This window comes from Ambystoma mexicanum, chromosome 2q (genome assembly GCF_040938575.1).
Source record: "Ambystoma mexicanum isolate Mex_15411 chromosome 2q, UKY_AmexF1_1, whole genome shotgun sequence".
Lineage (NCBI taxonomy): Eukaryota > Metazoa > Chordata > Amphibia > Caudata > Ambystomatidae > Ambystoma > Ambystoma mexicanum.
The window spans coordinates 724,396,736-724,468,824 of record NC_090924.1 but is presented as its reverse complement, the minus strand read 5'-3'; positions in this window follow the sequence as shown (position 1 = coordinate 724,468,824).

Genomic DNA, 72,089 nt, shown 5'->3' with positions numbered 1-72,089 from the left:
CATCACCTCTCTCTCCACATGTGGTGTTCCTCAGGGTTCCAACCTCTCACCCTCGCTTTTCAATGTTTACGTCGCCCCTTTGGCCCACCTCATCTCTACCTTCTCTTCTAACTTTCAGTGTTATGCAGATGTCACTCAGCAGAAATGGTGCGCCAGCAAAAATCTCTTACTCAATGCCAGCAAGACAGATATCCTCCTCATTGGGACCCCTGCTCCTGCTTTCCCTCTTTCACTCTGGCTGCCATCCTTGGGCCCCCTACCTTCACCTTCCTGTAAAGAAACATTCCTTGGGGTCACCTTCAACTACACTCTCCCCTTCTCTCCTCACATCATGGACCTCTCTAAGAAGTTCAACAATCAATTGCACCTCCTCAGAGGTATTCTTCCTTTTCTAACCTTCCCCCAGAAGCTCACCATCTCCAGAGTTCTGGTTTTCTCTACGCTGGACTACTGCAATAGCCGCTTTCTCAATCTGCCTTCCTCTACTCTCCATCCTCTGCAAATGATCCAGAACAGGACTGCAAGACTTGTCCTTGGCCTCAAGCCCAGGGATTGTATCTCTCCAGCCCTGAGGTTTCTCCACTGGCTCCCGGTGCCTGCAAGGCTCAAGTTCAAGACGCTTTGCATTGTCCAAAATGCTTTCTGGGCCGGGGTCTGCACTACATTCAACTCTCTCTTCCAAAACATCTTCATTCTTGAGCCCTTTGCTCAGCTACCTCCAACTCTCTGATGGTCAGACACTTCTCCAGGCAGAGAGTGGGAGGTGGACCTCTCTCCTCTGCAGGAGCATCCCTCTGGACTGGCCTTCCTGGCTCTCTCAAACTCGAGCAGGACACTTCAGGTTCCGGAAGCAGTTCAGGACCTTCCTTTTCACTTCTGCTTTCTCTCCTTCTTTCCCTTGCTGGCCTGTCTGCTGCCCTGACTGACCGCCTGGATACCCTCTGAATCCAATGGGCACCAGGCTCCTCCACGACCTGTAAGCACCTGCACTGCCTCCGGCCTCTGCACACTTAGGGGATGTATATGTAACCTTACAGTCCCCTGCCTCCTTGCACTTCCAGAGCTGGCTTCTCTAGCTGCACTTACTCCAAGCGTTGCTGCCCTGATTACACTTCACCTTTCCTTCCGCATGGCACTTCTCCTCTCCCCCTCCCTGTTGTACTTGCACGATCTGAATGACACAAGGCCTAGTAAGATTGTTTTTTTCATCCTCCCTTTGTCTCCCTACCTTGTCTTGTCGGGCCTAGAAACACTTGTGCACAGGCGCGTTATAAATGACACATCATATCATATCATACCATTTCATATAATCACCATTCTATTCTATTCTATAGAATTTTTATAAAGCGCCAACTCGCCCGCAGGCCTCAGAGCGTTGACAGACTATACAAACAGAAAACAGAAAAAGGAGATGCAGTGGGGGGCCAAAGGACTCAGTCGATGTGAGGTACAAGCAGAACTAAGGTTCTGTACCATCCAGGTATACATTTGATTTATATCACTCAAAACCATTAATATTGACATCAGAGCAAAAAATTAAAACAGGAAACAATACAATATCCATAATGTTTCCAAAATCGAAAATTACATGTTTCATATTATCACATATTTGAAAATAAGGTATTAAAATAATGTAAGATATGTTTAAAAACGTCAATACCTCTTTCCAAATAAAATAGGCAGCAGCTGTGATAACTATTGATTCTGCACAAAAGCGAATACTCCAAAACCAGTCATTTTCAATGACCTTGATGATGTCGCTCACTTCAGCACCTTGGAAGAATGTAGGGTTGTCTAAATCTAATACCTTGCAGAGACTTTCATTACCAATTAGGTCTCCTCCTCATGAATGTAATGCGACTTCTTGGCGCCCAATATTGGAAGAAAGAATAATGGGTTATACGTCTGATTCCAGACTGGCAAAACTTTCTGCAACTTTTGAAGCTTAGTTCTTACAGTTTTAATGGCCAGGTGACGCAACGCCTGTTAGAAAGACTGCCTATTTCTAAAGATCATATTATTTTAAACCGTTCAAATGGTTTAGCATTATTTAATTCTATTGACTGCACCTCAAATATTCTTACAAGCTGCGGAATACCTTTTCCCTTGTGGCTACGATCTCTCTGAAGCTTCATTGGACATTAAATCATTCTCTCCACTGAACTTCAATGATCCTTTGCAAAAATCTAGTAATTCCTTAAAGTATAACACCCCCTTACAAATAACCTGTCATAATGATAACAATTTGAAAAGGGTTATTCAGTTTAAAGAGGGAAAATCCAAGATTGACCCTGCCTCTGAGAATAAGTCGTGGCTGGCCAGAGCCCTGCAAGTGTAATCCACAGCTTAAAATTAACTCTGTGACTAATAGACAGTTCTGTTTAATGGCACAGAATACGTGACAGTTTTTACATTCATTAAAGGACCAGACTTGTAATCTTCATACTCATGATATATTTGCTCTTCAAGAAATGTGGCTTTTAAAGAAACCCCGTTTGGACGGCTAATTTGTGTTTCTTATTCCTGCGCAAGGCACAGGGCGTCATTTCACCAAAATGCCAGGGGTAGCGGAACTGACATCACATGAACCTTGACCTCTAATGAAATCAAAGGAAGTGATGCCTTTTGACCGCACCCCAAAGTGACATCATGGGACGTGATGGAACACAACCGTTTACCCCTTGACAAAACAGGAAGTGGCATCACATAGCATTGTTTCTAGGTACACTATGAAAAATATGGTTAAAATATCGCTGTAACTTGATCTACATTTCATACAAGAATGGATCACCATATGTATGAGCAGAAAAAAACATGCTATAACAACAACGTGTGAAAAGCAAAATACATAGTCCGAAATGGATGCTTATTCTACTCTGAATGCTTTTTGGAGGATTTTGTCTGCATTGTGAATTTGATTTGTTTAAGAAAAGACGAAGGGCCTCATTACGAGAATGGAGGTGGCCATGGAGCTCTTAGCTCCATGGCTGCCTCCGTTCCGGGCTCCATTACCAGGTTCCTGCAATAGGGACTTACCTGGTTACTCCAACATAGAAGGACCCAGTAATTCCTCCTTGCAGGAACCCATCCCCATTCTCATTTGAGCCCCCATAGCGCTCAATGGGAATCGGGAGGGAGGTAATAATGGGCAGATTACATCTGACCCATTATTGCCTCCCTCTTCCCCTCGCGGGCCCCAGAAAGCACGCCTGGTTTTACCAGGCATGCGATCCGGGTCCCGCGATGGGAAGCTCGTAATGGGAGATCCCGGAATGAAGGTGGCCGGTCCCGTACCGGCCTCCTTCATTCCGGGAGAGCCACCCTTATAATGATGCCCTAAATCAGTGACTCACTCCCTGAAGTGTGCCTGAAATAAACCTTTAATGAGTCTAGCAATTTTTGTTTAGAATTCCAGAAAGACACATTATTTGTTATTCCTATTCTTTCTTATTTAGGGTAGGGTCACTACTCAAAGTGTTACACTTGTGGAACCCCCTGTTTTTTTAAGAAGCCTGAACAAGAAATCCAGCCACTCTAGAAACAAAGAGGCATATGGCATTGGCCATAAACCCAGGAGCATCAATTTGTGAGAAAAAAAAATGTTTTTTTAGGGCTAGAAAGGGAGACCACTGGGGTAGCAAGACCCCCGGTGACCCCTAAATGACGTCCCTGCATAAGGTCGGATGGGCTGCCCCTCTGCAGGCTTGTTGGTTGGCCTTTGTTGTGGTCTAACGTTCTGCTAGCATTTGGGACAACCCTAACCCTTTTGCGAAAGAGATTGCATTTGTGTGGGATCATCTGCTTTATCCTAACATACAATATTCATTATTAATGAATAAATACTGGAATCCAGTTGGTATGTCACTAAATGTTTTATTGACTTCTGTTAAATATATCTTGGTTAAGTGGCATGATCTGCGTGTCTCAAATTATGTAATTATCTGCAGAGATTTGAATATCTCTTGTATGAATGCTGAATCCACTCTTCCTTATGTTGATTTGCCTAGAAAAATGGTAAAAAAATGGTAAAAGCTGAGATATTTAAAAAATAAATAGTGTGCATCGTTTAAATGGTTCTCAAATGAAATGGAACTTGTTGTTGCCTCTTTTACATATTTAGGCTTTTCATTAAGTGGGTGTACTAAGAACTTCGAGTTGCTGTCCTCCCTGAAACAAAAAACTATGAAACTTGCCTCCCAGTCTGCCATCATCAATGACAAGTATGGGTGCTTTTCCTTGCTGCCGGTCATTAACTTTCAGAAGTCTAAAGTGATTACAATTTTGACTTCTGGTGCAGTGACGTCCCCATCAGCCAATTTAATCTATTGGCCGCTGCTGGAAGGACTTTTTTGGAGATGTGACCTTCATCTGCCTTCGGGGGTACTGGCCTCCCTAGTTCATTATGTGTTGGGGCTCTTATCCTTGGAAGCTCTGTAGAAATGTTAAACTTTATCAATGTTGAGAAAAATTCTAGTCCTTGTTAGGCAGAATTATATGCAGTACCCTTTGGGAACACTACACACAATTAGGACTACAAGTGGCAGCACACATTCACCTTTGGTACAAGCCTATAATACAGTGTAAAGTGGTAGCAATGGCTGAGCAGCCAGACGTATCTCAGGAGCAAGTGAGCAGTATCAAATAGTTACACAAAGGACAGCAGTTGCAATGATTCAAACAAACACTAACTCTAAGTTTCCAAGTAAAAGAATATTTATTTACTCTTCAGTTGTATAACATTTCACTAAAGTGAAGCAGTTAAAAAATCACACTCTTAATACACCACACCACTCCCAATAGGTTCCAGACAAGTCAAGCTCACAAAATGAAGTGGTAACAAAATGACACTCTGTTAATTAAAAAGGGAGGGAAAGACACAATTAGGCAGAAAGGGAGCAGTAGCAACAGGTAAGTAAACAGGGCAATCTAGAAAAAGGAACTACAGTGATGGAATCAAGTCACATAGGCTTAGGGCCAAAGTCAATAGGACAAAAGTCTTTTGCTCAAGATCACACAGTTCAGGGTAGTTCACGGTTAAGTCTTTGCCAAGAGTTCAGAATAAAGTTGGTCGGCAGAAAAGTTAGCTTAAAGAGAAGAGAAGGACAAGCCCTCGGATTGGCGAAAGATTTCACACCTTTCCACCACGGCTGGACGAAACAAACAACCGGATGTTGAACAGTACCTTAAATGGAGAAGAAGCTGTAGCTCCGGCGGATGTTCCTGGTAGTTCCAGCAGGCTCGCGGTTCCTGAAGCGACTGTCGGACTGACACAAAGTAGGAAGACTGGAGGGTCCTGCACTACCCAGGGAAGAAACCAGCAGCACAGCAAAGTAACGAATAAAAGGTGCGCTCCTTAAAACCACAAGCAGGGTCCGACCTTCCCGGCTATCCGGCCCACTGTAGCTCTGTACAGCAAATTCGAGCAGAAGAGGGGGTCCTGGCTTGGAGTTTGGGTGAACTGGTTGGTCCCTCCAGCTCAAGGGAAGAAGATTCTTGGAAGATCCTCTCTGTCGTTGGAGTCTGAAGATTCAGACCTGCAGCAGGGCTTCACCGGGCGGTTCAGTCATTGTAGGGGTCCTCTTCTGTCAGCTCCTCTTCGGGTCTCTCATTCCAGTGGTGACTCTGTTCTTCCAGACCCAGAGACCTGCTTTTTATGCAGTTTTCCCCCATTCACACAGCCTGGCTGTCAATCACACAGAAGGCGGGACAGTCACCCAGCCAATCAAACAGGAGTGCGACTTGGGTTACCAAGGGAACCCATGGCAGGGGTCCTAAAACCGCTCCCTCACATCCTGCCTACCCAGACTTTCAGGCGCCTAAAGGAGGGCTTCTGTGCAGAAGCCAGCGAAAAGACGGTGAACAAAGGAACCAAACCTGGTTTGGCGCGCAGAGATGAACACGAGAAAGACTTTTCCAAAAAGAAATGTCAACTAAACCCAGCTAGAACGATATTAAAAACAATATGGTCAAGCGGTTTAAGTTTGCGGCTACCAAGATAGCCTAAAACAATAACAGGGTTATTTAAGATAACCACGGTAGAAAAAAAGGGTAGTTACCACTGCCACCAGCCAAGTCTTCATGGAAAGGGAGCAAAACAATGCTCCAAGAGAAACAGATAAAAAGGGATAAGTAGTAACCCTTTCCAGTACTCCATGTACGATGGTTTGTACTGGGTCTGTGGATTTAATGGAGTCTGAGTCTGAGTTGGGAAGTCTAAAAGACAACCCTGTGTCACTGCACTGAGGGTGCTGTGTAACACACAGTAAAAAGATGATGCCTGTGGAGTAGGTGAGGCTCCGCAGTCCATGAATACAAAAATGTTAAACACACACAGCAAAACACAACATGTAAGAGTGGGAAAAAGTGCTCATACTCTAACCAGGTGAAAAAAATAAATCCTACAAATCCAGCAAAGCTGCTGAGGGACTCACTAGGTAAGGGAAATTAACCATACTTGAGAATTCTCCTCTAAAAGTAAAGCCGACCTGCTACAAAGTGTTAATACTCCCCTCTAAAAATGAAGCAGGCCTGCTACTAAGTGTTGATACTCCCCTCTTAAAGTAAAGCGGGCCTGCTACTAAGTGTTATTACTCCCCTCTTAAAGTAAAGCGGGCCTGCTACTAAGTGCTAGTACTCCCCTCTTAAAGTAGAGCGGGCCTGCTATTAAGTGCTGGTACTCTCCACTGAAGGTAATGCAGCTTGCTGAGAAATGCCAGTGATGATATTGGGGTGTCATGATCGGTTTCCTATACACAGTTGAGACTTGGACCATAACAATGCTGTTCGATTGGCTGTTACGGTGGCATTGGAGCCCAGCACTCCGCACCAGCCCTCGTCCCTTTCCAGCAATATATATTTTGTTACTGTCCTTCACTACCCCTCTCCCTCCAAACGCCACTGACTGACTTTAAGTTCCACTGCAGAGACTGGGCACTTTCACTCACTGTCACCTTTTCACCAAGCTTCATGCATTTCCCACCCTTACCCTGCAGCCCGTTTGGCTCTAACGATTCCCTGCCTCTGTTGGCAGTACTGGCCTTAGCGGCGGCAGCGCCCTGCCGGTTTAAGAAAAAAATGGGTGCCCCCTTCCCACGCCTCCCTGTTCAATGAGGGGGGGCACCAATTTTCTTTGTTAACTCCCCGCTCCAGCACCTGAGCAGAGAGTTAATCACTGGAATAAGGCACTCATGCTAACGCATGAGCGCCCTATTCTAATGAAAACTGCTTTGCTCCTGCATCGGAGCGGGGAGGTAATAATCTCAATAGGGTGCATTTAATAACAATAGAGCACCTGCCGAGCCTTCTCCCAATACGCCAGCTCGAGGGAGCCCTTGAAAGACTCCCCAGAGCTAGTGTGTAGGGGGCTAAGGCACCCCGGGAGGTCACCCGCCCTGTCCCAAGGCCAGTCCTGACTGTTGGAGTGTGTCCTATCTGTCTCCCGTTGCATCCCGAGGCTATGGGCTGGATCAGCACTACACCCTCCCTTCTCCTTGAGCTACTGGAAGATACTGTGCTTCTTGGTGCAAAGGTGTATTAATGACAGTGACCTGTCGCGGGGCATTTACGAAGCTGCCCCGATAACAAGCTCCAAACCTAAAGGATTTCTTTGCGTATGAACATGCTGGAGTCCATTCCTGCAGTTTTCTTTCGTTTATGTATGATTTTGTTCTGTAGTTGATATCCAGCATCGCAACAGTATTAGTTATGTTATATGTTTAGGCTTCTGTGTACTGTATGAATGTTGTATCTTCTAGCGCTTAAATGCAGGACTCTCCTGCCCCCACCCCATCGTGCTATATAAAACCCATTGGAGGGATACACAGAATTATTGTCAGAGCGCGGCCACTCAATATTATGTGCCTCCAGGCTTGGTCACATATGTCGCTGCTTTTATAACTTGCAAGTGGCTCAGGCAGATGTCATCACTATTAGGCTGGATGGATTAGAGGTAGGTAGCTATGTAATGGCTTAGCTATTGGATTGTGCTTTCTCTGCAAGTAAAGTTCTACATTTTACACTGGTGATATCTACACATGATACTGTGGTGCATTTGGTACTCAGCATCTCCGGTGGACAGCGCACCACCAGAAGCAGGATACGTGCAGACTTGAAATCTGCTGCAGCAAAAAAGAGAAAGGACCAGAAAACAAGCTGTCTCTGCCCACTCCCCAAGACTATGGAACCTCCTCCCCATCACACATCAGACCCGTCCCCATTCTCCTACAATTCAGAACAATTCAGAACAATTCCTACAATTCAGAAACTCAAGACCCACCTCTTCAAGGAGTCTCTCCTCCTCATCTCCTAGGCCATCATGTCGCCACCGTGCCGCCTGACTCTCAAGTCGCCATACAACTGAACCCCTCCTCTGTGCCCCTCTGTATCCTACCCGCTGCTGAATATCTGTTCTGTTGTTAACCAGAGGTACAGACAGGCTAGGGCCTGAGCAGGCCAGGCAAGGCACGCTCAAAATCTCTAAATGCCCACTCAGCAGCACTGTGTGGGCATATACAGTTGTTTTGTTTGGCCCAACTACATTAGCTTCAGCCCCCGCTTGTTGGACAATCCTGGATACGCCTCTGTTGTTACCTCGCAAAGCGCTGCTTTAGGCATCTGTACTGTTGTATACCTCTGTAAAGCGCCCCCCATGCTTCTCGAAGATAGGCCCGCCCTCAATAAATACCATAACACTAATAATGATCATACTGGTTTCATTTCGATCATTTTATGAACTTTAAAGTACTGAATGTTTAAACCGATGATGTTGGTGGTGTAATGGAGCTGTGCTTTTCTTATGTGTTCTGTTTAATTTGTTTCTGGTTTTAATGATATTTGATTGTATGATATGTTGTTTAATGGGCCTTTTTGCCCAGATTAAAAAAGAAAGATAATTGTCCTGTGCTGAGCTAATTTGGGGCCTTGTGTTAATGGGATTCGTGCCTTAAATGAAAGGGTAGTTAGTGTTAAACACATTGGTCAGAGTGTTTAATTATTTGTCCTTGTTGCCTTCACCAGTAAACGCCGTGCGAACATCTCAAAGCTGAGCACAACATATCGCGCCCATATACTGGGTAGCGCTTTATCCGGAGAGGGGTAACATAAAAGTCAGGCATGAAAGGCAAACTGTTTTCAGTCTACCCTTAATTGAAAAGTTATCCTCGATATGGCACCAATGCGTTAGACTCTACGATATGCTTTCCAAAACGGGTTTAAATACGGGAGTTCCTTAGGAGAAGGGTGCTTTGCAAACTTTCCGGTTACACCATTGGTGCTGTTTGTATTGAATGAGCGAGGCTTCAAAATCAGACAGCAGTGCCCTCTGCTGGACGGTATTCGCGAAAACACGCCTTTTCTTCTTTAAAAGCCTTTGTATAGCGGAAATGGCTCGGAACCTGTTATCAAACATAATGTACGGTTCTGCCCAAACCGCGGCAGAGCTCTCTTTGGATGGCTATAATCTCTTACATGTGAAGTAGGATGTGTTCTAAAGAGACCCCGCCACTCTTACTTGTGTTTTCATGTTTTCTTTAACCCAGCCTCATTTTATGAGTGCTCGTGTACACCTATACAATATAGTACAGATGCACCATGCATGGCCCGCTTAATTGTATGAACAGGAATTCGGTGAACTCATTTTACCCCAGTGGGATGTGTGGTGTGTAAACCTCCCAATTGGGATACCCCTTACAGGAATGTGTCCCTACCATGTGTATTGCGGCCCAACCTAATGAAAGGAACCCCTTCAGGCACGTGCCTAAGAACGGCTGCAGACTCCGTCTCTCATTTAGGTCTGCAGGCCCATAACGTGGTAGCACGGACCCGCGGGCCATGATGCCTAGGTGGCTAGGGTCTGGCCTGCTATGCACCCAATTAAGACGAGGTGACACCCAGCAAACCCCTTAAGGCACTGGGCCTCGAAGGTGCTGATGACTGTAGCAGCCCTGTGGCCTGCTGGATGCCCATTGCAGGGTTCCATTCAACAGGATGAAGGGGGCGCCATGAGCTTTACTTCGCCATTGAATCGAATGTCTCTTCACACCAACTTGTGGGAGCACTCTGTGTATTGTTAAGGCCAGAGGTCAAAGTGGGTGGGAACTAAAGGTTAGAGGTTCCCTTACTTTTCTGGGCTACTGTCATCATAACCTTACTTTATGTGTCCCACAAGCAACTTTTGTTTTTGCTGTGTTCTAAACTTCTCCCCTACTGGGGATTCGAAGCTGAGCTTTACCATAACATGCCCATGTAACAGTTAACTCTGCTATCTTGCAGGTGCTGAATGTGTGTTGTTTATTTCAATAAAGTGCTTGGGACATGAAACCCATTCCCAGGCAGCCAAAAAGCTCAGCTCGGCATCTTTTTTAATTCTCTTTTATTGTGTTATATAGTTCTTTATGAACTTTTCACAACATTTGTACATGCATAAAATGTAAAAGCAATTAGACATTTCATTTCATATAGATATACATCAAGATCAAATATAAATTACATCAACAATGATACATACTTACAGGTTAAGAACAGTCATTGCCCAGCCCACGTAGAGATGACAACCACGTGCTTCAATAGTGAGGTGCAACCAAACTCCTTTAACCTCCATAACCGGGAGTTTATTTAGCCTCATCTTCATAAATAACCACCTGGCAAGAGGACAAGGGAATTGATATATATACTTTTGGGCCTTACCGTAAGGAGAAAATAGTCTTGAGTACGTCTTTAATGAGAGTAGACTCTTTATATGGTCGTGGCAACATGACCAGTCCCATTCCAAGACTTTCTTTTTAAGTGAGGCTAACAAGGAACCCAGACCTTCGGAGCAATCTGGCCACCATGCCAATTTCGTGAAAAAATCCTCATTCATAGTTCTAAACTCAGACAGGGATCTACTCATACCCTTAACAATTTCCTGCTCTCTAAGCATATTTAATACTGATGATGACTTTGCACACATTATTTTTATGAATAGCTTTCCTCTATTTACGCTTATAATTCTGGACAGGGAGGTTAGGCCCAATTCAATCCTTATAGCCGGTATTGGAATCACCTTAGAGATACCAAAGATCCAACGAATGCCATATGCATCATCTAGCCGATTGGCCCATTGCTCATGTGGGACAAAAGAACATTGAAATACATACGCAATACTTGTTACTAGTTTTTGGCGGTACAAGGTTACTATCACAATTAAGATAAAGCCTGTACAGCAGTTAACAAAGTTCTTATTTTATAGCATTATTGCAAGGGCCTTAGGGTGTCTTTTTTTTAGTTCCAATGACTCTCTTGGATGCAGCTCGACCTTGCATCCCAAATTACAATAATTCGACGTACGATGTAAAATTCCACCAGTTGTCAAAATACATTCCTAATACTTATTGACATTGCCAAAATGCATGAATTTTGATTTATCTAAGTTTAGGATCAAAAGGTTGGATTTAGCATATTCAATCAATGCATTCACGCTTCTGCACAGACCAACATAGGTGGTTTCAAATGTAGCCAAATCATCAGCATATGTCAGATACTCCAGCTTAGGTGGAGACTCCTCTATGTCTGACATAAACAAGTTAAACAAAGCAGGGGCTCTTTATGCACCCCTGCTTCACGACCCTGGCAATGTCAACAGTGGGGATAGGTCCCCATTACTATTCAATTTCAAACGTGCAATGTATTTTCATGCAACATTTGGCGGGCTATAAGTAGATACCTTGGCATCGTTAGCTTCCTTAGTTTGACCCATAGTTATGAATGATGACTCATTTCAAACATGGAAGCAACGTCCACGAATCGTATGTAAAGCAGACCCTCCAGAAAATTGCGGCATGAAATGGAAAATATTGCGGCACAAAAAAGAAAAAAATTGCGGCACCCAACTGCGTTTTTTGCGGCATTTTCTAACGTTGAAAAATATATCATTTAACATCTTTTTTAGCCTAAAACCAAGTAATTGCAAGGCTTTTGTTAGTGAGGAACAAAATGTGTTCTGTCTGGCTGCGCTCTGTAAGACAGCCAGTTCGAGTCACCACAGCCTAACATTTTGGATTGTGGTGGGGGAAGGGGCATACAGCCTGATGAGCTCCAAGGAAATAAATGGTGCTGTGCCACTACTTCCAGCAGACAAGTGGAAAGCAAATAAACAGATAGGCTTGAATTCAAAAGTGTAACCCTGGTTGAAGCCCATAGGTTTGCTTTTCGCTTGTCCTATGACCCCAGGAGAGAGGGGGAACAACTCTACACTTCTCCATGGAAGGAATCCATGAGGCCAAGACACAGGGGCAATGCAGTGGCAGTAACTGCAAGCCCATAATACCTAGCCAAACAATGAACTCTCTTGGGTGGTCATAATTCATTGGTTATGCCACCCACACATGGTGACTAAACACACCCACAAACAGAAATGAAACATCACAACACTACCAGGGGTCAAGTCCTACAAATTAAAGTGGGGGAGGGAACTCATTAACAAATGCAATGGCATGTGATGTCATCAGAAATTAGCATATCAAGGTGAAATATGCATATATCATTAAATTGGCTTTGCATAACCACCAAAATTGCACAGGACGAATGGCATTTGCCTTTCATAAATTTTAACACCCAATTTTGTGCGTAATTGGTGTCATACAGCCCAGCCTTGATTCAAGGCTGGGCTGCATGATACAAACGCTCGTAGCTGTATTCGTTTCAAATTGCTTTACAATTATTGTAAAGCAATTTGAAACGAATACAGCTACGAGAGTCTTCAATTGGCATCATGCAGCCCAGCCTTGATTCAAGGCTGGGCTGCATGATACAAACGCTCGTAGCTGTATTCGTTTTCAAATTGCTTTACAATTGATATCATGCAGCCCATGATACCAATTGTAAAGCAATTTGAAATTAATACAGCTACGAGAGTCTTCAATTGGTATCATGCAGCCCAGCCTTGAGGCTGGGCTGCATGATACCAATTGTAGACGAGCGTCAGGAAGCATTAAGTTTATGCTTTCTTTTCCGGCACTCGACAGGAATGTAATTTACTTTCCTGTCGAGCGCTGGGAATGAAAACAGTCCAGTGGCCTCTTTGGGTGCTCTGAGTTGGGGGCAGATGAGTGGACAGGCCAGTGCTTACCTGGCTAGCTTCACCAACTGTCAGCTCGGGCACTCAATGAGCCTTGGAGGTGCCTGGGGTCACAGCCAAATGCTGTGCATCTCCCAGGCCTGTGTGACCCTCCCCCAATCCTGGGCCTGCAACGCAGAGCCGAGGTGTTAACCCTCAAGCTGCTGCAATCAGCATCCAGCTGTGTTCGCTCTAAATCATTAAATGAGCGCGAAAAAAGACACACTAAGCTAACGTGTCTTTTTTGCGCTCATTTAATGATTTATAGCGGCAATTGCGGGAAATGGCAAATTTTGCGATTTTTTTGCAAATCGCAAAATCGCCATAAGGTGGATGGTCTGGTAAAGGAGTAAAGTTGACTTGTCACGTGCTTGCCTGATCAAGGAGTTAAGGATAAACACATTACAACCTGCGAAAGGCCATTCCTAAAACCCGGCTGGAAATGACTAAGGATATAGTTTTCTTCTATCCCTTTTTCAAGATTTTGCAAAAGACATTTGGGAAAGATTTTGCTTGGACCATCTAATCGGGATAATATCCTGGATGGATCATCAATTTTGCCATGCTTATATATCGGTATAAAATGTGATTCTTTCGATAAGAAGGAATTTGACCACACCCCACAATTGGTATGAAGAGGGTTAATTGTATGTCTGCCCAGAGTTCAGGATTAGCTCTCATCACTAAGTTTGAGATGCCATCCGGGTAGTTTTCGTCTGCTTGCTTATAATGCTTACCAGATTCTCTCTATCAAAAGACAGTTTTACTAGTTGGTCTGAAGGAACACTAGCAGAGCCTATATTCGCAAATGTATTATGTACGTACATTTCCCAAGACTTGCTAGCAATGGGGTTAGCTGTGGGGTTCTGTGATTGTGTTTTTATTAATATTGAACAAAAGCCACTGTCTTTTTGTATCGTGTTTCCGTATGACTTCATACAATTCTCTCCAAGCATGCGTACAAACCGATTTTTTTGCTTCCTAATTTGGGTGTATTTATTTCGACTGTTGGTATACAGATTATTTACTTTCAAAATCTACTTCCTTGAAATTCTTTTTTTACAGTTATTTCTTTATCATATCTATGGAAATGTTTTGGTCCCACCCTGGATAAAGTGTTGGGTCCTCTAATCAAGAACCACTTAGTAATGCTAATCCAATCTATTATCTGATCCAGCGAAAAGAAGTTTCTCTATACAGCATCAAGGCCACTCATGTATGTCGTGATTGCTTCAGTATTCCTCTCATAACAGCCTATTATATTTTGGGTATTATTCAACAAGACCTCCCCCAATCTATCTTGTATTGGCAGTTTAAATGGCTGTAATTTTATCTTAATTTTCGGTATTGCCTGATCGCTAAAGTCAATAAATCGTACAGACATATTCTGCACATTATTGAATAATCCTGAACTCCCAAAATAATAGTCTATTCTTGATTTGCGAGTGCCATTCTGCCAGGTACTAGCTGCCAGGATGTCTCCTTTTATACCACCATTAAACATTTGCAGGCCGAGATCAAAGCAGAGGCTGTCCATAGGTGAGCGGAGCCATGTGATTTACAATGCTTATTAGCTTTTACACAACATACACCTCCCCACTGTCATCGACTGTGTAATCTATACAGGGTGAATTGAAATCGCCTCCAATTAGAAGGTCCAAGGCCTGATAATTTATGTGATCTAAATCAATAATTCCATAGAGAGCCAATTGGATCTCTTCAGTAGAATCTCCTTTATTTATCACCAAAATGTGGGGGCCATCAGGTAGCTAAACATTCACCAACAGAAAATATGGATTATCAGATGTATTAGCAATTTTCTTTGCCCTAAATCCATTGGAACAGAGGGTCAATAATCTCCCATATGGACGACCCTTAACACCTTTTCTGGCGGCATCACAAAACATGTCAAGAACCACTTACACCATCAGCCAGGTCACCTGCAGTAGTAATGTGTCTGAATCATTAAAGTTCCTAAAAGAGACGCTCCTCTACAGATATATGGTAGTAGCCTTGCACATTCCAGGAACATATAGTTAACTGATTATTAGGAACACTGGCTGGCAACAGGAAGGAAACAAAGATGTCAGTCCCAATGTCATGTAGCTATTTCTTCCTTTTATGAGTTTGGGACATTATCTTTAGATTACAAGGCACTGTTGTACACTTTAAGATTGGTTTTGGTAACATTCAGGGCCCCAACAGATTTGCACTCTATAAACTGTTTCACATTCATATCTATAACTGGTCTATATCATTACCCCCTTTGAATAGGGATGAAGTATAATCCATTTGTTGCTCTGTAACACACAATGGATTGGCAAACACCCAGAGGGGCCCTTTAATAAACAGCGATTTATGGGACACTGCCCATCCTCAAAAAGTCTAGAAATAGAAAATGAGGTGGGCAGTAGCTGGTGATGGACAACCTCCTTATGCTCTTTAGGAGGCTTCAGACAGCCAGTTGATAGATTACCACCTGAATTAGTTGCCCCCCCACCATAGGGGGCTCCACTAAAGATATTTTCAGGATCCAAGGACTCCTCGTTGGAAAGCTCATATTGGCTAATGGCCTCTTCCTGTATCATTGAGGGTGCAGGTTCATGAGTAATTTTACATGGGACTTCGTCAGTCTCACAGTTTATCATCCAGGAGCTTAGGTTACCCTCCCTATTCTTGTTACGTGGAGATCTTCTGGCTGTCTCTTTACAAGCCTTCTTTTGCGAGAGACCATCCTTGGATATACAGCTGGACGTAGTCTCAACTTTGGTTCCATTTTTCTTATCATGCTTCAGTCTCCTATGCCTCTCTTTTCTAGATATCACCAAGTCATAATTCGGCTCTTCCACCTCTATTTGATCTTCGCTAACAAGGTGGAATTCTACAAAAGTTGACTCCTGGGGATTAATAATATATTGTGCAAATGCCCCCTCCAAGGGAACATTAATTAGTTTATCTTTTACGCAAGAATGTTCCCTTTTCGAATTAGCCCGACTGACAAAATAAACTATCCTGTTTGGATGGTTCTCTCAACGAAATCTGTTCCATAAATGAGTTTGTTTCTGTGTTTTGTTGGAGATAGTTACATAGTTTCAGCAACAGTTTCATGATGAAAATGATGGCCTCATTCTGTATGTTTAAAGTGTCATTCTGATCCAAATCCATTGAAGTATTCATCCCAGTCATCCCAATCAAACTCTGGCTTATTTTGTAATGTATTTTTGCAAAAAAGTAAATATACAGTTGTGGTCCCACTATGCCTTGTGGTATTCAAACATCCAAGATTAGTGAAGAAGTGCAGGAGATAGGGATGGGAGGGAGTGCAAGGAATGGACAAGTGCTTGTGGGGGTACAGGAGGGAAGTGCCAAGGGGAGCCAAGGAGGATGCCTGAGACTAAGTACTAAGTGCTGGTGTGTGTGACTCTCAAGGGTGGGATGTAGAGCCACCAAGCAGGGGCCATGGACTGGGTAGAAGGCCTGGTATCCTTTCAGATTCATGAGGACCAGCCCACCGGTCTCAGCGGCAGTGGAGTGATTAACAGGGAAGGGAAAGAGGGAGCGAAGTGGAGAAAAGCAAAGTTTTGAGCAGTTTCCGAAATTTAGGGAGGTCCGGCTGAAGTCTGAGAGGGGCAGGGAGGCTGTTCCAAAGTGAGGCACCCTCTGCTTGGAGAAGCGTTTGACAATGAAAGAGTTGCAGTTAGAGTATCGGAGGGTTCTAACAGGGTAATGTTCAGGGAGGGAACATTGAAGTTAGCGTGGTTCCAGGCCCCAGAAAGCCTTGTGGATGATGCAGATGGTCTTGAATTTTATCCTAGCAGCCACCGGAAGCCAGTGGAGAGATTTTAGGGCTGGAGAGATACGCTCCCTGGGCTTTTCGGCAAGGATAAGTCTTGCAGCCCTATTCTGGATTAGCTGGTGGGGTCGTAGCGAAGAAAGAGGGAGATTAAGAACTAGATTGTTGCAGTAGTCCAGCCTAGAGAGGCTTACATTCTGAAACAGAGCCTTCTATAAGCCCCGTTAGTCAAGGTGAGCAGGAGAGTTGTTGTTTGACTTTAGGGCTGGTAGAACAAGTTAAATGTACTTCAGTTTGCAGAGATAAACAAAGATTTAACAGAGAGCTATTATTATCGATCTCCGTTGATGTGTTGCAGAGCCATGATTGGATTTCTTGGTTTGTGGATTACAATGTCATCATTTCCAGAGTATTATTTCTTGGCAATACTTGTAAGTTTAGTTTAGTTCATTTATTTATACCATGCACCGGACCCAGGGGTAACTGGGCGCTTTAAACTTATACAGAGGTTACAAAATTATACAGGCAAGATTTGCAAAACTATACAAACAAGATTGGCATGTAACACACAATTGGTATTACATAGGTTACAGCGAGGCGAAACATGTTACAGGAGGATTACACATTGGGTTTTACACAGGAGAATCGACATAGGGTGCATACAAAAGGCAGAAAGAAATAAGTGCTGGGGGACCACTGGTCACAGATGGTGGTCGAGTATGAGTGACAAACGACTTGAGCTGGCGGTGTTGGAGACTGAGCAGGACTGGAGCTTTCCTAGGAGTTAGTTATTTTAGTTGCCTCTTGTAATGTAGATGCATTTAAAGCTGCTGACTGTGCATTTTTAATGGCATCATTATCCCGGTTCTCCGTCACATCTGCCTGTATAGCCTGTGTCATTTTCGCTCTTGTTCCATTCCAACGGAGATTATATATTCTTTTAGGCGGCATTTGCTTTTAATGAATCTAGCAGGGAGCAGTGACACGCGTGTACCAAACGCAATTCCTGTTTATCGGGAGCCAATGGCCCTAGAACATGGCAGAGGTAACAAGTGCCTTACCAAGTATCATACACGTCTGCTCAAGAAATCAGCTAGGGCTGATTCTGCACGATTAGTTTGGCCACTTCTCCTCCTTGCCTTGCTTTGCACGGTCTATGAAGTATAAGTAACTTTCACATAGAGAAGACTGTGCACACATTCGTAAACCGTATGAAAAGTTGGAGATCGAGTGGTTCAGTTTAAGAGAGAGAGAGACAAACAATGCCCTCCTACCACAGGAAGTTAAGATCCTCCAAGACGTTTTGTTTGAAATGCATTTGGGTAAAAGACACCTCACAGATACACAGTAACACTTGGCGCACTCCACACGCTCCATGAGTGTTATTGTTTTTAAATTTCAGTCTCTTCCCTCCAAGCTGGAACTGAAGAAAGACTGCAGTGAAGCAGGCTGGCATTCCGCTATGCTGTACAAAGTCTGCAGAACGTTCTTGCTCGCAACACAGTAACACTCTGCGTGCTCCGCAAGTGTCACTGGCTTTAAATGTTAGTCTACTCTCTCAAAGCTGGATCAGAAAAAAGACTGCAATCATGCATGCTGCCACTCTGCCATGCTGACCAAAATCTGCAGTACGTTCTTCCTCGCAACACAGTAACACTCAGCGCACTCAGCGCACTTCGCAAGTATTAATGTTTTTAAATGTCAGTCTCCTCCCTCCAAGTTGGTTCTGAAAAAAGACTGGAATCAGGGAGGCTGACAGTCCGCTAAGCTAAACAAACTCTGCAGAATGTTGTTCTTCGCAACACAGTAACACTCTGCACACTCCTCGGCATCTGCATATGAAGGCACAGTGTTGTTTGCAGATAATCAGAGTTGTGCATGTTTGTGTATGTGGATGTGTGTGACACAGTGACAAGTGTCATGATCATGTCCATTAAGAGGTGCGAATGGTGGGTGAATAGAGGAGGGGGGGGGGCTGTATACTGCTGCATGCTCTGGGGACAAAGACATGCTAATTGAGGCATTTAAATTAACTTTCTTTAACTGTTTAATTCCGTTTTGTCACAATGGTTGTAAAACACAGAGTTGGTTTTGGGTGTAGGCGAAGACAGGAAATGCCCAGGAATGGTGTTTGAATTCAGGGGGCAGTGACGGTGAGGGCAATTGAGGCAGAAAAGGGGGTGGGGCCGGATCGTTAAACTACTTTTTTTTTACACTTCAACCACTGGTTAAGACCATATTTTGCCAACACACTGTTACATGCACGCTAAACCTTCATCTGCAAAGTCACCAGTGATTTTGGCTATTAGCATACTTCAAGAAAACACATATAACAAACATGATAGTGTTCAGTGATGATTTGGAAGGCAATTTCCAAATTCGTTTAAACCAGTGTTCCCATACCAGGACACGTTTCTAGCCAGTGCACTGCGTGCACATTCCGTGCATTAGTGAGCAGGAACTGTGATTTAGTCCATTTTACTGCTGATCTTTGACATTCAAGTCTGACTTCAGCTTTGGCTTCTAGGAAACCTGCGCCCATATGAGTTGCTGCTTATTAACATGCCGCTTGAAGCCTCAGGTTTACAATATTGTTTAAAAGACATTGTAATTGTGTACCATCCACTTGGAAACATTGGAAAAAATTGCATGTTTTGTTTACTATTTATTAATATATGTTAATAAATTAATGAATATATAAATTAATTAATTAATAAACATATTAATATGAACAGATCTATATATTATTGTTGGGTTTATAACCTGCATCAGTAAACTCAAATAAACTACAACAACCGGTCATTCTGGTTAAGCAACAGGCCATGTCGTTTGCTGCGATATTGGGCTGTCAAGTGGCACGCGTATAATTTTTGCTCTGTGTTTTGGGAAAATTGGTGCCACTGATCTGTGCTTAGTTTAGGTTTAAAAAAAAGGCCTAAGCAGAGAGTCGTCAGAAATGGAGGACCACATGCCATGGTGGAAACTCAATAAAGTGAAGATAACTGATCACTGATCCACATATTCAGTGCAAATATTCCCAGCTCTCTTGTAAACTAGGTATACCAGAGGACTGAGGTTCATGCTACACAACCACCATTCAGCAGAGTACCCAGGCCCAAAAAACCCTCCCCCAGTAAATGACGTAGGACTCAGCCAAGGGAATGTTAGAACTGTCCTTTATTTTCCATAACAGACAGGGCTCATACAGGAAAAGAATTCTCCAGCAATCACAGCCCTTGAAACCACGTCAGGAGTTTTTGTTAGTGTTAGGCAAAGTTTGTATGCAGTACCCTTTGGGACCATTACACACAATTAAGCAAAACCAACCTTTAGTGTAAGTCTGTGCAGGTTTTGGTAGCGGAGCTGAGCAGCAGGCGTATCTCAAGAGGGAATGTGAGTTGTAAGGATGTTACACAGAAGTCTACAATCACAGGTCTTCAAATAAACTCTTACACTCAAGGTTTCTTGGTTAAACACTTATTCATTTATTCAACAGTTATAAACCATTCACTAGAAGGAGGCAGTTAACTATCATACAAAAATATACTTCAGTACTATAAACTTTAAGTTTATGAGGCATTCAGACTACTTTGAAGGAGGAGCAAAATATCATTCAGAGTACTTGGAAATAGGAGCAAAAAGGAATAGGTTATTCAGAACATGAAAAGTTACAAGTTATTCTGAGACAGTGCAAATATTTAGAGTTCACCAGAAGAGTTGATTCAATTCAATAGGTTAGGCCAAAGTCAATGGGCTAAAGTCTTGGATAGGGTAAAGCAGTTCTTGTAGATAAACGGAAAAGTCTCGGCACACATTCTTAGGAGTCGTTTGTAGCAAGAAGAATGACTTGTTGAGTCACAATCTGATTAGGCCTGTGAGTTGGGAAAGTTTCTCGCACTTTCACCACGTGAGGTAAGTACTCTCAGTCTGATTTTACAGTACACTTACAAATGAAGAAAAAGATGCAGCTGGTGACCTCTGTTCCTGGCAGTTTCTGCAGATCTCGCTGTTCCTGGGCCTCAGTCGAGGGGACAAGAGGGAGGACGTCAGGGGACTTCTGCACTGCACTGGGACTTGTCAAAAGCTGGCAACTGGCAAATCTTCAATTCCAGTAGCTGTAGCCAAGCACACAAACTGGTGTCCCTATCCCTGGTTATTCAGTTTCTTGCAGCACTCTGAGGAAAATACAACCAGCTCTGAGAATGGTATCCAGGTGGCTTAGTGTCGAGTTGATTGGTCCCACCAACTGAAAGGGAGAAGTCGTCCTTGCGGCGCTTCTCTCTCGAGATGATCTTATTGATTCGGACCTGCAGCAGGGGTTCACCAGGCAAAGCAACGGTCCAGGAGTTGCAGCAGCCGTCCTCTTCAAGCTCGTCCTCGGTTCTTTCATTCCAGTGGTCGACTCTGCCTTTCAAGCCAAGAGACTCACCTTTTATCCAGTTTCCTCCCATTCATTCTTGCCTAGCTGCCACTCACCCAGCAGGTTGGATGTCCTTGCCAGACAGTCCGCCAGCCAATCACACCAGAGTGCATTTGGGTCTCCTAGGACACTAAGCACAGGAAGTTTCAGGCACCTCCCTCATTTCCTGCCCACCTCAGACACTCAGGCGCCAGAGGTGGTCTTCAGTCCTGAAGCCCACCAAAGGCGAATGAACAAAGGAGCCAAACCTGGTTTGGCGCGCAAAGCAAAACTCTAGAAGGACCTTTCCACAAAGAAACTGCGAAAAAAGAAGAACGAGATCTGTTTTTACAGAGGGGGCTCAGACGCCATCTTGAAAAACATGGCTCCCACGATTTAACGCTACCAGTGTTTGCGGTTGGTAAAAATCATGGTAGTTCATTGTAAAACCACTGCCACCAGCCATTTTAAGAGGAAAGGGTATCATTTAACTGCTACATGAATATCTAGACACAGGGCATACTAAGTAACCCCTCCAGAACTAAGGAAGAGAAAAAGACATTGTTAATTCCAGAAAGGCATGCTAGGACAGCAAAACACCACAGCACTAAGACCTACCTGAAAGACTCACGACGGGCCGGCATCAGTGAAGTAACTCGACCGCCTTTGCCCACAAAGCACTACGCGCCCCTGCCGAGACAGCCGGATGGAGAACCCGCCAACATCAAGAACAAGGTGAGAGGAAGCCCAGAGGGGACGCAGCATACGGGGTGGTGGGAGGCTGTTAATCTCAGTTGCCCGGTCCTAAACATTGTTTGCCGCATTTCTGGCAGGATTCTTCCGCTGTTCACTACTGGGCATCGCAGGGAGGGATACCTGGTCCCCGATTGCTCGGTGGTGCCCCCGTGGAACCAGGTGAGTGTAACAAAGAGGCCATATGCACAGCTCCAGTGTTAGGGATCCCAGACTCCAAAAAGGAATTCTTCCTATTCTCATACACTGATGGAGTAGTGATGAAAGCAGTACTGATACAGAAGACAAGGTTGGGACACAAGCCAATAGCATACTACAGTGGGAAGCTTGACCCAGTGATGAAAGGACACTACCAGTGTAAACAAGCTTTGGCTGCTGCCGCCTTCACAGTGGAGAAATCAGCAGAGACTACCATAGGGTGCAGCACCACTCTTTACGTGGAGCACACCCTTTTTTCGATACTGGAGAAACCAAACAGCACACTGACAACACAGAGAATATCAGGGTACAAGGTGTTACTATCAAACGCATCAATGGAGGTGGTGAGGTTCAGAGTGGTTAACCCAGCAATATTTCTCACAGACATCTTACAGGAGGGTGACTGCGCACATGACTGTGCAGAAAACATAGAGGAATTCAGTGACACCCGCAAAGTACAAGAGGACGCACATGAGGGGGGAGACGTGCTGTACATTGATGATTCTTCATCAATTGACCAGACAGATGGGGTCAGACATACAGGAACTGCAGTGGTGAGATTGAGAGAAGATGGAACAAGTTAGGTAGTGGCCAATGCGCGATTGCCATCACATTATTCAGCACAAGCACCAAAGTTAGTCACTTTAATACTAGCATTGGAACACAGCAACGAAAATGGAAGTGACAGTGTACTCAGACTCCGCGTACGTGATGTCAACAGTACACCCAGGACTGTCATGATGGTTGAGGAGAGGTTTCAGGAGGGCAGACGGGTCACGAGTACAGCGTGCACTTCTACTGGGAAGATTAATTGAAGTTATACAGTAGCCCGTGCAGGTAGCCACAGTGAAGTGCCAGCATATTTTGGAGAACCACTAGAAATGGAGACAGCATCATATGCCCAAGACTATGCAAGAACAATTGTAATGAAGGAAGGATACAATACATTACCAGAAACACAAATCATGGGGATGCAGGGAGCTGCACCCAGGAAGGAGAAAGAATTGGGGACTAAAAGGGGATGTACAGTATCTCCGACAGACGCCCTATGGCGACATGACAAAACAGGGAAAGTGTTTATGCCACTAGCATTATTACACATTGCGGTGACATAGTTGCACTATTTAACGGATACAGGGAAGAAGGTAATTGCCGCCCACATTGGAGAAACATGTATTTGTCCTAATTTGGCAGAACACGTGGCTGAAATTGTAAGAAACTGTTTGACATGTAAGTGGTTAACTGCAGGACATACATTGAGAGTTGTGAGAGGAGCCATACCTCGCCTAGCAGGGCCCTTCCAGCATCTCCACGTCGACTATGTCGACATGATCCAGGTTTGCCAAGGCTACCGCTACATGATAGTGGTTGTGTGCCCACTTTCCCGGTGGATTCAGGCAGGTCCCTGTTCCCATCCTGATGCCCTGAGCGGCAGCAAAGTTCTTGGTCCAGGAAGTAGTCCCACGATGGGGCATGTGTGAGGTCCTGCAGTCCGACAACGGCCCTCATTTCGCCAATGAGATGTTCAAGCACATTATTACGTTCCTGGACATTCAACTTAAGTTGTTTTGTGCTTATCATCTGCAAGCAAATGGAGTGTGAGAATGCCTAAATGGCCTTTTGAAGGAAATAATCGAAAAAACGAAGCAGGGCACAAAGAAAAACGGCCTCAGTTGCCTGCCCCTCGCATTCTATCCATTGCGCAATAACTCAGGGTCCGACCACCATTTAATGCCCATGAGGTGTTGACAGGATGGCGCATTCAACTCCCACTGGCTCCGCCCACTATAGCACTGAAAGATGCTGAGAGTAGTGCAGATGTGTTAGGCCAGGACATGTATGATTACATTACTTCCTTGATTACTAGTGCCTCTTTTATCTCTCACCAGATACAACAACACCAAGGAGGCACAGAAGACAACAGTGAGAGCAACAGCGACAATAAACTAAAAGACTGTTGGATAAAAAGGCATGTTAGCATTGGTGACATTGTGTTGCTAAGGAATTTTATCATGAGGTTGGACGCACCGAGATTTACTGGTCCCTACATAGTGGCGAAAGTAGTAGACAGAGCAGTGAAGCTTGAAGGAAAAAGGGTCTGGAACAACGTGGCAGACATGAACCCCTACCAAGCAGTGGCCTCACCTGTCAATTAGATAGACAGGGCCAACAATCAGCAGCAAGAGGAGCAAAATGATAATTCTGAACTTACACTGCCGAGTAGAGGACACCCAATGGTTATTTGCTTAAGGGCAGCAGAGTTAGGGCAAACACTGCCGACACATCCAGAGTGAGGACACATTGGGCCCCATTCCGGCTTCGATGGTAATTACCAGCGTCATGAATTTTCCGGCACCCGGCAATGGGGATGTACCGGGGCATTCCAGTCCCGGTGGACCCGGTGCATCCCCATTGCCGGATGCCGGTAATTATTAGTCCCCATTCCCATTTGAGACCCATAGGGTTCAATGGGAATGGGGAGGACGGATGCGCAGGCACCATTCATGAATGGTGCCAGTACATCTGTCAGGGTCTGCTCGCGGGTGCCAGTGTGCCTGCCAGGTCAGACCTGGTGGGTGGGAAGGCGCCCCGTGACCAGACCTTGTAGTTTGCCGGTCTGGTAACAACAGTACCGGCAAGCTTACTGGTACCGTTCTTACCGGACCGACAACCTTATAATGAGGCCCACTGTCTGTTATTTTATTTGCTAAATACATTCTTTGAGAAAGCTGACTGTAATATTTAGAGATTGCTTATGTTACCCGCTGATTTACACCCTGATACTTTCTCGAACCAATTTGTCCACAATGTGAGAAGACCTTTCAAATTTCGGGCCAGTTCGCCTACAGTATACTATCTTGCCTTCATAGCATTGTCTGGCTCAATTGTACCCACTAACACTATAATGGACTCAAGGGGAGAGAGCACCTGTGAAAATACCCAGAGATTTTATAACACAAAACAAATCACAGGTGATTGCTACTTTTTGGTTTGCTTTTATATTTGTAGTATCAGTCTACTTGAACCTCCAGACAAAATGGCTCTATATCCTGTTGCAATTTTCTTTATGAACTCCAATATTTGGCTTAGCATAAAGATATGGACATAGCGGCTTACTCAGTCTGTTCACCCAAACTCTGTTTTTTTAAAAAAGATTTTTTGGATTTGATTCCCACCTCTGATTTTGGCTTGTATATTTTGCTTTACAAATGAAATGTACTTCCTTTAATTTTTTCCTTTGTTTAGCAAAAGAAACCTAAAAATGCAAACTTAAAAATAATGTCAGGACCTGCTAGGCATAAATATTGAATGGGGTACATGGTTACTCCCTTGCTCTGCCCAGGTAGGCACACTTATATAAATAACACAAATGAGCAAGGTCATGGAGGTCTAACTGCTGAAATAGAAATACTGAATCCTGGGTTTGTCAAAACATGAGTCGGTGGACACAGGTTTTTTGAAAAAGTCGGTATACTGCAATTTTTATTTAATTTGTGTGCAGTAATTGTCAAGATACACTTTAATTTATAAAGCATAGGATATTCAACATTGAAACATACATGGTGTTGTACCTGAGTTATACATACAGCTGGGGTTTGCAGCGACCGCCTAAAACCTCAGACTTCCAAAATGGCTGCTGCCAATATAAACATCCCTGTCTCTATGGCAACGTACGCACTGTGAGCCACGCAGGAGACGGCAGATCGACTGCCAGAATACTCATTGCAGCGGTCCTTAATCGAACATGTATCTGCAAGAGGTAAGACCCGACAGGCTTCACCGCCGTCTGGGCTTTGCACAATCTTCTACACGTCACTACACGCAGTTCACTGTGCGCGCACCTCGCGGTCACTTTCATTTCGACCGTGCGATCACCGCCACTCAATACAGCAGCTGCCACCGCCCATTGCGTCTTTACCTAACCGTAATGATCTTGGTATATACTTTAGTTGGTGGCTTCACAAGTAGTTCACCATGCGGGCACTGTGATTATTTTTACAGACACTACATTTCGGCAGAAATCCCGTCCGAGCACCTCTGACACCAACTTGTAGCGCACCATGCTGGCACAGTATTTCTTTAACGCGACCTTAGCCCCTTTTGGCCTTCCATTTGGGTATTTACATATCAATACAGCTTTATCACTGCTGCTTTCCACCCCTGAATTTTATCACGGGTTATTACTATTGTGCTCAGTATTGTTTATAACTCTGTTGAGACTACTCTCTGGCTCCTTGCTGAGCTACTCTTTTTTGATTTTTGTATCCGCAACAAGAACTCCACATTTGTCTCTCCCGGACTACGTACTGCATTAATTGCACTGCCTTCTGTTAGAACTCTATCTAATCAACAGGCTCCTAATAGGTAAGACACACCTCCTGTAGTACCTACATATTAAATAGATGGTTGCTCACAGCACCACTGACTATTCCATGATCTTGCCCGACAGGAATGGCTGCCCAGCAGAAGTAGAATTCTCCTGCCCTCCTCAGTGTACATAGACACTAAGATGCCTTAAGCCATTGTGCTTCCCCAGATTCGGTAAGCACCGCAATCCTCATGTTCTCAATGTATACAGTTTACATTTCTACTGCTAGACCATTTAGATTATACTGACTCCTGACATATTCTCTGTCTCTTTACCCCAACAGACTACATAGGATACTTAACTCACAAGAATATTCCGTCCTGATGAAGGCCCACATTACCACAGTTTACCAAGTTTAGCTCTCAATGGCCGAAACACTGTTGTGTTGACTTGTTGTTTATGTTGTTGTTCAACTTTTGATTGTTTTCACACAACTGTGCTGATTACCTGACTATTACCTCACTGAGTTCTCTAGTTTCCTTCCCAAGGAACCTGTAGAGAATGTATAAGCAAAAAAATGTGGTATTTCAAATATTTGTCATTTGATTTGTATAACTCAGGTACTATACCATGTATGTTTCAATATTGAATATCCTATGCTTTCTAAATTCAAGTGTATCTTGACACTTAATGCACACAAATTAAATAATAACTGCAGTATACAGACTTTTTAAAAAAACCTGTGTCCACTGAGTCCTGTTTTGACAAACCCAGGATTCGGTATTTCTATTTCAGCAGTTAGACCTCCATGACCTTGCTCAATTGTGTTATTTATATAAGAGGACCTGCTAGGCTCCTTAGTTTGATATATATATAAAAAGAGTTCATCGATGGTGTCACCAAACAATCCATTGTACTCTCTTTGTTTATGTTTGGTACACAGTCTTTTTCACAACACATTTTCTACCCAACTCGGTAGAAGATGTCCAAAATACTAAAAAGAACAGAAGTTCTGTATTGGCCGACTGGTTTCAGTGGTGTCTTTCCTTAAACCACTTTATTCAGGACCTGCGCATGGACTGCCATGCTGTCTAGGTGGTAGAGTTAGCCTGGGTCAGTCTTTCTGTGTGTTGTACCCCACCTGTGTCAAGACAAAAGGTGGGGAGGGATAGGGTGAAAGATGTGATTATAATTTTGTTAGTTATGTCTCAATGTTCACCATGTTCATATAAAATCCCAAATCTTACCCTCTGTGGTACTTGTCCTTGCTTCAGGGAGTACGGGTGATTGTCGTTTGTTGTCAGGATGCGTGTGTTTGCTTGCCCACTACTCAGCGACTGGTGAAAGCATAAATGTCGCTGTATGATTTTGTTTCAAGGAGGTATTTAATTTCAAGCACGTTAGTGCATGAAAACAAATTGCTATTATTAATATAATCTGGTGTGTTTTTGCCGAGCATAATTTCTTTTGAGAGAAACGACCGCTCGATACCGATGAAGACCTGAGGATTAAAGACTTTGATTCAGGAATGCAAGTTTGCTTACCTGCTCAATCTGATCGCTTTGCTCCGCTTGTCGGTTTTTCGTGTTCCTCCTGTGTGGTGGAACACAGTCATTAGTGGCTCCACGTCGTAGCAGCATCAGACATGAAGCACACTCGCAGTCCTGCACCGCATTATACAAGCATACATTTGCATACACGAAGAACATGCTTACACAGTTCTATAACTAGAGGACAGACACATATACATACTGTCAATGCTTTTATTTATTTTACATTAGCCAAATGCAGTAATGCAGAACCGCAAGGCACAAGAGATCCTGAGCAAGCTTGCAGATGCTTAACACGAACAACCCTATGGGACTACAGGGATATATATGGAACTTGATAGGACCATGGGGGTCATTACGAGTGAGGCGGTAAGTGGTTAACGGCACCGGTAAAGGTGCCGGAGCCGTCAACCCCTTACCGCCTCATTACGAGTCTGCTCGCGGGAACCCGCTAATGACGCCTAGTTTTACCAGGCGCCCTTAGCGGGTCCCACGAGCAGACCAGGGTGCTAACACCGTGCCCATTGTTAGCACCCTTCCCATTCCCATTGAGCCCTATGGGGGCTCGAATGGGAATGGGGATGTTCAGGATCAGGGTTTCCTGAATGGGGAATTACCGGGCCCTCCAAGGTCAGAATGGCCCGGTAATTCCTCATTAAAGGGACCCGGACCTGGTACCCAGTAAGGGGGTAGTCATGCCGCTAATAGCGGCATGGTTACCCCCTACCTCATAATGACCCCCCACGTGTGACTAACGTATAGAGAACTTAGAATAACATGAACATGTAGAACTTATATTGTACATCTAAGGAAAATTACAAAAGGCCCAAAAGCTGCCCAAGCCTGAGACAAGGAGAGTGGATTCAGGTGGCACAGAGCACGAAGCAGGCTCACAGCCAAGGTCAGAGATACGCGGACACATTCCAATCTCTAGATAACAAGGGGGCCAGGTGCAGAGAAACAAAATAAATCCTCATAAATGTAAGCTGAAGAGCTCAATGTTGTGGTCTCTAAGCTTGTGGTACAGTCAAATGAGACAATGGACAGTCATCCGTGGTCGGAAAGTTGAGCCAATCCCAGCAAATCCAACGCAGACGGCAACAAGTTTTGCAACGCGAGGAGTGCATTCTCATAGGCAAAGGTGGTACACACTAGTTACAATGCAGCCACATAATTGTGCACAGAGGGCTGAGAAGTTAATCGAGTCCCAGACCTGGGGAGATTAGCTCTAAACAATCACAGCTTAGAAAAACAGGGGTGTATGCCAAAGGGTACGAACCAATGGTAAACCCATTACTCTGCAACAATGTAATAGATAGCTTCTTGGTAATGGGACAGGCCAGCCAACTGATATGCAAGGACCATTAGAATAACCTCTACAGGGTTCTCCTATAGGTAATAGTACTCTCAATACCCAATCCAGTGTGATGATAGGTTTTTCATGGAAGGGCCCAGTTGATGACGGCATCTGTGTACAAAACTCTACTGCATGCCATGGAGATCTGTACCGGAGAGTTCCCATTTTCTTGTATTTATCCCTGTTGATTTTATTTGCAATAAACCGCAGTAGTAACTTGCCGTTGGCTGAGTCATTCATTTATTCTGGGGAAGGGTGTTGAGCACTTGAGAGTCAGGCAGACCCACAGATCTCTAGCATACTGTGGGAGAGATTCCCACCCAACAACTCACCCTCATGAGAACTCTCAGACCTCACTCACATGCTGACGTACAGGGTATGCAAATACTTTGAGTGCATTCCCAGTCACTATGTCAGACTTGGCACATGTGCACACCCATATTCCTTTAGAACTGGGCACATGGCTTTAGATGGGTAGTTTATGATTGCACCATATAGAAGATATATGTGGAGGCACCCTCGAAACCCATGGGGGGTTAGAGGGTGCAGGTGTTAAAGCCTGCAGAGTAATGAGAAAGAAGTTCTGCAATTACCGAAGGACCGGCTGTTGACTGCCCTGCCTAACCCACCATCTGCATAACATCTTTCAGTCTCCCCGCAAGGGCCAAAGCCTCTGGGGGACTAAGGGTGCAGGTGTTGAAGCCTGCTGGCGATAAGCACAGAGAGCGCTGCCACTTGGACCTCCGGTAACATTGTTACATACGATGCAAATGCACCTCCATCCATCATGTCGTGAGCCCAGGAGGGGCCCACGAGTGCCCATCTGCCTCATGCTCTGCAGGAGCAGTGCACCATCCTCATCCCGCATTTGCCATATCCGGAGGTAAGCCCTCAATGCTATTTCACCCTACACGGAGCGGGACGCTACGCAGTCTCACTTTGCATGAGATGCACTCATTCATTCTACCAATCTACAGCCTGTTGCTTTAGCATTTTACTTCCACATTGCCACGCATGTCAGCCCATAAGTATATTGCTCAGAGTCCTCTAAAATTGCTGCCACGTAGGCTCTTCATTGTTGTTACCTTACATTGCCTTGGCAACCACTGCTGCTAGCGATTGGCTTCCTAAAACTCTTTCAGGTAACCCGCAGGACCGGCAGAGGTTAGCAGGACCCTTCACCATGAGCAGGGTGAGGAGCGTAATGGAGTCTCCTCGACATTGCTCCTCTGAAGGTCTACAAACCAACTGATGGTCCACGTACTGAATGACGGTGCTGGATACATGCAAATTCCCCAAATCCATTTGACCCACCCTGTTAAAGACACTCAGAGATTCACAGTACCCCAAGGGCAACCTTGTGTGCTCGAATCTCTGACCATGATACATAAATGCAGTGAGGTACTGAGAATCGTGGTGTAAGGGAACAGAGAAAAACGATTTTTTCAAATCAATCCCCATGAAGTGGGTCCACCCAGTATGGATGTTACACAGAATGGTGGCAGATTCGGTACCACCAGAAATTCTGCCTCAACAATATTATTGAGGGGGCGCAAATCCTGGACCATCCTCCAACTGGACCCCTTTGCTTTCTTCACAGGGTAGATAATCGTATTGCATGGGGAAACAGAAGGTTGTAACATGCCCTGCTTAAACAACGCCATAATGGTCTCATAAATCCCTTTGTCTGCCCAACTAGAAATGATGTACTGCTCAACCCATGGTAATATCACACCGGGTTTCAATTTTATCCCCACCGCTCCAACACTCTTTAGTAGCTCTACATCATCAGGATGGCTGGTCCACAAATGGTCCAGCAACTTTCCCAAATTCTCCTTCTAGTATAGCAATGTATTTTTAATTATGAGCATAGTCTGTGGTACTTCCCTTGGCTCTATCTGGCAAGGCACCCCAATTTCAAAGTCCAAATCTCCTTTTTCTTTGGTGCCTTTGAACAATTGTTCATTGGACAAGTCCCTTAGCGATACGGTCAGATTGATGCACAGAACGGTGCACCACTCTCTGCCTTTTGTTACCCACCTAGTCTGATATTTGATCCCCGGGGCCCAACCTAACAAAACCATTATCTGTTATCTCATTTAAGGATTATATCATAAGAACAAGAAGACACAACCTGCACTTTTTTGCTGCAATCCATTTGGAAAAATACAGCGAATGAGATATTACTGAGGAACCATCCACAATAGAACATTAATGCACTGATATTTATCCAGATCATATTCTCAATGCAATCGTAAAGACTAATTTGCCACAAATACCTTGAGAAAGACCTTGTGTCGAAACAAATGTTGGCTGCAATCCGAAAATATTTGGATCAGAAGGATGTAATCCGAAGATATTGGATCAGAATAAATCTTGCATTTTGGGAATAAAGAATTGTATAGACGCATATTTAACATATATCGACAATTTGCTGTTATTATTTGAGGGCAAGCATGACTCACCAGTATAACCAGCTACATCGATACAATGCATGAAGTTAGGGGTTGAATCTCACAATACTGGTGTTGCAGCACACCACACCATATACACCAGGTCCTAAGCACACCTACAAGTGGTCACAACCTGACATTTTATGCTCATAAAGAAACAATGCTGAATGTACAGGGAACCACCTGGTTGCGCTGATGCTACCATAGGCATACAAATGTGCTACTTCTCTCACAAGATAAAAACCTGGGGTTGTGCATGCTATACCTTCCTCCGTGAAGGCAATCGACATGTGCAGCTTGCTCAGGAGGTCTCTTCCCAAAGGATTTCCCGGGGTGTCCATACAATACAACAATGGGGCAGATACATTTTGGGTGCCAACCGTAATACAGAGATCTTCAGTAAAAGGAATGGACAGGATAGCCCCAGAGAATCCCTGTGTGTCCATCATTTTGACTGACAAGGGCAACTCACCTTCCTTAATGCAAGATTGAATTGCCCTGTGCTCACCAGGAATGAGAATGTGCGATGACTTACCTGCAAACCTATCTGGGGTTCTTCCTCTGGATTGGTGGTTACAGAGAGGACTGGATACATCAGAGACCCCTATAGGCTGTCCTACTCTTGATACATGTGAGCACTGGGGAGCATAAAAGGACTCCCTCCAAAAATACTTGCTCCAGTACAGTGAGTAACCGTTCCTTGGGGTAAAGGATTCTGTCCCATGTCTGTACTGATGCTTGTGCTAGCATGTTCAGTGGAATCCCATGGGTCTGTGCAGCCATAGTCACTGGGTTCTGTTCAACCTGCACTTGCTGCGATTGCACAGAGCCTGGGGCATATGGCAGGGCCAGGGATTGCATCTGCTGAGCTTCCATGTTGAAATACTGTGGTCATTCATCACAATCTCGTGATACATTTCCTAACCTTCCACACGACCAAGACTGAATCCCATAGTACCCTCCATAATTATTTCCCATTCGCCCATTGAACTGAGGATCCATTCCTCCAAAACAGCCAAAGACCCTCCCTTCTCCTTCGAAAACCCTCTCATTTGTATTTGCCTTGGACCGGGAGCATACCCTTCCATCCACCCCTGTGTCATACCCGATTCAACCTGTCCCTGTTGTCCCAATCCCCCCTGCTGTCCCTCTATAGATTTCCCTATCCCTCCATATATTTCCTAGTTACTGCTCCTTGCAAACAAACATTTTTATCAATTACATTTTTTGCAACTGCTTAGCCTATGCTTTTTGAACCTGCGCTATACTCTCCTTCTCCTTTTCTTGTCTTCTTGCACAATGTGTGCTTGAATCTCCGACCAACTCTTGGCCTTCATTCGTACCACCTTATCTAAATCATGCTGGACTTCCTTAGGGAGTCCCTATTTTAGCATGTGGTAAAGGATTGCCACACTTTGGTCCCACACTTCTACAGTCTCTGCCCTCAACAACTCCAACTGGATGTGTGCGGCAGGATCATTCTCCAATTTCATTGTTTTCATAAAAATTGAAATTATATCTGGCATATACGGATACATAATTTGCAAGGCCCCCAAACCTGTGCTCTATAATTATTAAAAGCCACACTGTCATGGGTATTCATATCTAACTGAACTGCCGGATACCCCGCTCTTATACAAAGCTCATTTGACCTCTCCCCATCAGAGCCGCAAATAGGCGTTTCACATCCCCTATGGCCAACATGGCATCGGCGGTATGCTTCTCCAATGCATAAATCCGCTTCTCCGCCCTTGCAGTGAGCAAAGGGAGTGCCTTCATCAAGTTGATCCGGTGTATGTGTGCCAATGCAACATAATCTGCCCTCCCTTGTCCCTTCTGAAGTAACGGGAACTGAGTTACACCTGTTTTTCCTGGGGCTTCCCTCATTTCTCCCCTACTACTTGCTACGGCCATGCAGGTACCCCGGCACATCCTATGGCTCCCTGGTGTGCTTTCTATCACTTCTACTGGAGCAGGAGGTAGGGTGACTATGCCCTGCTCTCCCTGCTCGGCATCCCAGTCCACTTCCTCTCCATCTTCTGTTCCAGCTATCACATCCCCTGACCTGACTACAGGCACAGAAGCATACTCAGCACTACCATAGGCTGCTGCCTCTCATACTCCCTGCTCAACCCCTGTGCCTGCGGCAGCATCCCTGTTTTCCATATACACATTAACCATTTTGATAACCGATTTAATCAATCTCACAAGGACCTGTCCATGCCTCTACCTTCCTTCCTCTACATTCCTTACCTGTCTTCTCCCTTTTTACTGCTCTTCATAACTTTGCCACCATAGCAGCATTATTGCTTCCTCCACTAGCATCAGCGCTTCGTTAATGTTTTCCCGCTCTTGTGTCTCTACTGCTCTTCACATCCTCTCCTGTATCCTATTAGAAAAGGCCTGACCTCCTCCTTCTCCTTGTTCTCAATCCTTCATCCGCTCTTCTAGCTGCCGGCCTCATTCTCTCTCATTCTTCCTCATTTAATCTATCTGCTAAACTAGCAGTTGGTTGATGTACCCCATTCCCGTCTTCCATTCGCAACATCGATGCAGCCCTAATCATTGAAGAAGTTACTTTTCCACTCTCTTTAAGATCCCAATTATTAGAAATCGCAGCTGATGAAGGTGCTACCTGAATGTGGCTCGCAACCACTGGAGTAGCCACTGGAGAAAGTGAAGGTTTAAACTCAGGGTTTGTACACCCCTCTGCAGGCGATAAAGGATAGCACCCATATGGGGCACTGCAGAAGGAATTCCTGCATCCTCCTTATTCTGGCCCTCTTCCACTATTTTATCACTATGGCCCTTCCCGCCTTTCTCATACATCCTCCATAATTCAGTGATATTCAACCGCTTCTCTAGTTTCGAACACTTGTACCTAGTAGTCAAAAAGGTATGCAGGTTCTCCAATATCTCCATATCATAAGTTCCCTCGATAGGCAAAGAATTAATAATTTGACCTTCACTTCGCCACTGTAACGCTCACCTGATTCCCGTAGAGGCGCCGGTCTTGACTGGGCGTATACCGTATCTTCAAAGGTGATGTGTAACACACGGCTGGCTCTTTGGGCTGGACCTCTGTGCACTGTATGTCTGACTCGAAGGGTAAGATGTCTGCAGATAGAAAATATGGGATTAAGGAACTGGGTTATTGAATGTCTCTCTCTTCTTCCCTTTCTCTTCTCCTGTAGAACCCCAAAGGTTAACGCTCTCACCTTAGGTAAGTGAACGCTGTGCTCTCCATCTGCCTCGGGGCAGGGTGCTGTAACCAGTTTCTTCACTGGATAAGGGGAGCAGGCCTCTTGACTTCAGAGGACTGCTGTCCGTCGTTTACTGCACGAACGGTAAGTTTCGAGTAATTCTAATGTCTTTAAAAGTCTTTAGTAATGATGTCTCTTGTTTTGCAGGGTTCTGGCGATGGCGGATGACGGGCTGAAGTGAGTTGAAGATGGAGCCCGTGTGATGAATAGAAGCGCCTGGAAGCACGTAAGTAAGCACTTGTTGCCTGCTTCACGATGCGCTCTAACTGTCTTTTTATTTTGCAGGTACAAGTTCGGAGCGGCTGCAGGGTGCCGGAATACCCACTGGGTTAGATGTGGAAAGGAGTAATGGCACGTGAGTATTAAAGTTCCCCAATGTCTTTAAACGCACCTTGTTTTGTCTTTCAGATGCGGGATGCAGCGCCGAAGGCCTCCGGAGCGTGCGAAGAGTTGGTAAGCTTTTGTCTTTCAGATGCCGGAATGCAGTGCGAAGACCTCCGGAGCGCACGAAGAGTAGGTAAGCCTTTGTCTTTCAGATGCCGGAATGCAGCGCGAGGCGTTGGTGACAGCCGATGGACCAGGTAAGTGAAGCGCTGTCACTGAAGACCGTAATGCTAACCTGTTCTTTCTTGTCTTTATAGGTGTTGCTGAAGACTGGATTCAGGATGGTAAGCCTTTTTCCTTAGGCCCAGGATCAGATGCAGAAGACACGATGAGCGTTCTGCTGCAGAGGATGCAGAATAACGCAAAGCAAGATTCATCCATCGGGTGTGGTTTAAATAGCCTCCTGTAGTGCTTAGGTGTCTCCTTCCACCGCCACGCCTAGGTAAGAAAAGAGTTCCTGCTTTCCAGAAGAGTTCCAGTGTTCTGAATCTAGGGAGTGGCTCCTGCCCCACCCAACAGGAAAAGTAGTTCCAAACAGAAGAGGATCAGAGGCTCAACTGGCAGGCAAGTAAGCAGCATGGTCTGCTGCAGGTAAGTCCACCCAAGCATTATGAGCCCGGCGCTTCCAGCGCTGGGACTGGGCATATTTATAAGCCTGGTGCCACTGGCGCCAGGACTGGGTCCAAAAGGTCCCAATTGGGACTGGTTGGCACTCGGAACCTGGGTTATGGATCTGCTTCCAAGGGAGTTGGGAAAACCCTGACCTTTTGGAAGCAGAGATCATGACAGTACCCCCCCTCAAGGCCCCTCCCAAACCGGGCTTCTCCGGGTGTTTTGGCTTGTCAGGAAATGTTCGGTGAAATCTTTTGATTAGGCGAGGAGCGTGGACATATTCAGCAGGTTCCCAGGATCTCTCTTGGGGGCCGTAGCCTTTCCAGTCAATTAGGTAAAATAGTTTAGATTTGGAGATCTTGGAGTCCAGAATGCTTTTGACTTCAAACTCGAGTTCTCCATCAACTAGGATAGGTTTTGGAGATTTAGTTAGTCGGGTTTGAGGTTGCACGGGTTTTAATAGAGAGACCTGGAAGACCGGATGTATCTTCTGCAAGTCCAACTTGACCGCTACTGGGTTTACTATGGTAGTGATGGAATAGGGGCCAAGGTATCTTGGGTTGAATGTGCGTGGCCCTTTTAGAGGTAGATATTTGGTGGATAACCAGACTTGATCCCCTACTTGATATTGAGGGGCTTCCTTCCGATGTTGATCTGCTCCTTTCTTGTATTGTTCTTTAGCCCTTTGAAGGTGAGAAACAGCTTCCTTGAAGGCTTGGGTGATTGTAGAATGCAGGTAGTCTACTGCTGGTGTTTCAAGATCTTGGAGGGGATCCAACTCCGAGGTTCGAGGGTGACTGCCGTACAAAAGAAAAAACGGGGTTTTCCCAGTTCCCGAATGGACAGAGTTATTGTAGGCATATTCGGCTATCCAAAGGATATCTTTCCAAGTTTTTTCAGTTTGTTGCAGCATGCAGCGTAAATACTGTTCCAGAGTTTGATTGGTCCTCTCGGTTTGTCCGTCGGTCTGAGGGTGGTGACTGGTCGATAGTCTCACATCAATTTGAGCCGACCGACAGCAACTTCGCCAAAAATGAGAAATAAATTGACTACCTCGATCCGAAATTAGAACCGAAGGAAAACCGTGCAGTCGGACGATGTTTTCGAGAAATTCTCGGGCCAGAGTTACTGCTGTTGGCAAGCCTTTGAGCGGAATGAAATGCGCCATCTTGGAGAATAAGTCCACGATTACTAGAATCGTATTGTATCCGGAGCATGGAGGTAGATCGGTGATGAAGTCCATAGAAAGCGTATGCCAAGGGCGAGGTGGGATGTCAATAGGGCGTAAGAGGCCTGCTGGTCTTTCCTTTTGACTCTTGTTTTGGCCGCATACTCCACAGGACATTATAAAGTCTCTGATATCTTTTTTCCAAGACGGCCACCAGAAGTAGCGCTTGATCTTTTCTGAGGTCTTGGCCATACCGGGATGTCCTTCCATTAAAGAATCGTGATAACAAGAGATTACTTTTTTCTGTAAATCTGTGCTGGGTAGGTATAATCGTTCTTGGAAATACAATAAATTGTCCTTTACTGCAAAGTCCTTTCCCTGCAGATGCCAATTCTGTATGTCTGCTGGAGTTACAAGTTGCCTGGCTTTATCCTTAACTTCCTCTATGGATTCTGTGGCGATTACACCCAGAATTCTTTGTTCGGGAATGATTGGTACAGGTTTAGGGTTGATCAAGTGTTCTTCCACTCCCATTCGAGAAAGGGCATCAGCTTTACCGTTCTTTGTACCAGGTCAATAGTGTAGGGGAGGACTGGTCCAGGAGACCCCCCTCGCCTGCGCTTTTTCCCCAAGTGAGGGCTATGGCTCTTTTGGGCGTCCCCTCATGCCACCCGGGCCCAGGTGGTGGAGGGTTCACCCACTGGAGACATTGCCCGCACGTATTAATTGCCCACATGTATTAAAATTTAGTTAGGCCCAGAAACCATTTTGTCTGGTAAAGATGGTGTGAGCTCAGCGCACTGTAGCGCGGCCCCCACCCTTGGAGGGTTTCAGTCATCCTTGTTGCCGCAGCACCCTGGCAGATCCGCTGCGAGCACGTTCCCACGAACAAGACGGACATGAGCTAGCGTAATACACTAACATTGTAACAGTTCACCTCCCGCAGTGTATCATCGCTCCTAGCATGACCGGGCCAGCAGGCCTGGACAATGAAAAGAACAGTAAAATAGACATCAGGTGGCAGACAGTGTTTATATATTAATGTTAAGACCACTCGCAAAGTATGCTTTCCTCCACAAAATGCCTTATATTACAAAAGCCTGTAAAATGTATAAAATATAAGAAAGCATTCTTCCATGATATAAGCAATGGCGAGCCCACACCATTTCAGTTGGGTGCTAATGATAAAGGAACGCACCAGGAATCTATTTGTTACGTGTATCACTGGGAAACTTACACCCCATGGGATCGCGCCATAACTGAACTAATGCTGCTAGAGGACACAAGAAAGACGAATGTAACCATACCGAGGGCCCATGTGAAGGATGCACGAGAAGGCGCATGTCATGTGTGCATGTCCAGGCCCCATATGTGCCTCCACCGTCACGAATAGTGGCGGGTTACTTTCTATGTTCTCCACCAATCCTAATTCTACCTCACTTATTGCAAATATATATATGCATATAACTAAATACTGTACTTATTAAAACATAATGTATGAATAAGGTGCTCAGACTGGGTATAATCGAGATACATCCAGCAAAGCTTAAATGCATGTTTTGTATTGCTTACAATAAGTATTATAGAGTGTTCAAATGTTTGTGATGTTTTTACCTAAATCGGCAACACACGAGGGAGATACCTTTGTGAAATACGTGCAAGGCCATTCCCCCTCCCACCCTGCGAAGGCTGCCAAGGCATGAGAACAGAGACCGCGCCGCGCTGCTTTACCTCCCCCAACCAGACTGGAGCCGCTTCAAAGACTTGTAACCCCCTCTGTAGCACCCAAGGCCGCCACCCGCCACCTGCATTATTTACAGCACAGCAGTAAACCTCTGCCTGAACACACGCGCCCCCTCGTAAACCTCGCAACCCACCGGACCATCTCAGACTTATGGCCCTGTGCAATCAGGACACCCAACACTTTGACAACACACAGCGGAACATCCATAACAACTTCTAACAAGGCAGAAAGACATGTACCGCCCGTCCCAGGCCCTGAAGCTTAGCCCCTCGACCTATGGCCCCGGTCAACAGGACACTGGTAACCATGTCCTGACGTATTACCTCCAGACCCCTCACAAGGTGCATTCCTCCTGTGTTGCATTAACCTGTGATATAACCTATTGGAAGATTTACTAAAGAAGATAATATTAAAATGACTGAATGACTGCGGTGTGCATGGCTTAGGGCAAATAAGTCAGGAAAAGACATTCATCTCTGACACTGGCCGCGATGGCACAACAACACCGCCCGGATGAACTCTGCCACCCTGCCAGGCCCAGCCCAACCCACGAGCCTGACCAGTGACGTCTTCCAGCCAAAGCCAACCACATCACAGCAGCACCTATAGTTAGTCATCGCCACCCAATCCCCTTGAACTTGTGCCCCCTATAGTGTGTAGGTTCTTATGACGTTTTTTGTAAATATATACGCCTGTCTTTGCTATTGTCAGACAGAGCGCTCTCGGAGTTTGCAGAGTTCTTTGCATGCCCTATTCTGATTGATAAACTCCCATTTACTCTCACCCGCACTCTGTCTTGGCCTTATTCCCATTTTGGGGAGAGTCCTTCATTGTCTCTCATTGCGGGGAGGATCGTGCTGTTTGGGGACGCTTGCTTTCAGTGGTGACCCCGATAGCGTGATTTTTATTTCTTCCTAACTCATTGTAACCGTCCCCTTTTGGCACGAGAATCTCCGGTCGAAAAGGGATACGCACGGTGAGCCGGCTCCGGGAGGCTGCCCGCCAACGGCGACCGGTACACTAAGAAGTGCGCACTCAATAGAGAGAGGGTACGGGATCCCGGTTGAAAAATCCCCTTTGAGTACCGCTCGCCGGAGCCGGGGCTGACTGTTGAGCTGACGGCGACACTGCCTGGACGGACCCAGTTTCGGAGACTATCGGTTCAAGACGGGCACGTGAGTACTGAGTGTGAGCGATTGTAAAGGGAGCGGGGAGAGAAGTGTAGGACAGGGAACGAAAAGGGGGTACGAAGATATACTAAAGATCATTCTAAAATGTCCTTTCTTTTTCTTTGCATATGGCCATTAGGATTAAGAGGTGAATAAGAGATAAAAGTGACGGGAACCTAGCTCCGAAAGGGGGTGGAAGGCGGCGCTGCATAGTGCTATATTGACTAGTACTGGGAATATATGACGAAGTGAAATACAAGATAAAAGTGTTCAGCAAAAGGGGGCACTGAGAATATATTAGTGATCGCTATTACTTCTTTCTTTTCTTTTTCTTTAGGGGTAGGGGGAGGATAAAAAACGAGTTTAGCACGAACTTGGGAAGAAAGTAAGAGAAAAAGGGTCGTACTAGAAGGGGGAGAGCAGGTTAAAACATATAAATATATGCATATGCGCATCCATCTATCTAAGTAAGACGGACAGGGACAGCCGGCTAGGGAGGAAAGGGAGGGCAGCTTGAATGGTGCATTGAGTGTTACCAAGAGGTGTGTGCACCTCGTATGTGTCAGGGGACGATTTGAGGTTGTGAATGTGCATAACGGTTATAAGTGTATAATAGTTAAATGGTCATGGTAAGTGTGATGTGAATGTTTTGATTTCCGGATTGATATTGTCGAAATAAATGATGGGTTGCCCTTGTATGTGCCCCCCCAAGAGAACAGACTAGACACTGTGTATAGCCAGTTTTGTATTGTGCAATCAGGGGAAGGGGGGAGAGCCCAAACGAGCCCAACATTGAATGTGAAGTAGCATAAGAAAAATAATATTGACACTACATTTACATTGTAGTTGCAGACACACAGAGACACACAAGCACTAGGAGGGCACAGAGATGGGGGCTGAAACACCCTTATCACATATTTGTAAGAGTCTTCCAGGGTACGCGGAGCGGATTAAGAAATATCACGACCAATGGGTAACTGAGTTGAAGGGAGAGGGGTTACCCCAGATATGGCCAGAGGGAGGGTCATTTGATAAAAGTGTTCTGGATATGGTGGCCACATGCATTTTCTTGAAGTACAAAGGAAAGCAGTTGCAAAATAGGAGGGAAATATTAGATCTTTGGAGGTTATTTGAAGAGAAACCCCCGCCTAAAGCACCAGCATTAAATCTTGATCTCCCGTCCACCACAGATAATCCACTGATGATACAGAAAGATGTTAAAGAATTGTCAAGTGTAGCGCCACCAGTAGAGGTAATAAGTTTGTACCCGATATTAAAAAAGCCTGTACCCGCAAAAGGATACAGTGATCCGACGTATGTGCCTCCCCCGACAACTACTACACCCCACCAGCCCACTGCACCCCCACCATATGAAAGTACAAGGGAGCGAGGCCAGGCGAATACACAAAGGGTGGACATAGAAAAACTCACAGATGATTTACAGTCAAGACTGTCAATAGCAAAAGATGAGCTCTCGAGGATAAAAGACATGTGCGGACAAACAGCACTTAATGCGGCTACATCAGGGCGCACGTCTAGAGCGCCAGGTGAGAATAGAAAACCTGAAGAGGGGTGGAAAAAAGGTGAGATACTGTTCAGAATTGAAGAAGAACCGACACGAATAATTGAAATAGAGACACGCGAGGGAGATACTGACAATGATGAAAGGCCTATGGGGGACAGAGAGGAATTACTATGCGACATAAGGGACGAGTTAGAAGAAAGTGACAGGTTGAGCATGGCTATGGGAGGGGGAAGCGAAGGGGGGGATGGCACATGTTCAGTGAGAACACTGGACGATGAGTGGACGGGACGACTAAGGAACAGAGTAGGGAAAATGGCATCACTGGGAACATCAGCAGCCAAAACGGGTCCGGATGCCACGACGAAAGGAAGGCTACAGCTCCCGTTGATACACAGGGGAGGAGGGAGGCCTAACTATATCCCATGGGCACAGATGGATAAAGCCAATTTGTTAAAGCTATTGCCCCCATTATCAGGAGGGGCAAGTAAGTGGATATACGCCTTTGAGAAACATACTGCTGGGGTACCTCTAGCTATAGGAGATGTGAAAAGTCTGCTCGTATCAGCAGTGGGCGATCAGGCCGAAAGAGTATGGGTCAAGGCCGGTTTCCCAGGAGTAACATTAGACTGCGACCGCCATGACGGGGCCTCCTTTAACACAGTGCGGGCTAGGGTGTGGGACGCCTTACGCGAAACATTCCCAGATACACCGGACTTACAGTCAGTGATGCAATGTACAATGAATGACGGGGAGGAGGCTATGGATTACATTTTTCGGGTCCAAGAGATGTGGAGAGCGGAGACGGGCACGCCTTGGTATCAATCGACATCTTTATTTTACTTCATTATAAAAAGAGGGCTCCCAAAGGAAGTGCAGAAAGCGCTCGACAAGATAGCAGGTATTGAAGCAAAGGGATGGCCAGAAATTCAGAGCATAATAGTACACCATTGTAAACGAATAAAGGAAAGGGAGAAGGAGGTGGCGCAGAAAAGATTGGCAGACGAAGCGAAGTTAGTACAGACAAAATTGGTGAAGGTCGCAGCAGCAGTAGCTGCGCTCCCACACAGCAGGGAGGGAGACGATGAGGAGGAGGGGCTGATAGCAATACAAGGGAGGATGGCAGCTAATTGGGCGGGAGCAGGACAGCGGCAGTGGAATGAGCAAGAGCAAGGTGGAGGTCCGCAGTGGCAAGAGTGGACCCCTCGAGGGGGACGAGGTGGGTACAAGGGCCGAAGAGGAGGTGGAACGGGATACGGGGGAATGGGAGGAAATGGATGGCAGGGTCCTAGAGGTGCACAAGGAAGTTGCGGGAACTGCGGGCGATGGGGGCACTATTCTTGAGAGTGCAGAAGCAGACCCAATAACGGGTTCCAAGAGGTAGAACAATATGGCCATCCCCACCCGGGAAGCCCATATGGTCTCCCAATGGGACAACAACAACTAAGAAACCCAGGCCAAGGTAATGCTGGCCAGCAACAGGGACCCCAGTATAGAACACAGAACCACCCACAAAACAATGACAGTATGCAATATACGCCAGGTAACCCTTTCGCGACAACAGCAAACGGGGCCCCCGCACCAGCCCCTTACAACGGCATGTCAGTGGTTTCAGGAAATGTATTTAATGAGGGGGGGGCGATGAGACACCCCGCATAGGACAGCCCACAGAGAACACTTGCGTGTCCAGTTCTATCTACCACCTACAGTGCAGCAGAGGAACCATTGGTAGGGGCGCAGATAGGAGACAAGCAGTTTATATTCATGGTTGATTCGGGAGCGGAGAAATCATGTCAGAGAGGGCCGGTTCCCGTTATCTAACAGGAAGTTAGAGACGCAGGGGTTCTCTGGGGCTGTAATTGAAGTTCCTTACACAGAAGCTTTGGACGTAACAGTGGGGGGCAAGACTGTGAAGGCACCCTTACTGTATTACGAACAGTCCCCAATAAATTTGTTGGGGAGGGATCTTATGAGTAAACTTAACATGACCATATCATTTACTGAAAGAGGAATAGTGTGTTCTACACCCGGGATATGCCCCTTGCGTGCGATGTTGGTAGTGCAAGCCTACACAACCACACAGGAAATACGAGGACTGCCACAAAATGAGGAAATGTTTATTGAAGGGCTAAAGACTTTGGCCCTCGTAATTCCAGAGCTAAGAAGCATGGATTGGAGGATTCCAGCAGAGTTCCTCTTCCGCCCCATAGTGTGTCCAAACGCAGCACCAGGATCAGTGGTATCGTTGGATTTGCACGCTGTGCAGGTATCAACGAAAAGGATCGCTGTGATTGGAGTGGACAGGGAAGGATGTGAGTGGCGCACAGTGCTGTGTACAAACGCCAACCTCGCCCTACGCGAGGTAACAGATGAGGATCTCTTTTCAGACACAGAAGGGGATGGTGAGATAGTAATGGAAATAGCGATGCCCTGTGACATTTTGATCCAAGCCAGGGAGATCCCCGTCCAATTGATGGCAGTGGTAGGAACACCACCGTCATTTTTTGATGACGACATGAGGCTCGTACCAAACAATTTATGGACAACAGGCCCCCATGATGTAGGACTGTTGCACGGAGTACAACCTGTGATAATAAAACTAAAGCAAGGAGCAATCTTACCCCGAGTCAAACAGTATCCATTGTCCCGTGAAGCTGAAGAAGGGATAAAAGAAACAATAAATGCACTACTAGCACAAGGGATAATAGTGCCTTCAAACTCCCCATGTAACACATGTATTTATCCAATCAAAAAAGCGAAAGGGGGATCTTGGAGGATGATACAGGACTTACGCCCCCTCAATGACGTAATTCAGAAAGAGTTCCCTCTAGTCCCGAACCCTGCATCAATACTATGCAGCATCCCAAAAGCGGCATCACGTTTCACAGTAGTGGACTTGAAAAATGCATTTTTCTCAATACCTCTGGCTGAAGAAAGTAGATACCTTACAGCCTTTACACTGGGGGGTAAGAGATATGAACACTGCAGACTACCACAGGGGTACTGTGAGAGCCCGAGCACATTCAACCGCATATTGCATGAAGACTTGGGAAACCTATCAGTTGAGAGTACGATTATTCAGTACGTAGACGATTTATTAGTGTGTGCACCAGACGAGGCAACGTGTAGAAAAGATTCAACAACGCTCCTGACTTTACTAGCCAACAAGGGATACAAGGTAGACAAGGAGAAGTTACAATACTGCCTGACTGAGGTCCTATACCTGGGACAGCTCATATCAAAAGACGGAAAAAGAATAATTCCCGACAGGGTAGAGGCAATAAAATCAGTAGGAGAACCCACAACAGTGAAAGATATGCAGAATTTTTTGGGGATGTGCAACTATTGCCGAGCATGGATACTAGACTATGCAGCATACACAAGGCCCCTCCTGCAAGCACTCAAGGAGAATGAAAAAATAAAATGGTCAGAAGAAATGAGCCTATCATTTCAATCATTGAAAGAGCTAATTTCAAGCGCTCCAGTACTAGCAAACCCTGATTATGGACGCGAATTTTACCTATTCTCACACTGCAAGGGAACACTCATGACAGCAGTACTGACACAAAAAACATCCTTAGGACACAAGCCATTGGCTTACTATAGTGGTACTTTAGATGCCGTGATGCAGGGCCATTTCGCGTGCGAACAATCACTCGCTGCAGCCGCATTCGCGATTGAGAAAAGTGCCACAATAGTAATGGGTTGCCCTGTGACATTTTTTGTGGAACATTCATTATTTGCAATACTTGAGAGATCAAAAAGCACACTGACCACACAGCGGGCAACAGCCTACGAGATTATATTGTCCAGCGCCAACATCCATATAGTGAGATGCAAGACAGTGAACCCCGCCACATTCATTACAGAAGCGTGCACATTAGAGGATATGCAGAACCACGATTGCGCAACCTACACAGGAGAAGGAGGGGAGGACACAGTGGTGTGTGAGAACGCTCTAAGCGAGGGGGAAGTGTACTTTGTGGATGGGTCTGCATCAATTGATGTGGACACGGGAGAAAAACACGTTGGCATGGCAGTAGTGAGGCTAGAAGACGGTGAGTATGAAACACTAGTACAGTACCGCCTCCCGTCACATTACTCTGCACAGGCAGCAGAACTGATTGCGCTCATAGAAGCACTACATGCAGCAAAGGGTTGTGCAGTGACAATATATACAGACTCAGCTTACATGACGACAACAGTACATGGAGGTCTAGCAAGATGGGGGCGTAGGGGGTTCAGACGGGCAGATGGAACACCAGTACAGCATGCAGAATTGTTAAAAGAGTTAATTGAGGCCCTACAAAACCCTACTGCAGTAGCAATAGTGAAGTGCCAAGCCCATACATCCAACACAGACGTTGTGTCTTTGGGGAACGCGGCAGCGGACGCTGCCGCCAAGGAGGCTTCCTATTTTCAGAAATATGACACAGGTGAATACATGCTTAAGAACAAGACAACCGAAGAGCCCCCAGAAGGGTACAACATGATGTCCATATCACAAATACTAGAATTACAGGAAGGAGCTAGTGCCGAGGAAAAATTGACGTGGACAAAACGGGGGTGCAGCCAGTCAGGAACAGACCTACTATGGCGGCAAAGTAACTCAGGGAAAGTGGTAATGCCTCTACAGTTACTAGAAGTTGCATTTCAACAGCTACACTTCCCTGCACATAATACCAAACAGCACATCGCAGCGGAAATACAGGAAGAATGGTTCGTGCCCTGTCTCCAGGAGCATGTGTCTCGATTAGCAATGGAATGTACAACATGCCAAATATACAATTCAGGAATGACATTACGCACGCTCAGGGGAACAATTCCTAAACCCATTGGCCCATTCAGAGAACTGCATATAGATTACGCAGACATGGGGGAAAGGTGCAATGGCGCACGGTACATGATCGTGGTTGTGTGCCCATTTTCAAGGTGGGTGGAAGCAGGACCCTGTGCGCGACCTGATGCCAAAAGCGCCGCCAAATTCCTAGTAAGGGAAGTGTTCCCACGCTGGGGAATTTGTGACGTGATTCGCTCAGACAACGGCTCTCACTTTGTGAATGAACTTTTCAAGGAAGTTACCACATTATTGGGTATAAAACATAAATTGTGTTCGATTTATCATCCCCAAAGTAATGGCGTAGTGGAAAAGATGAACGGACTGTTGAAGGGCAGGTTATCAAAACTATGCTTCTCATTGAAGAAAAATTGGATTTACTGTCTACCCCTGGCGCTATTTGAATTGAGAAATCAGCCGAGCAAAGACCACCATTTGTCCCCGCACGAGATTGTGACCGGGAGACGAATGAATACAGCACACTCTCCACTGCGCGAACACTCAGATGCTCACAGAAGCGCCGCAATATTGGGAGATGAGTTTACAGACTATTTGCGAAAATTGACAAGAGCAGCGCGCGCCATATCAAAGCAACTCTCCCCACCCTTCACTAGAGAAGAGGGAAACGTAACAGGATCTGACACGGAGCCAGAGCAACAGCTACAGCTGATGCCAGGCGACTCAATTTATGTCAGAAGCTTTGTGCGTTGGTGGAATGCACCACGATTCCATGGCCCATACGAGGTAATATTTTGCACGCCCACGGCAGTGAAGGTGAAGGGCTTGAGGTACTGGGTGCACTTGACCGACGTACGGAAGGCATACAGCAATGTACAAGAGGAGATAGATGAGGAGGCACAGACAACAGCAAACGATGAAACTGAGTAGAATGTCTAAATATGAACTTGTGTGTGTGTGTCAGCACTGGACTAGAGTGGGAGAATAACTGATAAGGATATTTAAAAAAAAAAAAAAAAGACAATGTGCGTTTTGCTTTTATCTTGTTGAATGGTATGTAATTAATGAAATAACAAAATTATAGCATGTATACACCCTTGTCTGTGAATACCCCTCCCCGCATCCCCACCCGCTTCCATTCCCCGTCAAATATATATTGGCACCGATGGTGCTAGCAAAATGTTTACACACATGCACTTAATGCACTTTTATATCCCAAACAGGAGCTTCCATGGCATCTAACGGGCAGCCTGCAACGGATAGAATTAGTAGAATGAGAGAATTAGTACATGAGAGATGCAGATATTCGTATGAGTGTGGATTATCTGTATGCATCACATTGTTTTTTATGATAATGTTTGGCCTGGTTACGTATTGGTTTATAGCGTTCATCTCTATCGAGATGTACGAGGGGGGAGGGAGTAACAGCACTACTGGACGGATTAACAGCACCACCGGGCCGAATGCAACTACAGGTGTCAATACCAGGGAAGGTGATTTTTTGATATGGGACGGAACTAAACTTGTATGGGGGTATCATACCACACCATCCAGTGTTGTTACCTTACAAAGAAAAAAGCCACAAGGTGGAATGCAGAACAACACAGTGTCTCCACCAGGGGTATCTAATTACAATGCCCACAGTCTAAATGACCGAAATCCGTCTGCCATATCATGGTTGTACAACACCCTCACCAGCCAGCCTGCCCCCATACTAAAAAACAACCTGCCAGCTAACGTCAGGAAAGAAGACGAAAAGCTACTAGAAATGCACGAAATATTATATGATAAATGGGCCAAGGGGGGCGGGAATGAGAAAGGGGGGCCTAGTTTGTCCACTGCCCAGGGAGTCGGGAAGTACATGAGGAACAAGAACAACAGACGGAAAAGGGAAGCAGGGAGGAGGAAGTATGATGAGTACTATGGGCTAGGTCTAGATAAGATGGAAGACCCACGACACCCCCACCAAACAAATTAGTGGTATGCAGACATGAGTGCCACAGCTAAACAGACAACAAACGAGAGCTGTTATGTCTGTTCCCTCATCCCTCACGCATCAGGTACACCCAAAGTATTATTACCCAAAGAGTTGCCAATTGTAGATGCCCAATGTCTCCTTCATCTCACGTTGTGCAGGATTAAGAACACCTTCCAGGCACACGAAGTGACTTTTCAAATGCTGCAGAACGAGAAAACGTGTTACCCAAAAACGGCAGGGGTGGTATGTTTGAAAGAACCATTTTTTGTAATAGAAGGGACACTTTTTTCTGACAACAAGCGGAAGGATGAAGAAGTACTGTGCAAAGCGGAAGCACTGAGAGGCGTGGCACCGGAGAAATTGCAGTGGATAGAAGAAACATGTACGCCAGTATGGAGAGAACACATTTCAAAACTAACATGGGTAACTGCCATCGAAAAACCGTTCAAACTGCAGAGTGAAATGGACTATGGACTATGTTTTAAAGGAGAAGGGAGAACCCCCATGGGAACAAACAAGAACTGTAACAAGACCCTCACCATCCCAGATCTGAGAAAAGGGACAGCGGCCCTGATGGACACGTACTGGGTATGCGGCAACCAGGCATACCTACACCTCCCCCAGTCATGGAGTGGCAGTTGCTCAATGGCCACTCTGCACTCAGCCCTAATGGTGATACCAGAAAGCCACATCGATGGGAGCAAAAGGACACAGGAACGCATGCAGAGTGTGGCTCAACCAACTGCAGAGTCACAAATATATGTCCTGTCTTCCGGAAGCAAGGGAGAGGTGCTGACCCGTAACAGACGAGCATCAAATTACATATCAAAGGCATCATCAGAACTTTTGGCTCAGATCCCAGACAAATATCGATTATTCAGCTCAGCAGAAACATTTTTTGCCTCGCTCGTCTCAAGTGTCCAAGCAAGGGCAAACGCAAAATGGCTCCAGATAACCCGCTGGGAATTGATTCAGCTGGCAAACGACACTGAAGAAGGATTCAATATAATAAAGGTGGAACTAAGAGCTTTACGACTAATGACCATGCAAAACAGGTATGTCCTGGACCTGTTGACGGCGATGGACGGCGGTGTTTGCCGAAAAATAGGAAGTGCCTGCTGCACTTTCGTACCTTCTGAAGATGCAGAAAATGGCTCCCTGTCCCATGTGATCGAAGCAGTCCACAACCTAGGAGAAAAAATGAAAATGGAAGGTGGAGCAGAAGAGAGTACATGGTTCGACAACATCTTCTCCTGGGTTCCCTCATGGCTTGGAACGACTGTGAAATTTTTGATACCAGCTGTTGTGTTCCTCCTTTTACTTTTTTGCCTGTGCCAGGTGGGTCTTCGAGTTTGTGCTAACGCAGTACCAAATGGTGCAATGATGATGGTGACAATGGGCAACTCACACGGTACAATAAAAACGATGCAAGAAGCACAAGTACAAACAGGGATAGATAACTCACCCAGGTACCAACTGGTGCCTATGTACCACGATAAGGATATTGTAGATAAGTTGTGGCACACCACCATCAAAGAGCCCCGTATACTAGAATGGTCTGAGGAAGTTTGGGTAGATTTGGAAGGAGATGGTGGATGCATATATCTAATGTGTACCCCAGATGAATACGCCCGGAGAGGTGAGAGCTTAAGGGGGGTGTGCAGAGCGTGGATGCCCATCAAAGGAACTCCTGCATGGGATGAGGCGGTGATGGACGAGGCAGAATGTAGGAGGATAGAAGATTTAAAGAATTCGTTACTTTAGTAACGAAAGGGGGGAAATGTAGGGGAGGACTGGTCCAGGAGACCCCCCTCGCCTGCGCTTTTTCCCCAAGTGAGGGCTATGGCTCTTTTGGGCGTCCCCTCATGCCACCCGGGCCCAGGTGGTGGAGGGTTCACCCACTGGAGACATTGCCCGCACGTATTAATTGCCCACATGTATTAAAATTTAGTTAGGCCCAGAAACCATTTTGTCTGGTAAAGATGGTGTGAGCTCAGCGCACTGTAGCGCGGCCCCCACCCTTGGAGGGTTTCAGTCATCCTTGTTGCCGCAGCACCCTGGCAGATCCGCTGCGAGCACGTTCCCACGAACAAGACGGACATGAGCTAGCGTAATACACTAACATTGTAACAGTTCACCTCCCGCAGTGTATCATCGCTCCTAGCATGACCGGGCCAGCAGGCCTGGACAATGAAAAGAACAGTAAAATAGACATCAGGTGGCAGACAGTGTTTATATATTAATGTTAAGACCACTCGCAAAGTATGCTTTCCTCCACAAAATGCCTTATATTACAAAAGCCTGTAAAATGTATAAAATATAAGAAAGCATGCTTCCATGATATAAGCAATGGCGAGCCCACACCATTTCAGTTGGGTGCTAATGATAAAGGAACGCACCAGGAATCTATTTGTTACGTGTATCACTGGGAAACTTACACCCCATGGGATCGCGCCATAACTGAACTAATGCTGCTAGAGGACACAAGAAAGACGAATGTAACCATACCGAGGGCCCATGTGAAGGATGCACGAGAAGGCGCATGTCATGTGTGCATGTCCAGGCCCCATATGTGCCTCCACCGTCACGAATAGTGGCGGGTTACTTTCTATGTTCTCCACCAATCCTAATTCTACCTCACTTATTGCAAATATATATATGCATATAACTAAATACTGTACTTATTAAAACATAATGTATGAATAAGGTGCTCAGACTGGGTATAATCGAGATACATCCAGCAAAGCTTAAATGCATGTTTTGTATTGCTTACAATAAGTATTATAGAGTGTTCAAATGTTTGTGATGTTTTTACCTAAATCGGCAACACACGAGGGAGATACCTTTGTGAAATACGTGCAAGGCCATTCCCCCTCCCACCCTGCGAAGGCTGCCAAGGCATGAGAACAGAGACCGCGCCGCGCTGCTTTACCTCCCCCAACCAGACTGGAGCCGCTTCAAAGACTTGTAACCCCCTCTGTAGCACCCAAGGCCGCCACCCGCCACCTGCATTATTTACAGCACAGCAGTAAACCTCTGCCTGAACACACGCGCCCCCTCGTAAACCTCGCAACCCACCGGACCATCTCAGACTTATGGCCCTGTGCAATCAGGACACCCAACACTTTGACAACACACAGTGGAACATCCATAACAACTTCTAACAAGGCAGAAAGACATGTACCGCCCGTCCCAGGCCCTGAAGCTTAGCCCCTCGACCTATGGCCCCGGTCAACAGGACACTGGTAACCATGTCCTGACGTATTACCTCCAGACCCCTCACAAGGTGCATTCCTCCTGTGTTGCATTAACCTGTGATATAACCTATTGGAAGATTTACTAAAGAAGATAATATTAAAATGACTGAATGACTGCGGTGTGCATGGCTTAGGGCAAATAAGTCAGGAAAAGACATTCATCTCTGACACTGGCCGCGATGGCACAACAACACCGCCCGGATGAACTCTGCCACCCTGCCAGGCCCAGCCCAACCCACGAGGCTGACCACTGACGTCTTCCAGCCAAAGCCAACCACATCACAGCAGCACCTATAGTTAGTCATCGCCACCCAATCCCCTTGAACTTGTGCCCCCTATAGTGTGTAGGTTCTTATGACGTTTTTTGTAAATATATACGCCTGTCTTTGCTATTGTCAGACAGAGCGCTCTCGGAGTTTGCAGAGTTCTTTGCATGCCCTATTCTGATTGATAAACTCCCATTTACGCTCACCCGCACTCTGTCTTGGCCTTATTCCCATTTTGGGGAGAGTCCTTCATTGTCTCTCATTGCGGGGAGGATCGTGCTGTTTGGGGACGCTTGCTTTCAATAGGTAATTATGAAGTCAAACTCGGCAAAGAATAATGCCCAACGGAGTTGTCTAGAGGATTGGGCTTTTGCGGTTTTCAAATATTGCAGGTTTCGGTGATCCGTAATCACAGTAACGGTGTGTCGGGCCCCCAGCAGATAATGCCGCCAAGCCTTAAAGGCAGACTTGATAGCCAGAAGTTCCTTGTCAGTAATCGTGTAATTGATTTCAGGAGGCGAGAATTTGCGGGACCAAAATGCCACGGGATGCAACTGATTGGTTACCGGGTCCTTTTGTGATAGAACTGCCCCCATGGCAAGGCTTGAAGCATCAGTTTCCACGATGTAGGGGAGTTCGGGGCAAGGGTGTTTTAAGATTGGTGCAGAGATAAATTTAGTCTTCAAATTCTGGAAAGCTTGTTCCGCCTCGGTAGACCATTCAAAACGTTTGTTTTTCTTTAACAAGGCAGTGATGGGCTGGACTATTCGAGAGAATTCGGGGATAAACCTGCGGTAAAAGTTAGCGAAGCCTAACATGCTTTGCACACCTTTTACGGAGGATGGTGATGGCCATTTGAGAACTGCATCGACCTTCTTTGAATCCATACGCACTCCGCCAGGTGATAATATGAATCCCAAGAATTCAACTTCAGTCACGTTGAAAACACATTTTTCCAACTTAGCGAAAAGTTTGTGTTGACGCAATCTTTCGAGGACCATTTTCACGTGTTTCCGATGTTCAGATTCCGATGAAGAATAAACGAGGATGTCGTCAATGTAAACAACAACACACACATCTATGAGCTCTCTGAGGACATCGTTCATAAAATATTGAAAGGCGGCCGGGGCATTGCAAAGTCCGAAGGGCATGACCTGATATTCAAATAGCCCATACTTGGTGCGGAAGGCCGTCTTCCATTCATCGCCCTCTTTTACTCGTACCAAGTGGTAAGCTCCTCTAAGATCCAGCTTTGTATATATGCATGCTTTTCTGACTTGGTCCAGGAGTTCAGGGATCAAAGGTAACAGATATCTATTCTTAACGGTGATCTGGTTCAGGGAGCGATAATCTATACAAGTTCTAAGGTCTCCTTCCTTTTTTGGAATGAAGAACAAAGCTGAAGAAGCAGGGGACTTGGAAGGACGAATAAACCCATTTGCCAGGTATTGATCCAGGTATTGTCGAAGGTGAAGGTTCTCAGGCTCGGTGAGGGCATAAATTCTACTACAAGGAGGAGTAGATCCAGGTATCAGGTCTATCTGGCAGTCATAAGACCTATGAGGAGGTAGAGAGTTAGCCTGATCCTTCCGGAAAACATCTTGGTATTCTAGGTATTCGGGAGGTAACTGGGGAGTCTCTGAAGAAATTGCTGCCAGTGCAACACCAGGTGGAGGGTGACAAGTAGAGACACATTCTGGAAACTGGACCGTTCTTGCTCGCCAATCGATCAGAGGATTGTGTTTCTCTAACCAAGGTATTCCTAGAATAATCTGAAACTGAGGGGCTTTGATCACATCGAACACGATCTTCTCATGGTGTCCATCTTGACTTACTAGCGTCACCTCTTGAGTGGTATGCGTTACTGGCCCGGAGGCTATCTCCGTACCATCCACCGTAGTAATGACGTCCTTTACAGCCTTGGGACAAAGAGTTAGATTCATCCTCAAAACCATTTCATGATCCACATAATTGCCGATGGCACCGCTGTCGACGTAAGCTTCAATTGCATGTAATCGATCCGGATTATCAGGGCTAATGAGGACCATAGGTATCACGAAATGCGAGGTCACGGAACTGGTTTTCACGCTCGGCAAGAGGACCTCTATTCTTGTCGGGCGAGGTCGTTTCCCTGCTCAGAGTTTGTAACTTTGGTAACTGCAGCTCCTACTGCCTTCTTGGCAGGTTTCACCGGACAGTCTCGAAGAAAGTGCCCTGAGTTTCCGCAATAGAGGCATAATTGCAACTGTTTTCTCCTTTCCCGCTCCTTTTGTGTTAGAGGACCTTTCAGACCCCCTATTTGCGTGGGTTCCCCGGAGTCTACTCCTTTGGAAGGAGTTGGCGGTTTGGAAAATACTCGAGCATCAAACTTTGAACGATCGGCCTTCCTGTTCTGCAGTCTGTGATCTATTTGAACGACTAAGTCTATATAGTCCGAACAATCTTGTGGGGGATTCACTACTTGGGCTAACACATCTTTGAGCTCTCCACGTAGACCTCTATAAAACAGCGTAATCCTTTTGTCCTCAGGCCATTGAGTTTCCACTATCAGTCTGTTGAAAGACGCAATATAAGCCAAAAGGTCTTGATTACCTTGTCGCAACGAAAGAAGCTCATTGTCCAAGGCCTGCCCCTGTGAATGTCTTGCGAACAGTTTTTCCATACTGAGCTGAAAAGCTTGAAAATCATGGAGGACCGGATCATCTTGATTTACTAGAGGGATCGACCAGTCTGCCGCATTGCCACTAATGTACGAAAGCACGAAAGCTACTTTAGCTTGATCAGTTGGAAAGGCTGCTGGCCGGCATAAGAAATGCAACCGGCACTGATTGATAAATACTGCAAACCTCTTTGGGTCACCAGAAAATCGTTCGGGCGGAGCCAGAGGTACATTCCCAGGTAGGTTGATCTGCACTGGATTCATAGAGGATGTAGAAGGAAGATTTCCCCCAGATGCGGGTAACGGGGTCTGTCCGGCTTGTGACTGTAGCAATTGTCTAGCGAGATCATCTGTTCGCTCCTTGGAAATAATCAGTTCCCTTCTTAGAGCGTTCGTTTCCTGACGGGCTGCATGCACTTCTGCCCTTAGTTCCCCAAGTAACTGGGCTAGCTGGTCGGTATCCGAGGTTTCCATAGCGCCTGGACGGGAGTTTTGTGGTAGGCTTTGCGTTCTGTAACGCTCACCTGATTCCCGTAGAGGCGCCGGTCTTGACTGGGCGTATACCGTATCTTCAAAGGTGATGTGTAACACACGGCTGGCTCTTTGGGCTGGACCTCTGTGCACTGTATGTCTGACTCGAAGGGTAAGATGTCTGCAGATAGAAAATATGGGATTAAGGAACTGGGTTATTGAATGTCTCTCTCTTCTTCCCTTTCTCTTCTCCTGTAGAACCCCAAAGGTTAACGCTCTCACCTTAGGTAAGTGAACGCTGTGCTCTCCATCTGCCTCGGGGCAGGGTGCTGTAACCAGTTTCTTCACTGGATAAGGGGAGCAGGCCTCTTGACTTCAGAGGACTGCTGTCCGTCGTTTACTGCACGAACGGTAAGTTTCGAGTAATTCTAATGTCTTTAAAGTCTTTAGTAATGATGTTTCTTGTTTTGCAGGGTTCCGGCAATGGCGGATGCCGGGCTGAAGTGAGTTGAAGATGGAGCCCGTGTGATAAATAGAAGCGCCTGGAAGCACGTAAGTAAGCGCTTGTTGCCTGCTTCACGATGCGCTCTAACTGTCTTTTTATTTTGCAGGTACAAGTTCGGAGCGGCTGCAGGGTGCCGGAATACCCACTGGGTTAGATGTGGAAAGGAGTAATGGCACGTGAGTATTAAAGTTCCCCAATGTCTTTAAACGCACCTTGTTTTGTCTTTCAGATGCGGGATGCAGCGCCGAAGGCCTCCGGAGCGTGCAAAGAGTTGGTAAGCTTTTGTCTTTCAGATGCCGGAATGCAGTGCGAAGACCTCCGGAGCGCACGAAGAGTAGGTAAGCCTTTGTCTTTCAGATGCCGGAATGTAGCGCGAGGCGTTGGTGACAGCCGATGGACCAGGTAAGTGAAGCGCTGGTACTGAAGACCGTAATGCTAACCTGTTCTTTCTTGTCTTTATAGGTGTTGCTGAAGACTGGATTCAGGATGGTAAGCCTTTTTCCTTAGGCCCAGGATCAGATGCAGAAGACACGATGAGCGTTCTGCTGCAGAGGATGCAGAATAACGCAAAGCAAGATTCATCCATCGGGTGTGGTTTAAATAGCCTCCTGTAGTGCTTAGGTGTCTCCTTCCACCGCCACGCCTAGGTAAGAAAAGAGTTCCTGCTTTCCAGAAGAGTTCCAGTGTTCTGAATCTAGGGAGTGGCTCCTGCCCCACCCAACAGGAAAAGTAGTTCCAAACAGAAGAGGATCAGAGGCTCAACTGGCAGGCAAGTAAGCAGCATGGTCTGCTGCAGGTAAGTCCACCCAAGCATTATGAGCCCGGCACTTCGAGCGATGGGACTGGGCATATTTATGAGCCTGGTGCCACTGGCGGCAGGACTGGGTCCAAAAGGTCCCAATTGGGACTGGTTGGCACTCGGAACCTGGGTTATGGATCTGCTTCCAAGGGAGTTGGGAAAACCCTGACCTTTTGGAAGCAGAGATCATGACAGCCACAGCCTTTCCCTATGGTACTTCAGAATGTTCACCTTATAGCCGGGCAACAACTGGCACAAATGATTCAACAGAGTCTCCATACTCCACCACAATGTATCAAAAAATGATTTTCACAAAAACAATACTGATTCAAATCCGTGGCACAAAACATTTCCACCCAAAGAATTCCACTTTTTACTCCTATCCAGTTGCTTAGTAGTTCCCCACACTCACTTACCACACTCGTTTATACCGCAATTAACTTGCTCAGCTGCTTGTTTTAATTCTACCTCTCACTCTTACACAAAAGACAGCACCTTATCAAACACACTCTACCGGCCAATATCCTCCGGGATATCTCCCCCACTCGAGCATAGGAGGAACACAAATGCTTATCACTACAGCACCCTGTTCTTACTTCCTTCATTTACTAGTACAGACCTCTCTACTACAAAACTATCTTTTCCTGACAACAGGAAGTTTTGCTGTCACTACTTCGACTAACCAAGAAAATCGAGGTGAGGCATCCGCCTGCACAGCCAATACATCATAAAGACTGTCAAGGGTATACTTCAGAAAGGTATCTACGGTTGGACCTACAATAATATGCCACCCCTCATTCAGGTGAGGGCTCCAGCCAAACAGACAGGCAAACTAAAGAGTATCAAGACAACCCCTACAGTGAGCGTACTGGGTAGGATACCACCTCACACCTCGAAAATAACAAACAAGGTAAAAATATATATGAAAAGGACTAACAACACAGAACAGTTCAATCACCCCCACAAACCCTTCACCCTTTCAATCCTTGTAACCTCGACTAACTCTGTACCCCTGTATTCCAACTCTACCCTTACCAACACCTTAAATAAAGATAAACTAACCCCTTTCCCTCCTTGCTTTACCTCCACAAGAACACTGATGTGAACCTGTGGCGTTCCAATGTGGTGCTCCATCAAGTTGTCCTGCACAACTGGGCCTGGTACCACACCTCCGGGGAACAGGCAGACCTTTCAACCAGTATGGCATCTGCAAACTTCTCTTTCACCACGCACGGAAGACCGGTCCCCGCAGTGAGGCGCTCCCGCAGTGAGGCGCTGCAGTCGAGTGGTGCGGACAGAGAACCCCCAACATCTCGGAAAGCCTAGGCTCCTTCCTGGATCGTCAATTTGTGGGGGTGGAACCCTAATTATGTCAACCCAAGTGTGCCCACCACCTGAGTGTATTGTAAAATTGTCCGGGTAGCAGTTAGATGGTACCACAGGACCAAACTAACCCAAGTCTCAATGAACTACATTGGTTGATACATTTTTATAAATGTTGGCAACATTTAAAACACTCCCAGATAATTTATTACAATCCACCCTCACACATGATTGGACAAAACATATACAAAGAAGTTCCATCTTTTTCCATTTCTCTCCTCATTGGTTATCGACATTCTTTACTATCATCTTCAGATCATATTCAAAGTCAATCTTTGCTGGGGATTGGTCCGTGGTAGATCATAACATCATGACATAATAACACATTCCCATTTCAAACATAACTCATTGTTAGTAACAACTGGCCTAATGCCTTTTCCCCTTGAGTGCGATTGCACATGGTCCACACGGATATCTTAGCAACATGAGGAAAAGCTGAGTAGACAGGATCTCTTTCAACTACAGATTACTATCTCATGCACCCTAGTTAACTGGCTCGCCTTAAGTCATTCTAATTTATGTGACTACTACTCCAGCACATATGTCCGCTAGTTGCACCCTGAGAAAACAATTGACTACCGGACACCATGGTCATCTTATCCCATCTTTATTGCCGGCCAAGGCAAATGGACAAACCCCCCTGCGTGATTGCAGTGCAATGGGCAAGATTACATCTGTTCCCTGCAGAACTGGTAAGCCATAAACCACTGAAATCTTGTTCACCTGCTAACCTTCTACTGGATGACTCATTATTCCTCTGTCATGCTCCCATGCATTCAGGAGATTACATCTGCTATCTCTGATACTTATCAGACCATAAAAACTATGGCTGGCTCTTACAGCTGAGCTGACCATCGCTAAGGTTGTAGTTACTTATTTACCCATCCTCTGGCCTATGAAACTCTGCAGAACCAGTTTCTGAAAGTCAACCCCTGACTGCCATGTTTTAATCTGTTTATAAAAAGCCCACTAAATGTAGATTCATAAATTATATGATACGATAAGTCATTTATAACGTGCCTGTACACAAGTGTTTCTAAGGGCGACAAGATAATGAGGGGGAAGACAAAGAGGAACAAAACAAACAATCTTACTAGGCCTTTTGTTTTCAGATTGTGCAATCGTGCAAGGGGAAGGGAGAGAAGAAGTGCCAGGGGGAAGGAAGGGGATAGTGCAATAGCAAAGCTCAAGTTTGTACCACCGGGGTGGCCGGCTCTAAGTAAGTGCAAGGAAGCAGGGGACTGTAGGGTTACAGATACAGTACCTAGTGAATGGTAGGCCCACAGGCAGTGCATGGGAATAGTGGTCATGAAGGGGTGTGGTCCCCATAAGGTTCAGAGGGAGGCCAGGTACGCAGTTAGTGCAGCACACAAGAACATCAGCATAGAAGAGAGAGAGAGAGAGAGAGAGAGAGAGAGAGAGAGAGAGAGAGAGAGAGAGAAAGAGAGACAGATAAGAAGCAAAAAGGAAGGTCTTGAGTGAGGGAGGCTGTTCCAGGGTGAGGCATCAGCTGCCGAGGAGAGAAGGAGAGAGTGGAGTCAAAGATGACACCAAGGTTTTTTGCTTTGCAGGAAGACGCAGGTAGAGGGTCCAAGGAAGGCAACAAGAGTGAACAAGGGAAAGCGAGAGCAGGGGTCCCAATGAGAAGGATCTTGGTCTTAGTGGCATTATGACAGAGATCGTTGGAGGCACACCATTCCCGAACCACAGATATACAGTCAGGAATGAGCAAGAGAGGAGAGGAGGCAGTGAGGAGCCTGAAGGAGAGCTGAGTGTCATCTGTATAACATTGAAAGTTAGGCGAGAATGTAGAGATGAGGTGGGCTAAAGGTGCCAAGTAAAGGTTGAAGAGTCGGGGTGAGAGGTTAGAGCACTGGGGAGCATCACATGTGGAAAGAGAGGTGGTGGAGAGAAAGGACCCCAGTTGAACCTTTGAAGGTCAATCGGAGAGGAAGGAGGTCAACCAGGCTAGGGCCTGATCCGTGATGCCCAGGTTGTTACAGAGACAATTGATTAGGATGGCGTGTCGAAAGCAGAGGAAGGGTCAAGGAGCATGAGGACAGAAGGAAGGCTAGAGTCGAGATTAGAGAGCAGGTCTTCATGGGTGTTCAGGAGAACAGTTTCTGTGCTTCTGGCTGCTCTAAAGCCAGACTGATTGTCATGGAGACAACCAATGAATTCAGCATGGAGTGTAAGCTGGGAGATGGCCAGCTTTTCCAGGGGTTTGCCCAGGAAAGGAAAGATACAGATCGGGTGGTAGTTTTCCGGAGAGGAAAGATCGGCAGAAGGCTTCTTAAGAAGGGGGTGCACAAGGGAGTGCTTTAGGGCATAGGGGAAAGTTTCAGTGGCAAAAGATTGATTGCAGAAATAGGCTAAGGCTGGTGAGAGGGTGTCAATGTATTCCTTGATGGTTCTGGAGGAGCACGGGAGCACCTGCTTGGACGACACATTTCTTATAGATCAGACATGTCCAGAAACATCTTCAGGAGTGAACATCGGGAAAGAAGAGAAAGGAGGAGGAGAGAGAGAGGCAGCCAGAGAGTGGCCGAGAGAGGTAGAGGGAGAGGAAGAGGAGGGAGAGGACACGATGTCCTGAGTTTTAGTGGTGAAGTGAGAAGCCAGTGCCATGCAAATGGCCTGGTAGTGAACAGAATATGTGGAGACTGCAGCAAGATTGGCCAACTCCTTGCCGATTTTGAAGAGTTCAGCCATGTTGTTAGAGGCTGCAGAGATGTGGGCTTGGATGTAGGATCTCTTTTTGGACTGGACTGACTGTATTGCCTTTGGATACAATACAGTTTGACAGAGGATGCACCTGATACCCTCCACTTCCTCTCTGCCACCCTACACTTGCGTTTAAGGGTGAGGAGGTCAGAGTCATACCAAGAGTTGCACTTGGAGGTGGGATTCAAATGGATCCTCATGACAGAGTGTTACGAAGTTCGTTGGTCGTGTAGAGTATGAACAACCCCTCTGTCCCCAAGAAACACCCTGACGATAATAGATATATTGTCAGTGTGAATATTAAGGCCACAGGTGGAAGTCCGGAAAACCAGGACGCGGGAACAGCCGGAAGAACCCCTTGAGCGCTGTAAGGCAAGGTACAGTGGTTAAGTAAAGAAACAGGGCCCGAATGCCTCTGTGTGCATAAACCCAAAATACCAGAATACCTGTGAAGTCTTGGGTCAAGGCGTGGGTCTCCTAGCTGTAGCTGGAACGAGCTGTAGGGTAGAACAGGCAACCACCTATTTGCAGGACCGAGGTCCTAGCCAGTGAAGGGTTAAACAAGAACAATCCGTGGAGCAAGGGAGAGTCGTAATAGGCAAAATCCAAAAGTACTTTAAGCAAGAGCAATCCGTGGAGCAAGCGAGGGTCAGTAACAGGCAAATCCAAGAGTACTTGATGGGTTAAGCAAGAGCAATCCGTGGAGCAAGCGAGGGTCAGTAACATGCAAATCCAAGAGTACTTGATGGGTTAAGCAAGAGCAATCCGTGGAGCAAGCGAGGGTCAATAACAGGCAAATCCTAGAGTACTTGATGGGTTAAGCAAGAGCAATCCGTGGAGCAAGCGAGGGTCAGTAACAGGCAAATCCAAGAGTACTTGATGGGTTAAGCAAGAGCAATCCGTGGAGCAAGCGAGGGTCAATAACAGGCAAATCCTAGAGTACTTGATGGGTTAAGCAAGAGCAATCCGTGGAGCAAGCGAGGGTCAGTAACAGGCAAATCCTTGACCGAAGAGAGAACGTCATGTGATCCAAAACGAAACAGCTGTGAAGCAACGCCTTCGGTTCGCAGACTCCTTTTATCCTTGGAATGGACGCACGTAGAGTCACGTGTAATGCGAACCGAAAGCGTTGCAATGCTGCTAGGCAACCAAAGTCACGTGATCCGTGTAGCGCCGGGAGGCGCCGGTCTCCGCAAGGGATGTGAGTTCCTGAAATGACGGAGCCTCCAGTTGATCTGCCACCGCCGTAAAGGGTGATAAACACCCGCTCCCCCAAACATGCCATGCCGTGCCCTGATGTGTGCGACGTGAGTGGGGAGCATAATGCACGAGTGTCGAGGAGTGCGGGAATGGATAGACAAGGAGGGGCGAGCGGAAAGGTGTGTCCGTGGTCTAGGAAGCGGTGTGACAGAATCCCCCCTCAAAGGCCCACGACCCCGTGGGCTAGTAGGATTGTCCCTATGAAACCGAGAAACCAGAAGCGGAGCCCGGACATCCCGGGAGAGAACCCAAGAGCGATCCTCGGGACCATAGCCCAGCCAGTCCACCAGGTATTGAAGTCGACTCCGATGGAAACGGGACCCAAGGATGGCACTGACCTCATAAACATCCTGGGAAGCCACCGAGACAGGAGCGGGCGGGACCAGGACACGGGTAGGAGCAAGGTAAGGTTTCAGGAGAGAAGTATGGAAGACCGGGTGAATCCTCCAAGAAAGGGGAACCGAAAGCTTGAGAGCCACGGGATTCAAGACCCTGGAGATCCTATAAGGGCCCACAAAACGAGGCAACAACTTGCGACATCCAGGGATCCGCAAATGCCTGGTCGAAAGCCACACCCGGTCGCCCACCTGATACTCCGGGGCTGCAGCCCGTTTGCGGTCAGCCTTTGTCTTCATAACTGTTTGGGCCTCATGGAGATGGACCAAGGTCTGGGCATGGACACCGGCCAGATCACGAACACAGGCATTAGCAGCGGGAGTAGTAGAGGGGAAATCAGGAAGCGAAAGGGCACGTGGGTGCTGCCCGTATAGAGCATAAAAGGGCGAGAAACCAGTGGTCGAATGCCGGGAGTTATTATACGCAAATTCAGCAATATATAGCAGTTTGGCCCAGGAGTCCTGGTACTGGAGGGACAAACACCGCAAGTACTGCTCCAGAGCCTGATTCACCCGCTCGGTCTGCCCGTCGCTTTCGGGGTGATAAGCCGAAGAGAAGCGAGCATCGATCCCCAGAAGTTTGGTGAGAGCGCGCCAGAAACAGGACGTGAATTGTGACCCACGGTCTGATATGATGACCTGCGGTAAACCAAAGAGGCAGAAGACAGATCTGAAGAACAAGCGAGCCAGGGTTGGAGCAGATGGTATACCAGTACAGGGGATAAAGCGGGCCATTTTGGTGTACGAATCGACAATAACCCATATGGTATCGTAGCCCTGTTTACGGGATAGGTCAGTGATGAGATCCATTGAGACGGTGTGCCATGGTCTGGGAGGTACGGGTAGCGGTAAGAGTAGCCCTAAAGGCCGTCCTTTGCGTGGTTTGCATTGGGCGCATATGGAACAAGTGTTAACATAATGTTCGACATCTTTTCTCATGGACGGCCACCAGCACCAGCGTTGCAACAGGTCCAGAGTACGCTGTTGCCCGGGATGGCCGTTTACAGCAGCATCGTGTGACTATGTTAACGCCTGGTTGCGTACGTCACACGTAGGAAGGAACAATTTGTCGTGGATAAAAGGTAACCCCTCGTGAAGGGCAATGTCCCATTCGTTGAGTGCCTGAGGATTCTGGGAAACCCAACGTCTGATGTCAGTAAGCATGGTGGGGGATGGAGTACAAGTACAGATGACATGGCCCTCTCCTAGCAGTGTGTCGGGGTACACGGACAAGGACTCCCCTCCGGGAGAACGGGATAAGGCATCAGCCTTGCCATGAATGCGACCTGGTCTGTGTTTGACCACAAAATCAAACGCGGCAAAAAACAAATGCCAACGCACCTGTCTGCTGTTTGCACATTTCAGAGAGGCCAGGCCCTGTAGGTTTTTGTGGTCTGTATATACCACTGTCTGATGTTTTGCTCCCATGAGATGATGACGCCACGTTTGTAATGCATCCTTGATGGCCAATAGTTCTTTTTCGGTTACTGTATAATGTGATTCGGCCACGAGAACTTTCGTGAGTGATAGGCCACCGGATGTAGACAACCTGTGGTCGGGCACGGTTGAGACAATACTGCGCCTAAAGCAAACGAGGAGGCATCTGCCTCCAAAACGTAGGGGAGATCGGGATCAGGATGCTGCAAAACAGGGGCGGACACAAACCTGGCCTTGAGTTCCTCAAAAGCCTTCTGATGAGCGGAGGTCCAAGTGAACGGGACAAGGGGGCTGGTCAGAGCGGTCAGTGGAGAAACAATAGAGGAGAAGCCGACGATGAATCGCCGGTAAAAATTTGCGAAGCCGAGAAAGGATTGAAGTTGTTTCAGATTAACGGGAGTCGGCCATTCCGTGACGGCATGGACCTTAGATAAATTCATGGACAGGCCTCCAGGGGATATGTGAAACCCCAGAAACTCCACTTCCTTGGAATGAAATAGACATTTTTCAGGTTTGGCAAACAAGGCATTAGCCTTAAGGCGAGAGAGCACTTCCCTAACATGCCCGACGTGTTCCTCCAGGGAGGATGAATAGATCAGAATATCGTCCAGATAAACCACCACGAACGTATCCAGGATGTCCGAGAATACGTCGTTGACAAAACGTTGGAACGTGGCAGGAGCATTACAAAGCCCGAAGGGCATTACAGTGTATTCGAATAAACCCTGTCGGGAGCAAAACGCCGTCTTCCACTCATCCCCAAGCCGCATACGAATTAGATTGTACGCCCCTCTGAGGTCCAGCTTGGTAAAAACAGATGCTGAAGTAAACCTGTCCAGTAACGTGGATATGAGCGGAAGAGGGTACCTGTTTTTTATGGTGGTGGCATTTAACCGTCTGTAGTCCACACATGGACGGAGAACGCTCTCCTTTTTTGGCACAAAGAATATCGGACTAGCAGCCGGGGAACAAGAAGGACGTATATGACCCAACTCCAGAGCCTTTTGTATGTAATCCTTAAGGGCTTGCTCCTCTGACCGTGGCAACGAATAAATCCTACCCCTGGGTATAGGAGCATCCGGAACCAGGTCAATCGGACAATCGTACGGTCTATGAGGGGGAAGGCCCTCAGCAGTGACCTTATCGAACACCATGTGAAAATCGTGGTAGGCCGCAGGTATGTTGGCTGTGACAGCCCCCACAGTGTGTGAAGGCACAGGGTCCGAAACTCTGTCGTCGATATGGGTGGCAGCCATGGCACCAAGAATCGTGGCAGGAGAGGACAGTGAATCTGTGTCGATGAGACAGAAATGTTGACACACATCCGACTCAAACGTGACCTGTCCGTTGCCCCAATTGATCAATGGGTTATGTTGTCGTAACCATGGTATTCCCAGTATGATGGTGGTGTATTAATCAAATCAAACGCCAGGGTTTCTCTATGGATGTTTTGAATCACCACTTCCATAGGAGCAGTTTGGAACCTGATCGGGCCGGAAGATAGCGAAGTACCGTCCACAGCATGCACTGGTTCCGGATGTTCCTTCCTAACCAGGGGCAGATTGAGACGACGGGCCAGGGAAATATCGATGAAACAACCAGTGGCCCCAGAATCGATCACAATATGGACTATGTGTTTGATCTCCCCAGTGGGTTTTAGCAGGGCATGGACCACTATCGGTCTAACAGGGCCAAAGGCAGGTTCGGAGGGGGTCGAAGACAGGCTCGCCGGTGCCCCCTGTGTCATGGGCGAGCCTTCGGAAAACCCGATGTTTTGTTCTTGGGGCGTCTGGGGCATTCCCTTACAAAGTGTCCGTTTAACCCGCAATAAAAGCAGGCCTTGTCGTTTCTCCGGCGTTCTCATTCGGATGGGGTTATTGGACTACGGATACCTCCTATTTGCATGGGTTCAACAGGGGCGGTGGATACGGGATGTCCAGAGTGGGCAGAGAAAGGTGTTTCGGCCCTTCTCTCGGATCTCCTTGCGTCTACTTGTAAAGCAAGATCCACCAAATCCGAGAACACTGAGGGAAGGGCAGGAACCACTGAGAGAGCAACTTTCATGGAGTTGCATAGGCCCCGATAGAATACGATTGCTTTTTTCTCCTCTGGCCAGGATGTCTCAGCAGCGAGTTGGTTATACTTAGTAATGTATTCTATCAAAGTTTGTTTGCCTTGTGTTAGATCCAGGAGTTCGAGATCTCTAGAGTGGGCTTTATATCGTGTATCAAAGACTTTGGCCATTTCTGATTCAAGAAGATCGAAGTCATAGAGAGCGGGATGGTCGTTCTCTAGCATCGGATTGGCCCAGGTGGCCGCTACCCCAGACAAATGGGACAGAAGAAATGCGGCCTTTGTAACAGAATCGGGGAACGCTAAGGGTTTGCACAAGAAGTGTAACCTACATTGATTGATGAAAGTACGATACTTCCGAGGATCCCCCTGATAACGTTCGGGGGCAGCAAGGGGAACAGGCGTAGGAAGCAGTATAGGAGTGGGTGCAGGGGCCATGACCGGGGCTGGTTAGTCTGAGGGGACTGTGTCACCGAATTCAGCATCCGTGGGTAAAGGAAAACGTGTGCTTTGCAGGGCATCCAGACGGTGGTGTATTGCTGCCGTGGCGGTAGTCATGTCGGTCCTAAGAGCCGCCACTGCTTGTAACAAAGCGGTCACTGAATTCCCGGCGGAGGGATCCATACTCTGGACGACCAAAAAAAAAGGCTTCACAGTCTGTTACGAAGTTCGTTGGTCGTGTAGAGTATGAACAACCCCTCTGTCCCCAAGAAACACCCTGACGATAATAGATATATTGTCAGTGTGAATATTAAGGCCACAGGTGGAAGTCCGGAAAACCAGGACGCGGGAACAGCCGGAAGAACCCCTTGAGCGCTGTAAGGCAAGGTACAGTGGTTAAGTAAAGAAACAGGGCCCGAATGCCTCCGTGTGCATAAACCCAAAATACCAGAATACCTGTGAAGTCTTGGGTCAAGGCGTGGGTCTCCTAGCTGTAGCTGGAACGAGCTGTAGGGTAGAACAGGCAACCACCTATTTGCAGGACCGAGGTCCTAGCCAGTGAAGGGTTAAACAAGAACAATCCGTGGAGCAAGCGAGAGTCGTAATAGGCAAAATCCAAAAGTACTTTAAGCAAGAGCAATCCGTGGAGCAAGCGAGGGTCAGTAACAGGCAAATCCAAGAGTACTTGATGGGTTAAGCAAGAGCAATCCGTGGAGCAAGCGAGGGTCAGTAACAGGCAAATCCAAGAGTACTTGATGGGTTAAGCAAGAGCAATCCGTGGAGCAAGCGAGGGTCAATAACAGGCAAATCCTAGAGTACTTGATGGGTTAAGCAAGAGCAATCCGTGGAGCAAGCGAGGGTCAGTAACAGGCAAATCCAAGAGTACTTGATGGGTTAAGCAAGAGCAATCCGTGGAGCAAGCGAGGGGCAATAACAGGCAAATCCTAGAGTACTTGATGGGTTAAGCAAGAGCAATCCGTGGAGCAAGCGAGGGTCAGTAACAGGCAAATCCTTGACCGAAGAGAGAACGTCACGTGATCCAAAACGAAACAGCTGTGAAGCAACGCCTTCGGTTCGCAGACTCCTTTTATCCTTGGAATGGACGCACGTAGAGTCACGTGTAATGCGAACCGAAAGCGTTGCAATGCTGCTAGGCAACCAAAGTCACGTGATCCGTGTAGCGCCGAGAGGCGCCGGTCTCCGCAAGGGACGTGAGTTCCTGAAATGGCGGAGCCTCCAGTTGATCTGCCACCGCCGTAAAGGGCGATAAACACCCGCTCCCCCAAACATGCCATGCCGTGCCCTGATGTGTGCGACGTGAGTGAGGAGCATAATGCACGAGTGTCGAGGAGTGCGGGAATGGATAGACAAGGAGGGTCGAGCGGAAAGGTGTGTCCGTGGTCTAGGAAGCGGTGTGACACAGAGGCAAGGACATCAAGAGTGTTAGTGATAGAGAGATGCAGGTTGGAGAGGGCTGTGTCAGAGTGTGAGTCAGCCGCAAGGATAGGAGCAGGATGAGGGAAAGTGGCTGCAAAGGCTCCCACTGAAATACACTTCATGGGCCGGATGACAGAGAAGGTATTGACAGTGGTCTGGTGGGATGGTTGAGCCTCATGTTGTAAGCAATTCAATGATGATTTCCATCCCCAGCATACGCTGCTGATAACAACACACAAAAGTATGCATTGCACAAAATATATTTTTTAAAGGAGGTTTATAGTGCTTGTACATATGTTAAAAGAGGAATTATTAATAATTTATATACAGTGATGTAACATCCTGAAACATTTTGACTTAAAAAAACCTATGAAATTGACAGGAAAAAACGTTGTTAAAGGGATATTATGGTTAAGATGCACCCCACCCTTGGGTCTCCTCTGCCCCAGCAGTTAGCTAGTGGTTTTCCACTGTGGCATCCCTAGTCACTTCCCTCATGAGCACTTGTCCATCCGTATTGCTCTTTCATTTATGCACCTCTCTCACTGCACAATGCATATATGCATTTATAGGAGCACTGTGTACAATTGTTTGTATGAGTAATGAAAATGCAGATGCAAAACATTTGTACAACATTGCTAAGTGGTAGTTGGTGTGTCGAAGTATAATATGTTGATACGGTTACATGTAGAGTTTTTGGAAGTGATTGGTGGATGAATTTGTGACTGTGTAAAAGGAGGCAATGAGCAAGTGTTACAAATATAAAAGTAAATAGGGTAGAAGGGCTGTCCTGTGCCATGGTGTGCACGTGCCATCTGGGTCTTTTAATTATGCATGGCGTGGAAAGGGGACTGCAGAGACAACGGATAGTTGTAAAGGTGCATGGATTATGGTGCTTATTGCATGCTCGAGAAAGATATTTGGGACAGAAAATAGTTTCTGTCCTTTTATGTTTTTCTCTATTATACAATTGTCAGTTATTACCATTAGCATAATATAAAATGCTAATGGAAATGTTGGAGAATCTTTTTGTGTCTAACTACTTTACTGAAAAATGTAAATTTGATGGAGTCTATAAGAGGATGGCCCTCATTACAACCCAGGCGGTAAGGGGTTTACGCCGGCGTAAACATCGCCGACCCTTACCGCCTGAGTACGAGTTCCCTTAGCGCCATGGCGGATCTAACACCTGCTTTTAGCAGGTGTTAAAATCCATGGCGCTAAGGGACCTTGTTGTTAATTACGCCACCGTAATTTACGGTGGCGTAATTAACGCCTTCCCCACTCCCATTATGCCCTATGGGGCAAAAATGGGAATGGGGAAGGGTAAATGGGGATTGGGGACTTACCGCCCCACCAAGGTCGGAATGGGGCGGTAAGTCCGCCAACCACCATGGCGGAATTGCACCCTTAGCGGCAGGGACCATGGTGCTAATAGCACCATGGTTCTCCGCCAAGGTCGTAATGAGGGCCGATGTGTTTTAGTTTTAATTTTTAACTGTGAAAGGTGGTTCCTGAAGGAATCTTTTTTGGTGTTTTTTGATATTGTATTTCTTGCTGGGTTTTTTGCAGAAGAGGCAAGTAAGTAAGGTGAGGAATGAAAATGTGGGAAGGGGCACCAGTGAAAGATATGGGGAGGTGGACAGGGAAATATGTTGTCTGTGCCTTAAATGTAAGGTAAGAGGCAGTATTTGTCATGCTCCTTGATTGCAGCCTCAAAAGCACTTTGAAACTGCGACCCCCTGTAGAGTGGTGTGTTGCAGTATATACAGAATACTCTTGTCTTGGAAAGATATGGATCAACAGCCTCTTTTATGGCTTGCAAGGTAACTGGTGGGATCTTCTGCCCCACAGGAGTAGCCTGTGTGGTGGTAGTATTTCATGAGGAAGATGAGGAAGAGGAAGACAGCGTACTGCTTCCTAAAAAAGAAACAGTCTTTCTCTGAGCATCTCAGTGGTTGGATTTGGTGTGGTGGCGCATGGAGGTGGTCCCGTAGGAGTGCTGCCCAGGTTGTCGGCAACTGTTGCACTCAGTGCATTTAAGCTTTGCAGCCTTAGCCTTTGCTACATCCCAAACAGTGGTAAAAAACTGCCATACCCATGATTCTCTCTGGGTGCTGGAGGTAGGCATTTCTCATCTTCCTGGTCCTCTTGATTGTTTTGTGCTTGATTGTGCTGTTTCTGTTATGGAGACCCTCCAGGTGGTGGTGTTTGTGGTGGTGGCTCCTGGGTAGGAGGGATGGCCATGGCTCACGCCATTACTGATGTTAAATAGAACTTGCGCTAATATTGTACCAAGCATGTGCTTACTCGTGTATTGCAGATGGAAAATCAGTAAGAATAGGTCTAGGAGCTGTGCAAGGGTACATTTTCAAAATGAAACTTGCTAGATTAGCTGGAAATGCAGTTCTGAACTGTTTGCAAAGCTCAGACACGTTTGCAAAGCACAGACACATTTGTGATCACGTCATCACATCTCACGTGCATGTCAGATGACACGGTCTGAAAAGTTTGCAGTAATGCCAGACATCTGCAGACGTCGGCGAACAGCAAACAGTGCTAAAAAGTTGAAGAAACATTATACAGGTGTTAAAAATGTTGCTAGGATGTGGGGAATGGCACATATTTTACTTGAAAATGTTTAGATTGGCTGAAAATGCTGCTATATTGGGGTAGGTATGATATTAGGAACTTGTAGCACATTAGGGTGTACTGGTAAGAAACCATAACATTCTGTGAATACACTTTTTAAAAGGGACGTTATGGTTCTGTTGCACTAATAAAAACCTTTGAAATTCACAGAAAACACTTTGTTAAAGCCACGTTATGGTTAAGTTGCGCTAATAAACACCTATGTAATTCATTGAAAAAACTTTGGTAAAGGGATGTTATGGTTACAAGTAAACCAAAACAAACAGACATTCTCCAGTTATGCTAAGCTACCATAACTCGCACCAACACCATGCACTGCTAAGACTGACACCCAGGACATCAAAGATGACATCACAAATGTCATTAATTTAATCATACACAATCCCTAGAATCAGAAAGAGAAGTCCTATCCCCAACTGTAAATAATCAAATCATGAACTTGTCTAAAATATTGGATGAACTAAGTAATGATTTTAAAAAACTTTTACAGTATGTGAAAAATCTGTCATTAAAAATGTTAACTATAATTGTCCTTCTTGCACCTGTCCTCCTTGTCCCCAATAATCAGCACCATCAAATTCTGAACATTTTAATCAAAGACGCTTTGATGAAACACACTCCCTTCCTCCCCTCATGATTATTGTACAAAATGTCCTAATTCTCCCATGTAGGTTTCCCATTCTGTTACCCCATCCCTTTCTTGAATAAATATATTTTTTATACTATGAATGTTTTGTATATTGTTGTGTGATATTTCCTATTTTAAACTCTGATTATGAGTCTGCATAACACTACGACTGTCCGGGGTGTCCACACTTAAAAAATGAACAGGCGCAATGTACAGACATGTCCAGTTTTGCATGACGCACTTTTAATTTGTTCACGGTCACTGCACCTCTTCTAAGGATACCCAGCGCATGCACGCTGTGATTCCCACCCAATGGGCGTCTGCGGATGGCCGTTATGGCCGTGGATAGCTGCAGACTTCATTATGTGACTGCCCGGTGCAGAGTGACGGGGGTGTCCATGAACAGTATTCGTGACCGCGGACAGTTTACAATTGGATTCTCCACCAATCTAGGGTGTTTCAAGCAGACCCATTCTTGGTTGATCTGGCAACTCTTTGCAACTTTTCAGGGCCTATTTGTGACTTATTAGTCTGTGAACAGCACGACTGCCCATGGACAGTTCCTCTAAAGGGACCTACCCATTACCTTTCCTCATTCTCAATCTGGCTATCCAGGAGAAAGCACCTGCTGGCAGTTCCTGAGGTCCTGCTTTGCTGCTTTGGAGATCTGTTTTGTGAGACCATCATGTCATCTGCTATGGCCACTTGTGCTTCACAACCATCACCACCACCATCACCATCTGTAAGGCCTAGACAGGGGGACAAGCAAAGAAGATACAGATTAGAAGGTGGAAGTCCCTATCTCCAGTACTCGGAGTGAGTCCTCAGTGTGGCGATTTTTTCACATCCGTTGGAAATGTCCCAAAGGCTTGTGCAAGCAAGGTTCGATGCACAGAGTGGAAAGTTGTATTCAATTGTGGGGAAACCTGGCTTGCATTCCTACGGGACAACTTCCATGAGGAGCCACACCAAATAATCACCTGACTGCTCTGAGAACAGCGATAACTTTCTCAGGTAAGAGTAGGTTGACATCCTCCATCACATCCTCTTCAACTGCTCCTGTTACCACAAAGGATCCCAGCTGTGGCCTCACAGGCCATACAAAATGCTGTTGACCCTTACCTTATGAGGGTCACAGTGCTATGTTTGTACTGTGAAGCAC